Source organism: Papaver somniferum, chromosome 1 (genome assembly GCF_003573695.1).
Source record: "Papaver somniferum cultivar HN1 chromosome 1, ASM357369v1, whole genome shotgun sequence".
Lineage (NCBI taxonomy): Eukaryota > Viridiplantae > Streptophyta > Magnoliopsida > Ranunculales > Papaveraceae > Papaver > Papaver somniferum.
The window spans coordinates 28,665,255-28,737,343 of record NC_039358.1 but is presented as its reverse complement, the minus strand read 5'-3'; the positions used below and the strand labels follow the sequence as shown (position 1 = coordinate 28,737,343).

At 38.5% G+C, this 72,089-nt stretch overlaps 2 protein-coding genes, 2 long non-coding RNA genes and 1 pseudogene across 7 annotated transcripts in view; 1 reads left to right on the top strand and 4 right to left on the bottom strand.

The window, feature by feature from the left end:
• Positions 1-28,901: 28,901 nt before the first annotated feature.
• On the bottom strand, positions 28,902-29,683 carry LOC113326795. The gene is made up of 2 exons (XR_003348547.1): positions 29,399-29,683; positions 28,902-29,184 (listed from the first exon to the last, which is right to left on the bottom strand). It is a non-coding gene; the product is annotated as an uncharacterized LOC113326795 (long non-coding RNA).
• Positions 29,684-30,962: 1,279 nt separating this feature from the next.
• LOC113326793 lies at positions 30,963-31,639 on the bottom strand. The gene is made up of 3 exons (XR_003348533.1): positions 31,571-31,639; positions 31,346-31,409; positions 30,963-31,263 (listed from the first exon to the last, which is right to left on the bottom strand). It is a non-coding gene; the product is annotated as an uncharacterized LOC113326793 (long non-coding RNA).
• Positions 31,640-60,353: 28,714 nt separating this feature from the next.
• Positions 60,354-62,048, bottom strand: LOC113281986 (NAC domain-containing protein 72-like). Its single transcript, XM_026530903.1, has 3 exons — positions 61,728-62,048; positions 61,365-61,633; positions 60,354-61,264 (listed from the first exon to the last, which is right to left on the bottom strand). The coding sequence occupies exons 1-3, from the start codon at positions 61,912-61,914 to the stop codon at positions 60,650-60,652; spliced, it is 1,071 nt and encodes a 356-aa protein (XP_026386688.1). The 5' UTR covers positions 61,915-62,048; the 3' UTR covers positions 60,354-60,649.
• A 2,505-nt stretch (positions 62,049-64,553) lies between these two features.
• Positions 64,554-68,112, bottom strand: LOC113281978 (annotated as a pseudogene).
• A 2,888-nt stretch (positions 68,113-71,000) lies between these two features.
• Positions 71,001-72,089, top strand: part of LOC113326770 — a 4,355-nt gene continuing 3,266 nt past the window's right edge. For 2 of the 4 annotated variants that reach the window (XM_026574426.1, XM_026574444.1), the window contains exons 1-2: positions 71,001-71,199; positions 71,972-72,022. The gene's annotated coding sequence lies outside the window, so the exon portion shown is untranslated. Of the gene's footprint in view, positions 71,200-71,774; positions 72,023-72,089 lie in introns of those variants that run through there. The other 2 variants (XM_026574437.1, XM_026574430.1) reach the window with 2 other exon arrangements.

Below are 72,089 nucleotides of genomic sequence, written 5' to 3'. Positions count from 1 at the left end.
AATCCCATTGGTTGTACTCTCTAACTCTGAGAAGTTTTCCGATGTTCTTGATGAGTTGAAGAGAGTAAGAAAGGAGATTCGTGAAATAAAGGATTTTGTGTCAAAGTCCTTAGAAATTCAGAGAGCCTTGGTACGACATAATCAGCCAAGACAGTTCGTTGATATAAACTCCTATCTTCGTGAACCTTATGTTCCAATGGCTGTTGACAACAAGGAGTTTGGGAATGATGCTGAATTTCTCAAAGGAATTGCCTCCTAGGATGTCTTCTTTTTGGATTAGTTGGAAGAATAATTAGTGCTTTGAATAGCGATGATTGTGACTACACAGCTATTTTTGTTTTCATTTTCTTGTGTTATTTTTTTTTGGTTTATTGGTATTAAATTATAAAAATATTTGGAGGATGATGTTTATTGCAGTATTTTAATGGTTTGTGATATTGCAATATTTTTATGGAATATGTATTGTTTACGTCCATGAACTTGAAGGTCCCATATTGCAGTCAAAAGTAAAGTCGTTCATAAATCGGTATTCGTATTGATGAAAGGACGAATGGACTTTTGACATATACAAAGTTAAGCATATGTAATCATTAATTTGATGGAAAATAGGATAAAATATTTTGTTCAACAAGGATAAAGTCTATTATGCATTTATGATGGAAAATAGAATAGATCCTTGTATGTTATCCATGGTATTGATCTTCATTGATCCATTTTATTATGTTTTACCGTGAAGGCCCCATTGTGTGTCTTATGTTGAGCACCTTACAACTAAGTCGATTTACCTTGGCTTTGTTGGTTTTTCCATAAGATGCTATATGTCGAGCATTAAGAACTAAATTAATCAACTAGTTTGGTTATTTAGTTAGTACTCCATAATTTTTCTTTCTTATGTTGAGTACGTGTACGTTTAAGGTTGTCATATTCTATGATGAACTTAGTCGGGGTTCCATAAGTTCTTTTATGTTGAGCCCAAAATAATTAAATTGATTAGTTTGGTTATTTGTATTCTAATTAGATTAATTATAGGTTCTCTTGTAATAAATCTAGTTGAGTTTTCATATATTCCACAAGTTCTTGTGTTGAGTATATGAAAGGCTACACTATCATGTTCTTTGGTTAATGTAGTCATATATTCCATAAGGTTTTCCTTATGTTGAGTATTTGAACGGTTAAGTTAGTCATCTTCGTGTGATTGACTTAGTCGTAGCTCTGTGAGTTTACTTATGTTGAGAACTTTCAATTAAATTGATCACTTTTGTGGTTCGATTTAGTTGCGTATTCCAATTGAATTAATCATGGGTTTACTTGTGGTTAATTTGGTTGAGCTTTGGATATAGAAAATCATTCTTATGGTTTTTGGTGTCCAATATAAAATCCTTCCTTTCTTTCGAAATTAAGGTCGCTCTTGTTGTTCTCTCGGGAATGACATCAAATGGGGGAGAGTTCTTTTGAACTTGTGCTTAATGGTAATTTCTTGCGGGGAGTGCGGCTGTGGAATTTTATAGGGGTTATCTTGTATCTTAAAATTCCTTGATGAATGTTGTTAGCTTCGGCTATTAGATTGCATCTAAATTAAGTCGGTATGTTGTTTTTTTTTTTTGTCATGAAATGTCTCTTGTGGAAATTTCATTATGATCCCATTCTTGTACCTTTGCCAATTTTATTGACAAAAAGGGGGAGAAATATTGTAGGTCACACTACAAATACATATGGTTTTCGGATCATTGTGTAAGGGGGAGTGGTTTCCATGATCGAGATAGAGTATTGATTAAGGGGGAGTGATACATATCACCATAGTATTATTGTTAAAGTCGTGATACAACTGGACTTTGATGTTATGTAATAATACTATGACACTGTATAATAATGATCGAGAATCTCGATTTCTCTCATTGTTATAGCTACGGATCTTCAACAACGTTGGTGCTAAACTTACAACCTTTGGGATCATTAGAGTACTTGGAAGGACGAAGATTTCATGGAACGTTGAAGATTAGACTATGGAATAGGAGCCACTAAAGTTTATCTTTTTTGTATTCCATATGTATTAATAGTTTTGTCACTAAAATTGACAAAGGGAGAGATTGTTAGAGTATAGCTCGGTCAACCTCGCATGTGTTACTATCTCAAGCATGTTTGTCAATGTTAGTGATCAAAACTATAAGTCTTGATTTCTAGCCTACATAGCTAAGTCTCGGACTAGGATAGAAAAGTGTAGTTGAGCTCAAGGACTTCATGGCGATTCATCATACAACGACGAAGATCTATACAAGGAACCGTGGAACTTCATCAACAAAAGGGTATGTGGAGACTTGAACTTATCTATCACTCAAAAGTCCATCTCTTCTATCTCCTACTTCTTATGCTACAAAAGTCGTATGCTATATAGACTAGATCATACACATTTGACATTTCGAGCTGAGATTCATTGCTTATCTTTTATCTCGAAATCGTGTGTTGGTAAAGCGTTTCGCTTTGATCAAGTTTATCTTCACCTAGTGACGAAAGTCATGAAAAGTTTCAATCACTTTGAGAATTGATCTGACGTGAATCGGTCTGTGAATAACGGCTACATAGCGTCCTCTGAGAATGTCTCAATGATTGAAATGAGAGTTTAGATTATATAACCATGTATTCCTTGAACCGAAGTTTTCGAACTTTGTTGATCAAGATAAATCGGGAGGATTGTGGAATTGGCTTGCCAAGTCCGCGAACTGTCGGAAGTTCTCGACCGAGAATTTCTGCTGGGATTTTCCAAAACTCGTTTGTGTGCTAAGTCCGCGAACTCAGTCCGCCAAATGGAGAAAGTTCTCTTTCTGAGAATTTCTGCTGAGTTTGGAAAACTCAACCGATTAACTTAAGTCCGCGAACTTGTTTGTGAACTTAAGAGACTATGATCTAAATATGTGCTCTGAACATGAAACATTAAATTACTAAGGAATGCTTTATGCAAACCGTGGCTATAATGTTCATGAGCCGATTCAATCGAATCGAATCATCTTTGTTTCAATTGTGTCTTGTGTAGTTACATAAGATCTCATAGCAATTGAACAACTCTTTACTAGTTCATTTGAGTTAATTGAACTAGTTATGGTGAAGAAGAACAAGGTTAATATGAAATGCTCATATGGTTAACCTTTTTGGGTTACTATGTTGAACCAACATACACGTACACGTTTGGGCATGGTTTTCACGAACCCAGTAAACGTCTACCAAAATGTGTGTGACAAGCTAGGTTTTTCGATCTAACGGTTGAGAAATATTATCTTGAATCTAAATCAGGTTTTCATCTAACGGTGAATATGGATTTCTTTGTAACTAAGGCAAAACCCTGATTTGAAGGCTTTATACATGAGACATCTAGCATTGTGTGATCTGATCTTGCATCTTCTATCGTACGAGTACAATCGATTGATTGACTTGAGATCGTGAGAGTTCTCCGATAGGCAAGATAAATAAGTCACAAACATCTTCGTCTTACTGTTTGTGATTCCTCGACAATCCGCTTGTGTTGTCAGGAAGGATTGTAGAGAGGTGATTGATTAATCTAGGTTGTTCTTCGGGAATATAAGACCGGATTAAATTGGTTCCTGTTACCTTGATATCTAAAGACGGAACAAAACCTAGGGTTTATCTGTGGGAGACAGATTTATCCTCTTATAGACTTTTATGTGTGAGACAGATCTGTTTATTATCAAGTCTGTGATTTTGGGTTACAACAACTCTTGGTTGTGAGTGAGATCAGCTAAGGGAATCAAGTGTGCAGTATCCTGCTGGGATCAAAGGCGTAGGAGTATAACTGTACCTTGGATCGGTGGGAGACTGATTGGGGTTCAACTATAGTCCAGTCCGAAGTTAGTTTGCAGTAGGCTAGTTGATAGACGCATTTTTGTGTCTAATTTTGTCCTCAATGTCCATATTGTTGGAACTCTATTTTTGTATAAATATTGTGTTTTTATGTATTTTTAGGAAATAAACATTTTTGGAAAATTCGGCTCGAAAAGTTGATTTTGGCACCCGGAGGACAAGTGTTATTCGGACTCTCACTTTTGGATAAGGGGTAACCTAATTACTAAGGGGCACCCCCAGGTCACCCCCAAGGCAGCTGCTATTCGCACCCCTACTCTGGATAGGGGGCTACCAGTTTCTTCCCCATTTGAAACGATTTTGGCGGGAAATTTCTAAACAGTTCTGGCAGAATTTCGATCGTCAAAATGAAGGGGTTATGGGTCGATTCAATGGCTGAAATTTGGTATAGAGATGTGATATAGGTTAAGGAACATAGTATGGGTGACATGATTGATCAAATTTGGCTGGAATTTTCGGTATGATTCACACACCCAAAACAGAGCACGTGTACTGTAACACGAGCAAAACTGAAGTTCTTGTGTGCATGGGGTAGTTCTGCTGGCGTTGGAAGAGTGTTGAGGCGTGAATAAGACATTTGGGAGCGTGCAGGATCAAAGTTAACGCGTGCATGGGATTAAAAATGGAAATTTTCGTTATTATTGGCAGCCGAGAATATTTGTATTAAATGGAGAATATATGCAATCAATGGTCGGATTTTTGGCTCCAATTCACTATAAATACAAGCCAAAACAGTTTGGGAAAGGTTAGCAAGTTTGGAGAGTCTTTGGGATAGATTAGGAGTCGAGAAGAATCAATACAAGAGTACACAGCGAAAAGCTTCCTGCTGGTGCAAGGAAGAACACGAAGAACATTAGACAGTAAGAGAAAGTCGTTGAAAAGTGTCGCTTAAGTGCGACAATTTCCAATTCCTTTCTTGCGACTTAGGAACAACAGCACTCCTGTTGTATCGTTCTTTTTGAACGCTTTATATGCGTCGCAAACACTGCTGTAAACCGTTTTTCTCCATTTTCTCTTGATTGTAAACAACTTTTGAGTATCAATGAATCAATTTGAGAGGTTTTTCATCATGAGTAGCTAAACCCAATCCCAGGGGTGACGGAGGAAGCCTTTCTCGCAATATTTATGTGGTAATTTTTATTTGATTAATTTTTGCAATATTTATATATGATTAATTGCATTGAAAATAAATGATTTAAATGATTTTTATTAATCAAATATATTTTCTCTTGATAATACATGCTTAGTTTTATACTCTTGATGTATTATGCTTGCGATTAATCTTTGATATTTTGAGAATCTGCTTTTGGCAACAGTTAGAATCAAAACAATTATTAAATTTGCATAATAAAAAATAAATAAAACTACATAAATATTGTTGAATGGTGGAATCATCACCCCTATTTTCTCCATAAAATTTATATCACTTGTTAATTGAATTTTCTACATTTCTAAAATATTTAAATCTAAAAAAAATTATTCCCTTCACAAGTTCGAAAAGAACCCCTTTTACCACTATCTACAACAACATTTGAAAATACATCAAATTTTTGGCGCCGCCGACGCGGACCTGTGCTTAGGTAGAATTTTTTTTTTTAGGTTTATTATTTTTTTTAGAATTGTTTGTTCCTTTTTACGTTTCTTTTTGTCTTTATTTTGCAGGTTCAAAGTGAAAACTAAGGACTTGGAGAGGAAAAAGTTTAAAGCGAAAAGAAAAGAAAAGAGGACAATTTTAGGATTTAATTTTTAATTCTTTTTGAGTGTGTGAGGAAAACTGTAATTTTATTATTTATTTATTTTTTCTTTTTGAACTTTAAATTGTACTGGACATTTGGACTTTAATTTTTAAACCCTACGGAAGGGTACCCTTAAATGCAAACTGTGTGCAGGGAAGGACGGTGATTACAATATCACCTCGGCCCCTCGGGTTCGCACACGGCATAGGAGTCGTGGCCCGAGTCGACGACAACGGTTCATCCCCCGTCTGGTTCGGGAGGTAAGTCCAATCGAAACACTCGCGAATCCCCTGCAAGCGAGTTAATGTACTCCTTAAGGTGCTAATTGTTTGAGGACGAACCAGACTGTCTTTATTTTCCTAGTAAAGGGCAAGGCCTGTCCTAAACAAGATAAGGGTTCGGATTTCATCACCGCTCCCTTCTTGCCCGCTTTAGGAGAACAAAACCTAACGCGGACCCAAGCTTTAAAATCTGATTAGAAAGAGACTTATAGGGTATCGAGCTTGTTAGGAAAAAATTTCGAAGGATATTGGTTATTGTTTTACCATACTTCGAAGTTCATGACGGTTTCTGTGAGTTGAATGCGTGACTGCGCCGCCTTGTACTGCGGTGAGGCCTTGGGTATCAAAGCTCCACTAAGCTTCCCTCGCCTCGATTCAACTTACTTTGACTCGGATTGATTCCAGAGGGGTTTTCTTAAATTGTAACGAATTCCCTTTCGAGATATAGAAGCTAGTCTAGAAACAATCTAAGTGAGCCATCATGCTTGTTGTTTGCTAGAAATCTCTAGGTTTGCTGTGGTAAAGTCGAGTCAGCCTGCTGTGTGATTGCTAGAACCTTCCTGTTAGGATTTTTATTTCTTTTTGATATTTTTTAGTGTATGCCCGATTTTGTTAATAGGGCTTGGAAAAGAGATGCTCTAGGTCGATTGATTAGCGAAAAACCTAGTAGTTCTTCTGATTTAAGCAGGGAGCTCGAAGATTGTTCTTTTGAGAGCCCTATTTTTGGAAACTTCAGTTTTAAGAATCTGTCTCTTCGTGAGGAAAGTACCCCTAGTTCTTCTGTTGTGCCAGTGATGGCAACTTTGAAAGATTACATGTTCCCTACTAGGTCCAACCGAGCTTCGTGCATTAAATTGCCAGCCACTACGGCTAATTTCGAGATAAAACCTAGTATTCTTCAGATGATCCCTATATTCTTAGGAAAAGATGATGAGAACCCTTATTTCCATATTAGGGACTTTGAGGAAATTTGTGGGACAATTAGAATAAAAGACCTTACTGATGAAGTCTTGAAACTTAAGATGTTTCCCTTTTCCTTGAGAGATAAAGCCAAGACCTGGCTGAACAACCTACCATGTGAATCCATAGAAACATGGCAGGAACTTATCGCTGCCTTCTATATGAAGTTCTTCCCTAAGCATAAAACTGCAACTGTTAGGCAGAAAATTAGTGCTAGTGTGCAATAAGAGGGAGAGTCTCTTTATAGATTTTTAGAGAGATTCAATGATCTCCTATCTCAGTGTCCTCATCATGGATTTGATAAGATGAAACTAGTAAAAATTGTTTATGATGGTTTAGACTATTCTACCAAAGCCATGGTTGAGCCTATGTGCGCTGGTGAGTTCACTAGTAAAAATGATGATGATGTTTTTACCTTCTTAGAAGTTATCGCTGAAAAATCCCAACAGTGGGAATCTTGTGTTGAACCCCCTAAAAGACTCTTGGTCAATAAAAGTAGCACCAATATGGTAGATACGAGTTTTGCATCTGATGCTAAGTTTGCTGCTTTGTCTAGAAGGTTAGAGGCTTTGGAAATGGGTCAGTCTAAAAATAGGTCCCTTGTTGAACCTAATAGAGCCTCTCAAGTCTCTAGTTATGAAATAGAGCCCGATAATTCATTTTGGGAAGGTCAGGTTAGTGAAGAGCAAGCTCATGCTGTCTATAACAATGCTAGGTTTGAGAACCGTCAGAAGATTGACCCATACTCAGAGACCTACAATCCTGGTTGGAGAAACCATCCTAATTTTTCTTGGTCTAAGGGTCAGAATCAAGGACAGTCTAGTAATTCTCAGCCTCCCCCAGGATTTGGTTTTAAGAACTTTTCGGGTCAAACTCAGTTTCAGAACACTTCCGAGAAAAAGATCTCTGCCTTAGAGGAAAATCTCATAATGTTATCAAAGAACCACATGAGCTTTCAACAAGAAACTAGGCAAGAATTGAAGGATAATTCTCAAAGTCTTGCCGAATTAAAACTTCAAGTAGGACAAATAGCTAAGTTTATAAGTGAGAGAGAAGATGGAAAGTTCCCTAGTCATACTGATCCTAACCCTAGAGGAGAGAAATCGTACAGTCATGTTAACTCTGTTACAACCCTTAGGAGTGGAAAGAAAGCAAACAACAAGGTTGCCATGCCTGATAGTGAACATGATGTAGTTCACCCGTCTAAACCAGAGAATGAAGAGACTGATAGAGTCTCTAAAGAGACTAATGAGGGTCATGTTGAGTCTGATTTTGTTCTCAGAGCCCCATTCCCACAACTGCTAGTTCCGACTAAGAGGGAGTCCAACTTTAATGATATATTGGAAGTTTTTAAGCAGGTTAATATCAACCTTCTATTATTAGATGCAATTAGGCAGATTCCCTCTTATGCCAAGTTCCTTAAGGACTTGTGTACGCGAAAGCGTAAGCTCAGTGTCCAGAAGAAAGCCTTCATAGCTAGTCACGTGAGTTCTATTATTCAGAATACCACTACTCCTAAGTATAAAGACCCAGGGTCCCCTACCATTGCTTGTACAATAGGTAAGTACCGTGTTGAGAAAGCGTTGCTTGACTTAGGAGCCAGTGTGAACTTACTGCCATACCATGTGTACCTTAAGCTAGGACTTGGTGAGATGAAACCTACACAGATGACACTTCAGTTAGCTGATAGGTCCGTTAAAATTCCTCGTGGTGTGATCGAGGATGTTCTCATAGAGGTCGACAAGTTTATATATTCGGTGGATTTTGTTATCCTAGATACCCAACCTATCCCTGACCCAGAGAACCAAATACCAGTGATTTTAGGTCGCCCGTTTTTAGCTACATCCAATGCGATCATTAACTGTCGAAATGGTATTATGAATTTGTCTTTTGGTAATATGACTATTGAGATGAAATTTTTTAATATTAGTAAGCTACCCTCTGATCTAGATGACACGTGCATTGAAGAGGTCAACATGATAGGAACCTTAGTTCCGAAGTCTGTACCAAACACCGAATCGGAAGATCCATTAGAGAGTTGTCTAGCCCGTTTTAGCATGGATTTCGACGATGATAGCAACATTGAACAAGTAAATGCTTTGTTGGATTCTATTCCTATGTTAGATACCGATAGATGGAAATCTAGGTTTGAACCATTACTATCTACCGAATCTACATTGAGCCCTTATTTCGAAGAGCCTAAAGATCCTCCTAAGTTGGACCCCAATTATGCATTTGTAGGCCCATCTGAGATTTTTCCTATAACTTCCGATTTGGATAGTGATTATGAGATTAGGCCAGTAACTGTGCTTCAACACAATAAGGAAACTCTAGGGATGACCATAGAGGATATGAAACATATAAGTCCTATAGCTAGTATACCTCAAAAGAATTTAGAGGATGAACCACCTGATTATAACTCAGAGAAAGCAATTGACCTTTTTCAGGAACCGGATGGTCTAGAAATTAGGAATATTGTGACTAGTTTATCTAGGGACACCCAAAACCCTAAGTTTGGGGGTAGTGAACTAGAAGAAGCTCTAGAGTATTTTAAATACTCTCCGGATCCGGAAATTCAAGCCATAGTTAAAGGTCTTACGGAGAAGATTACCCTAAATTTGGGGGTAGAGATTGTCAATTATCCCCAGTAGAAGTCCATAACTTGGGACTCAAGCCTAGTGCATCTGAGGTATCGCTTGAGTCTATTCAGACTCCACAACCTGATCCTCCTGATACTGTTCAGGAGGAAATCCATATATTAGAAACCTGTTTTTCGGATGAATCAATTTTTCAAGACACTCTTATGAAGCCCAACTGGAGGCTCTGGATAGATCCGGTTGTCTTGCAAGAAACCTTAGATGAGGATGTGCTCCTTCTGTTCATTTTTCTGAGCCAGTGCAGTTGTCTCATATTGGTGTTAGCTCTATTTGGTATTATGGACCCACAACTTTTTCGGCTATTGGTATATGACTTTGGAAGGTGAAGATCCTTTTTGAGGTATTTGATGTCTGGCTGAAGACTTTAAACTTAGCACTTCTTGGGAGGTAACCTAATCTCACGCAATACGGTAATATCTTTCCTCAACCCTTTTTGCTTCAAGTGGTAACAATTTCTCCTCGTTCATGCTGTTAATTTTATCATTGAAAACATTGAGGACAATGTTAGATTTAAGTTTGGGGGTATGGGAAAATCTTTTAGTTGCAATAAATAAACTCCAGAGCCTAGAAATTTATGCGTATTCAGGATGACACTAACTAATCTAAGTGGATGGAAACATCTTGGTTGTAGGAGTTGAGGAACCAATCTGATTAGATGGAAACATCTATAGAGTCTATTCATAAAAGCACAGAGCTCAGGTGTTAGAAATAACATGATAGTTGCACCATATCTCGTTGAGTCCTTTTCACTTCTATTTTTATTTTGTTTTTAAACTATGTTTCTCTAAGTGATAGGTGGGGCCCACGATTCAAGTTGTTACCAATGCTAGGGTGAATTAGAGTGATTGAGATACTATGAAAAAAAAAATATTGAGACCAGACCATTTGACCAAAAGGAATAAATTCAATAAAGTCGACCACTGGTACCCTTGTATATGCCAGTGTGTTGATATTAGTTAGACTAGTATCTCAATCCATAGGATAGGTTCATTTTGGCGGAGGCCTTCAGACAGATATGGGAAACGCTGTTCACTTAGTAAACATCAAAACCATCTATGTTTTTCTATATCCATCTCTTAATCTTTCCATGTGATTAGTTTGACTCCGAATATGATATCCATAGTGCAACTATCTGAGTAGAGCTCTGTCACTTATATATGAATTTTAGTATGCTTGAGTGCAAACTCGTGTACATCAATTGGAATTTCGCATCAGGGTACTTCCTCTTGTAGTCAATAAGTATGCCAACCAAGGAGATTCTTTAGTGCCTTCCAAGGTTCGTTGTAGAAAGCTAGGGTCAGGAGTATAAAGGTTTTGTGTGTACACCTCTGGTAAACCCTCCGGAGACAACACTCCGCCACTAGGGCCACCTAGTGGTTTAACGGCTTGCTGCACGTGCTAAGTGTAGTCATTTTACTTTCTAGATTAGATTTGCTCGAGGACTAGCAAATAATAAGTTTGGGGGTATTTGATAGACGCATTTTTGTGTCTAATTTGTCCTCAATGTCCGTATTGTTGGAACTCTATTTTTGTACTAATATTGTGTTTTTATGTATTTTTTGGAAAATTCGGCTCGAAAAGTTGATTTTGGCACCCGGAGGACAAGTGTTATTCGGACTCTCACTTTTGGATAAGGGGTAACCTAATTACTAAGGGGCACCCCCAGGTCACCCCCAAGGCAGCTGCTATTCGCACCCCTACTCTGGATAGGGGGCTGCCAGTTTCTTCCCCATTTGAAACGATTTTGGCGGGAAATTTCTAAACAGTTCTGGCAGAATTTCGATCGTCAAAATGAAGGGGTTATGGGTCGATTCAATGGCTGAAATTTGGTATAGAGATGTGATATAGGTTAAGGAACATAGTATTGGTGACATGATCGATCAAATTTGGCTGGAATTTTCAGTATGATTCACACACCCAAAACAGAGCACGTGTACTGTAACACGAGCAAAATTGAAGTTCTTGTGTGCATGGGGGAGTTCTGCTGGCGTTGGAAGAGTGTTGAGGCGTGAATAAGACATTTGGGAGCGTGCAGGATCAAAGTTAACGCGTGCATGGGATTAAAAATGGAAATTTTCGTTGTTATTGGCAGCCGAGAATATTTGGATTAAATGGAGAATATATGCAATCAATGGTCGGATTTTTGGCTCCAATTCACTATAAATACAAGCCAAAACAGTTTGGGAAAGGTTAGCAAGTTTGGAGAGTATTTGGGATAGATTAGGAGTCGAGAAGAATCAATACAAGAGTACACAGCGAAAAGCTTCCTGCTGGTGCAAGGAAGAACACGAAGAACATTAGACAGTAAGAGAAAGTCGTTGAAAAGTGTCGCTTAAGTGCGACAGTTTCCAATTCCTTTCTCGCGACTTAGGAACAACAGCACTCCTGTTGTATCGTTCTTTTTGAACGCTTTATATGCGTCGTAAACACTGCTGTAAACCGTTTTTCTCCATTTTCTCTTGATTGTAAACAACTTTTGAGTATCAATGAATCAATTTGAGAGGTTTTTCATCATGAGTAGCTAAACCCAATCCCAGGGGCGACGGAGGAAGCCTTTCTCGCAATATTTATGTGGTAATTTTTATTTGATTAATTTTTGCAATATTTATATATATGATTAATTGCATTGAGAATAAACGATTTAATTGATTTTTATTAATCAAATATATTTTCTCTTGATAATACATGCTTAGTTTTATACTCTTGATTATTATGCTTGCGATTAATCTTTGATATTTTGAGAATCTTCTTTTGGCAATAGTTAGAATCAAAACAATTATTAAATTTGCATAATAAAAAATAAATAAAACTACATAAATATTGTTCAATGGTGGAATCATCACCCCTATTTTCTCCATAAAATTTATATCACTTGTTAATTGAATTTTCTACATTTCTAAATTATTTAAATCTAAAAAAAATTATTCCCTTCACAAGTTCGAAAAGAACCTCTTTTACCACTATCTACAACAACTTTTGAAAAAAAACATCAAATTTTTGATTAATGATTTTTTTGTGGGTTGTTGTAGTAATGAGGTTCAAACTCTCGGACTTGTGAAGATTAAATTTAAAGATTTGATAAAATTATATACAAAAATATTAACAAAGTGGGCGAGAGGTAACCAAGACACTAGATTCCACTATTATGCAAAATTGAATGATAAATATTTCAAAACTCTATTCAATTCTTAAGTCCTCTTTTATCTTTAATTCACTATCAATCATACAGATTCTCAAACATTATTTATAAACCTTAAGCATAGATTATCAAGAGATTAAACCAAGCATAACCTATCAAACTGAATAACAAATAATAAGACAATCATTCAAATAATTTAAAACTCTGCAAAAGCAGCGATTAAGTGAATTATATAATTAAATGAAATAGTTGCCCATTTATGTTGCGTGAATAGATTCCTCCATTGCCTTGGTTACGAGGGATTTAGCTCATCATAGTAAAAATGCTCTCAAAATAATTTATTATGGCTCAAAAATGGTTTACAAATGATGAGAATATGAGAAATACAATAAAACCAGAGACCTGCGACCCTCAGTGACAAAATAAGACTGCGGCGGCTGTGTCGCAAACGCTGTGAAAAATAAGACTGCCTGATGTACGACCCACATGTGTGAGTCGTTATAACTGTAGAAGAACGTTTGTTGTTGCAGGTCCGTTCTTCGTGTTCTTCATGTTCATCAGCAGCAGCAGCAGCAGAAACCGAGTTTGGGAAAACTCGAATTTATTCTTCTCTGGCTCTCCTCAGCCCCCAGACTCTCGACACCCTCTCTAGTAGACCCAAAGAGCCTATTTATACCCAACAACAGCTCCAAATCTCGCCAATAACGCCAATATAATTCTTCATTATGCGGGCAGTGAATAACAATATTTTCCGAATATTTTCTTACCAAACTTGGAATTTCTTGCGTAAACTTCCTCCCTCCACGCTCCAAATCGGTTCTTCACGACCCAAAGTGATGCTCGAGCCATTCCACATCATCAGAATACGTCCATAACTCTCCATGACGCGTGATCATCTCCAGTGCATGCTTGCCCTGTTTTGAACTCGAGAATCAAAACACGTATTCCAGCAAAATTTGATCGAAACCACCACCCAAACTTTGTTCCTTATGCCAAATCACATCTTTCTGCCAATTTTCAGCGATTGAATCGCACTCTAACCCATTCATTTTGACAATCAAAATTCTGCCAGTTGAAAACTTCATTTCCCGCCAAAAACACAAATTCAAATTGTTGAAGAAGGTGCCCCTTATCCAGAGTGTTGGGGTGCGAATATCAATTGGGGTGGAAATAGTAATTTTTCTGGGTTCCTCCGGGACATTTCTGGGACGCTTCCGGTGCATTTTTGGGGTGCCTACGGTACATTTCTCTGGGGTGTAAAACACTGCTTTTTGAGCCCATTTCGCCACAAGGTCTTATTTCTCTAAAATTTCCTACAAGAACGCAAAATAACACAATAAGTACTTAATCGAGTCTAACAATACATAAAATTGATAACAAAATAGACACATAAATGCGTCTATCAAATACCCCCAAACTTATTATTTGCTAGTCCTCGAGCAAATTTATTCTAGAAAGGAAAATCATTTGAACCCCTAGGTGGCCCTAGTGGCGGAGTGTTGTCTCCGGAGGGTTTACCAGAGGTGTACCCACAAAACCTTTACTCCAGACCCTAGCTATCTACGCAGAACCTTGGAAGGCACTAAAGAATCTCCTTGGTTGGCTTACAATCACTGACTACAGGAGGAAGTACCCTGATGCGAAATTCCAATTGTTGTACACGAGTTTACACTCAAGCATACTAAAATTCATATAAAGTGACAGAGCTCTACTCAGATAGTTGCACTATGGACATCATATTCAGAGTCAAACTAATCATATGGATAGAAAAAGGAGATGGAAATAGAAAAATGTAGATGGTTTTGATGTTAACCAAATGATCGATGTTTCACATATCTGTCTGAAGGCCACTGCCAAAATGAACCTATCCTAATGGACTGAGATACCGGTCTGACTAATATCAACATAACTGGCATATACAAGGGAACCAGTGGTCAATAACTTAAATCTAGATCAACAAACTGGCAAATACAAGGGAACCAGCAGTTGACTACACAGAACAATAACCATTTTTTTTTAACTTAACGGCATGAATAGATCTTTTTGATCCAAGCACATGCTTCTTGTCAGCAGATTACACGATAGTTCCCACGGGTCCTGCATTCCACGCTTGCTTAGGCGACGGAAACAGGGAGAACACACGCATATTGCTATCCAAGTGTTAATACTTATTCCGATTGGTCTAACTGGTCCGGTCTTTTTTTTTTTGGGTAACTCAGTCACTCTAATTCACCCTAGCAGTGGTAACAACTTGAATCGTGTGCCCCACCTAATCACTTAGAGAAACATAGTTTAAAATGAAAAAATAAAACAAAAATGAAAAGGACTCAACTAGATATGGTGCAACTATCATGTTATTTCTAACACCTGAGCTCTGTGCTTTTATGAATAGACTCTTTCGATGTTTCCATCTAATCAGATTGGTTCCTCAACTCCTATAACCAAGATGTTCCCATCCACTTAGATTGGTTAGTGCAAACCTTAATAGGCATAAATTTCTAGGCTCTGGAGTTTAATAATTGCAACTAAAAAGTTTCTCCCATACCCCCAAACTTAAATCTAACATTGTCCTCAATGTTCTAAAGATGAAACTAAAAGCATGAACAAGGAGAAACTGTTACCATTTGAAGCGAAAGAGTTAAGGAAAGATATTACCGTGTTGCATGAGCATGGGATACCTCCCAAGAAGTTCTAAGTTTAAAGTCTTCAGCCAGACTTAGGAAAGGATTAGTCAACTCGAACCATAAAGTAACAGTCGAAATAACTGTGGGTCTTCAAAACTAAATAGAGCTGACCAAAGGAAACTGCAATGAACCAAGAAAGTGGACAAGAATAGCATGCCCTTACCTAGTTTCCTGAAAACTATCGCTAATTGCGGTTCAAGTTCAGGTTCTATGAAAGGGTCTGAATAGAATATTTTCATTGGTTGCGTTTCTTCATAGACGGGATCCGAATCACTAGGTCTTAGAGTCTGTAAAAACTCAAATACGAACTTAGAATCACGAAGTAATAACCTAAATAATTTCGGATCCTCTAAGTCAATCAGATATGACTTACATAGTTGACCACAGTGAGAGTAGTGGTCATTCTTAGGAAAATGTGTCGATTCTATTAACCTAAAGTACTTAGGCTTAGTCTCAGAACTTAATATTCGACTTATTTGAAACGTTCCCACAGTTGGAAGAAAACTATTTGGTGGGAAAACAAAGTCAATCTGGGTATCATAGCCTGGGCAAACCACATCAACCAGAGGATGGGTTTCTAATAACTGAACTCCTTCATGGACATCATTAGGCTCGGGAAAACGAGTATGAAGGTAATCTTGTAAAATGGTCGAGGCACAGAAATCAAGTCCTAAGTGTGGGGACTTTCTGAGAGTTAAAGGTAAGGCACTAGGGAAGTGATAATCACCCCCAAACTTAGAGTTTTCAGTGTCTCTAGATAGACCTCTAATTATTTCTTGAATTTCCGTATCTTCAGAGTCCTTAAAATATTCAAGAGATTCTTCTAAGTTATTATCAGGTAGTGCATCTTTACTCATCTCTACGGGTCTATCTTCTTCTTCCAAGACTATTGTTTCTAAGTCGCTAGACTCTAAAACAGTATTTTCGAAATGAACCCGTTCCTCTAAACCACTATCGGCTTCGTAATCAAAAGGAATATCTACATCGTCTAAAACAGTGGTATCCCTAATCAAATCCTCGTCCTTTTGAATAGGTGAATAATCATAAATAATTATTTGGATTTGAATTAGAAATAATATAATCACTATACAACTCAATTGGATTACTAGACTCCTGATCACTATGCCTACATATTTCAGATTCTTCATCAATACTATCCTCATCACAGTCCTCATTATAATAACATGAAAAAGGTCGAACCTCATCAAAACAAGTAGTGTTACCAATTCTAACCTCGTCATCTTGATTATTTGAATAACTATCTTCATTCTCAAGGGTATTATTGGATACACTATATTGGAAATTCAAGTAATTTCGAGCAATTCTTTCATTCGTCTCAGCTATCCGCTTGAGGTGGTCTTCTAAAGAAGGTTCATTCATTATTGTAGTTCTTTCGTCTATAATTATACTATTCACCTCAGCTAACTTACGCGTCGACTCAGCTAACTTCCTGAGGGACTCTTCTAAAGGAGGAATAGGAACATAGGGATCATAAAAAAGACTACTTTTCAATAGTTTGATTGTATCCTCTAGAGACTAAAAACTCGTACTATAATCTTCTTGCTCGTAAGACTGACGCATGTGTGGATAGTAATTGGGCTCACCATGGTATGACCCATATCCTTCCAAAGGATGGCGTTCCCAACCACTATTCCCGACATGGTCATAAAAAGGATGATGTCCATATTCAAATTCAGGTCGATACTCATTGTATTGGCTTCTATCATACCAGTTCGACATTCTTAATTGCAAGGGAATTCTACACAATCACAAACAAGGCTGACTCGACCAAATCAAACTGGTAGCTCAAGGAATAAGTCCTAAAACTATGTTTTAACCTAAACCTTCAAGTATACAGGATCTAAAGTAGTGAGTGAGCAAATAAGGGGAAGTCCACAGGGACAAGGAGGGAGCTGGTGTTGTTTTCTAACTATTTCTAGTGACAGTGACTAAAAGCACTAGGGCATTTGAATCCACCTAATAATCCTAAGCTAAGGCAATACCTATTCAACTTATGTTCTTGTTCCTTTCCAGGGAAGGATAAAATGGATAATATGCCAACCATTCTCACTAACTCACCCCTAGCATAAACTGTCTTCTTACAGTACAGCCTATCACAGGTTCATTTGATCAATTTAGATAACTATCATCCCTAACAGGATAAAATGGATAATAATTCTAGCTATGCTATCTAATTCACTCCTAGCATGAACTGTCTTCTCACAGTACAACTCATCACAAGTGCATTTGAATGCTTTAGCTAGTAATCATCCTACAACAGTGAACATCATAAGAACATTAAATTGAATAGAAATTTTCTCAACATATGACTAAGGGTTTCATCTACACCCTAGCAAGAGTAATTAGAACATACTAGACATGGTGAACAAATACAATTGAAATTACTGAACTTGAAATTAAACAAGAAGTAACAGTAGAGAGCACTGGCTAGTCCAGGCCTCTAAGGTGGTGCTCTGGCTAATCCAGGCATCCCTCTACAACAACACCCACAAGTCCTATTTATAGTTACAAGATTCAATTAGGTTTCTACACAAGTTTTCCCTAAATCCCCAAAAACAGTAAATTAGGGTTTGTTGAATCTTACCCATACTTCTCTGATTTGCTTCATAGCCTTCGACCCATTCTTCTTATGACTCTCCTGCTCCTCTCCATGCCTTCCAATTTCTTTTCTAACTCGACCTATTCTATTGATTTCTTACCTAGGGTTTCAGAGAGAAATCAGGGAAGAAATCGAGAGCATAGATGGCTAGAAGTTTAGGGGAATGATGGGTTTCGGTGAGGGATAGCCATGATGGCTTTTGGTGGTTGATTGTGGTGGTTGAGGCAGTGGAGTTGGCGGAGTTGGTGGTGAAGGTGAGGCTGTTGCAGACGGAGGTGAGGGAGGTGAAGTCGATGGAGAAGAAGGAGGGGAGTGTTTGGTTGATGGGTATAGGTATTAGGTGCTTGGGTGTTGAGAGGTTGCATCAAGTCTCGATGATTCGCGAAGATGAGCCGTGGGATGCGGAAATGATAGATTGATCTAACGGCGAGATAGAAGGGAGCTTGTAGCGACCGTTGGATGTATAATACATCAAAATGAACGGCGGAGATTGGAGTTAGGTGCTGTAGTGTGAAGCAGGAGCTTCAGACTTTGATGTACTGGCGATGTTGCGACCATTGGATTCAGATGTGTCCAATCTGACGGCTAGAAAGGGAAACGGGTATGGATATAGGAAATGGATCTGGGTGAGGGTTTTGGGCCTTGGATATGCCAAGCCCATATCTTCTTTAAGAACAATTCTTCCTCTTCAAGCCCAGTTCTAACCTTTTGGTCTTGTGCACAACATTCTTCGCGGCTTCCTTGCGTAATTCCTCCCGGCTTTTCACTACTTTTCTGCTCTTTTCCGCACCCCAATTCATCTAACTTTATTTATTACCTAAAAATGCAAAATTAATTAATAAAAATATTTATTCTTGAAAACAAAGAAAATACAGAATATGGGATAAAATGTAGAATTAATGCACAAAAGATGAGTTAAATGCCAAGAAAAATATATATAAATATGCACTTTTAGGACTCATCAAATACCCCCAAACCTGAATTTTACTTGTCCTCAAGTAAAACAAAACTAAGGAAATCCTACCTACACCACTGTCGCTAGTCTCTCGAATGCATTTAGCGTATGCACTAAGCCTTTTAAACCACTAAGTGTCCCTAGTGGACGAGTGAAGTCTCGTGAAGGTTTGCTTAGAACGTACCTACAAAGTTCTAGGTCAAAATATAAGCTCAGATTCCATCAAATGTGACATGTGCAAGACAGTTTAAGCTCACAGCAAAATGGAGATGTCAATCTAGCTATCTAAGGCACAATCCTAGCACTGATAACAAAAAAAGACATGTGATAAGAGTGTAAAGTGTATCTACACATGTGTCTAGAATGACCTGAAGTTATGACTACTAATCACCAAGAGATAGTTTTTAGGCTAAGAACCGAATTCTAAGCCAAGCTAGTTGTCCGGCTTTACGAGAATTGTGAATGTTCACCCAATGAGTTGGTGATATTTCAGTTTACCCGCGTTATACATCGATGGCTGCACCCTCCTTTCTTATTACAAGACTATTTACAACAAAAAGATGACTCTGTACATGACTCTTATTTACATTGATTACTCTCTTTTATTTTTGGAACAAGAGAGAACTATTGTCTTTAACATGACAAAACATGGAATAAATAAATACTTGATTGATTTGATTTTTTTTTTTTTTTTGAAGAAATAACTTTGATCTTTACAACATAGTGACACTTTTGATACATGAGCAAAAATAAAAACATAATTACATGACTCTTAGCAAGAGGTGGCCCTTATCGAATGCATCCGGTCAAATTCTATGGTTGCTTTTCTTAACGTATCCTCCAACTTCTATCCCAGCCAACCAAAGAACAAGCTAGTCAAGTCTCATTCAGTATTCTAAAGTGATTGGCAATCTAACTTCCTATCAAACACCTTGAAGATCGAGGCTATACATGTATTGGTAGATCGTGCGCGAGCAAGTTTCTTATCACTATGTGAATTGTGCTAGAATCAGGGTGCCTAAATATCTAGACTAAGACTCTTAATAATTACATATTTGCACAAGAGTCAACATTTCAAGGTAAATGAGCTCCATTTTTATGATTTTTTAATTTTTAATATTTTTTTTTTTGGAATTTTTAAATTTTTTCAAAAAGAAGGAGTTCTGTTTTTTTTTTTTTTTTCAATTATGGCATATTATCAAAGTATCTACTTTTCACCCCCAAACCTAAACTAAACATTGTCCTCAATGTTTCAAAATATGAACAAAATTATAATACAACATATGAAGAGGATCATGTTGAGTAGAGAAAAAGGAAAGAGAATACCCGATTTGACGGCGAAGGCAAAATTAGAACTCCGTTATTCAAGGCAAAAATCCAACATATGTCAGCCGAGATCATATTGGATTAGCAAAATATATACACAAGGAACAAAAGGGTTTTAAGAAATTTTATCTACTGGATTATATACAAAAAATTCACCATACACTAACAATCTAAAGAGTTGAGGATCAACCCAAAAGAAAAAGTGTTGAAACATAGACAGTTTCAAAACACTAAAATTGGACTGAAATGAGAGCGAGAGTGAAAAACCGGATGAATCACCCCTAAACCTAAATTTTTCAACAGGTTTACTTTTAAGCACAAAATCTAACAATTTTAGGGGTGCAGGATTCACAAGGTCTAACTGAAAATGGACTTTGTTTGGGATGGACAAACATGCATATTCCAACTGTGGCTCCTTAAAAGTAATTTAGATGCAAAATAGTCCAAGAGGACTTGAGAGGCACACAGTTCCAATCCTAGGTTGGGAATCTTCAGAAAAGTTGGTTTAAAATTTTTGTTACAAACCAAATCTAGGTTGGGTGGAATAATCTCAATCTGTGACTTAGGCAAGAAGGTGACATCTAAGTTTCTCACATGCATGAGATCAAAAGTACCAATATTATCAGTCACATCAGCATTTTCTAAATCATAATCAAGTTGTGTAGCATGCTCATCATCACAACACAATTTCACAAGTCCAAATTCAGAATCATGGTTATCCGAAATATCCAAATTAACATCAAAAGAAGCAATATATTGTGGCTTAAGTATGGAATCAGACACATCAACTATATTTTCATGCATAGGATCATTAGTGTCAACAGAAGATTCAACATTACCTAAGTCATGCTCTTCACAGGATAACTGCACAATATCTAAATCAGTAGCCTCATCACATGTATATGGAATACTAGAAGAAACATCATTCATGAAGGTCGGGGCAGAAAAGCCTAATGTATTTGAACCCAAAGGTTCCATAACATTTTCAGCATAGACATGTTCTTCTAATATAACATCATCATAATCACCATCATCATCACAAATACATGAAAATCCTACTTTGTCAAAACCATTAGTGTTTTTCGTCCATACATCTGCCTCTAAAATAGGTGAATATGGATTGACATTTTCAGCAATAGGGTATGAAACACTATATCCAGAATTAAGCTCATTGGGAAAATCAACATCTGACTCATGGTGATTACCCATATCATGTGGCATGGTCCTAGTTTCCCTATAGGTTTCCCACTGATGGGTTTTCTCTGCAACTTCAGCTAGAAATAACCATGCATCGTCCACAGTTTTATCAATGAATTCACCATTACACATAGATTCAACCAAGGCTCGAGACTTAAAGTCTAGTCCCTCATAAAGAATGGCGACCAGTCTCCACTTCTCGAGGCCATGATGAGGACACTCAAACAACAAATCATTAAATCGTTCAAAATAATGAAAAAGTGTTTCTCCATCTAACTGGACAAAAAAATTAATACTTCGACGAATAGAGATGGTCCTATGATGTGGAAAGAACTTTCCGACAAATTGATTTGTGAGTTGGTCCCAAGTGGTGATTGACTGCGGTCTCAGATTGTAAAACCATGTTTTAGCCCTTTCCTTTAAAGAAAATGTAAACAAGCGCAATTTCAAAGAGTCTTCGGATATATGGTCAGGTTGTAATGCCCGGACAATTTGTTCAAACTCTCTTACATGGTTATAGGGATTCTCATAATCGAACCCTCGAAATATAGGAAGTATTTGTATCATGCTTGCGTTTAGTTCAAATGGGCCATCAGTCTGGGGTAAGACGATACATGATAACTGACTTATTATGTTAGGGTACATGTATTCATGGAGACTACGGAGTTTATTCACACACTCGCCCATTTTTTCAAAAAAATTGGTTTTAATGGGTTTTGAAAATTTGGTTTGAAAGGGTTTTGAAAAGAAAATTTGGTTTTGCTTGGGATAAAATTTTGGTTTTTAAAGAGGGAGAAAAATTTTGGTTTTTGAAATAAGGAGCAATTTTTTTTATTTTTTTATTTTTTTTTTAGCCCAAAATTTAGTTAAGTTTGGTTCACAAAAGAGGCAAGCCCAAAATCAAAAAGTTAAGTTTAGAGCAAGCCCACTATTAAGAAACTACAAGCCTAACAAACAACTAAATTACAAGCCCAAATAAAGAAAGAAATAAAAATAAAACTAATTATTACAAACCCACAAAAAAAAAAAAAACTAAAATTATTACAATCCCAAATAAAGAAAGAAATAAAATTAAAATTAAAATAATTATTACATGCCCAAAAAGATAATTAAAATTACAAGCCCAAAAGAGAATAACAATACAAACCCACAAAAAATTACAAGCCCAAAAAATTTGGGTTTGGGTTTAGGCTTACCATTTTGGAGGGAAGCCCAGTTAGGCTTTGGTCCCTATTTATTTTTTGTTGCAAAAGCCCAGTTGGGCTTGGATCTTCCTAACCTTTGTTTGTTTGAGGCCCAGTTGGGCTTTTGTTTCTTTATTGCACAACCCAGCAACAGAAGTTTGGCAGCAGGATCACTACTGCAGTTCAAACAGCAAGCCCAGCAGAATTGTTCAACAGCAAGTGGGCTTGTTCAATTGCAGCAGCTTTTGTTCTGAACCCAACAACAAGGCAAAAGCAAGAGCAATAACAAGAGCAAGAGAAAGAAGCAAGACAATGCACTAAAGAGGTAAGACAATGCCTAACAGGAAGTGCAAGAACAGGGACTATGCTTACACTAAGCTAAGCTAAAAGATGCAACTAAGTAAGCAAGAACAGCAAAGATGCTTGGTAATGCAAAACAGTATGCAAGAACAGTTAAATGCTTACACTAAATGCACAGAAGCAAGTGAGACTAAGATGCAGTTACACAGTGATGCTTATGCAAATGGATGCAGTGCAAGAAGATATGCAAGAATATAAGATGACAAGTATGCCAAGATGATGTAAGATGCAATGCAGATGGTACAAGCTTCAGATGACAAATAAGAAAGTTACAAGACAGAATCAATGAGCTGCAAGATGAGTTGATAACTGAATATGCAGGACAAAACTAGATGCAAGCTAAAGCTAATGATGCATCCATAAAGGCTAGATGGTGCAAGTTAAGAATTCTGTGAGGCTAGATGACAGTAAATGAAAGAATGCAAGAATGCAGTTGTAATGAAACAGTAAATGCAGTGAAGATGCAACAGGATGTACTAAGGATGCAAAGATGGAACCAAAAAAAAAAAAAAATTAAGATGCTACTAAGTTACAAAATAGTAAACAAGTTAAGATTTCTAAACTGAAACACAAGTTCTAAACAGTAAACAAGCTACAGAATCTAACAGTAAACAAAATTCAAGTGAAAATACACAAGACTAAGATAAAAATCAGAAAAGTAATGAAAACAACAATGGCACCGCTACCGAGTCCCCGGCAGCGGCGCCAAAAACTTGGTAGCTCAAGGAATAAGTCCTAAAACTATGTTTTAACCTAAACCTGCAAGTATACAGGATCTAAAGTAGTGAGTGAGAAAATAAGGGGAAGTCCACAGGGACAAGGAGGGAGCTGGTGTTGTTTTCTAACTATTTCTAGTGACAGTGACTAAAAGCACTAGGGCATTTGAATCCACCTAATAATCCTAAGCTAAGGCAATACCTATTCAACTTATGTTCTTGTTCCTTTCCAGGGAAGGATAAAATGGATAATATGCCAACCATTCTCACTAACTCACCCCTAGCATAAACTGTCTTCTTACAGTACAGCCTATCACAGGTTCATTTGATCAATTTAGCTAACTATCATCCCTAACAGGATAAAATGGATAATAATTCTAGCTATGTTATCTAATTCACTCCTAGCATGAACTGTCTTCTCACAGTACAACTCATCACAAGTGCATTTGAATGCTTTAGCTAGTAATCATCCTACAACAGTGAACATCATAAGAACATTAAATTGAACAGAAATTTTCTCAACATATGACTAAGGGTTTCATCTACACCCTAGCAAGAGTAATTAGAACATACTAGACATGGTGAACAAATACAATTGAAATTACTGAACTTGAAATTAAACAAGAAGCAACAGTAGAGAGCACTGGCTAGTCCAGGCCTCTAAGGTGGTGCTCTGGCTAATCCAGGCATCCCTCTACAACAACACCCACAAGTCCTATTTATAGTTACAAGCTTCAATTAGGTTTCTACACAAGTTTTCCCCAAATCCCCAAAAACAGTAAATTAGGGTTTGTTGAATCTTACCCATACTTCTTTGATTTGCTTCATAGCCTTCGACCCATTCTTCTTCTGACTCTCCTGCTCCTCTCCATGCCTTCCAATTGCTTTTCTAACTCGACCAATTCTATTGATTTCTTACCTAGGGTTTCAGAGAGAAATCAGGGAAGAAATCGAGAGAATAGATGGCTAGAAGTTTAGGGGAATGATGGGTTTTGGTGAGGGATAGCCATGATGGCTTTTGGTGGTTGATTGTGGTGGTTGAGGCAGTGGAGTTGGCGGAGTTGGTGGTGAAGGTGAGGCTGTTGCATACGGAGGTGAGGGAGGTGAAGTCGATGGAGAATAAGGAGGGGAGTGTTTGGTTGATGGGTATAGGTATTAGGTGCTTGGGTGTTGAGAGGTTGCATCAAGTCTCGATGGTTCGCGAAGATGAGCCGTGGGATGCGGAAATGATAGATTGATCTAACGGCGAGATAGAAGGGAGCTTGTAGCGACCGTTGGATGTATAATACATCAAAATGAACGGCGGAGATTGGAGTTAGGTGCTGTAGTGTGAAGCAGGAACTTCAGACTTTGATGTACTGGCGATGTTGCGACCATTGGATTCAGATGTGTCCAATCTGACGGCTAGAAAGGGAAACGGGTATGGATATAGGAAATGGATCTGGGTGAGGGTTTTGGGCCTTGGATATGCCAAGCCCATATCTTCTTTAAGAACAATTCTTCCTCTTCAAGCCCAGTTCTAACCTTTTGGTCTTGTGCACAACATTCTTCGCGGCTTCCTTGCGTAATTCCTCCCGGCTTTTCACTACTTTTCTGCTCTTTTCCGCTCCGCAATTCATCTAACTTTATTTATTACCTAAAAATGCAAAATTAATTAATAAAAATATTTATTCTTGAAAACAAAGAAAATACAGAATATGGGATAAAATGTAGAATTAATGCACAAAAGATGAGTTAAATGCCAAGAAAAATATATAGAAATATGCACTTTTAGGACTCATCACAAACCTATAAAATCTAGCAAACAAAAAGCATGATGGCTCCGCTTAGATTGTTTCTAGACCAGCTTCTATCTTTCAAAAGGGAATTCGTTGCAATTTGAGCAAACCCCTCTGGAATCAATCCGAGCTAATGTAAGTTGAATCGAGGCGAGGGAAGCTTAGTAGAGCTTTGATACCCAAGGCCTCACCGCATTAGAAGGCGGCGCAGTCACGCATTCAACTCACAGAAACCATCATGAACTTTGAAGTGTGCTTAAAGAGCAACCAATATTTTTCGAACGAGTTTTCTATTAAGCTCGTTACCCTATCGGTCTCGTTCTATTCCAAATTTTAAAGCTTGGGTTCGCGTTAGGTTTCGTTCTCCTAAGGCGGGCAAAAAGGGAGCGGTGATGAAATCCGAACCCTTATCTTGTATTGGCCAGGCCTTGCCCTTTACTAGGAATTTAAAAACAGTCCAAATTCGTCCTCAATCAATGAATCACCTTAAGGAATACAGTAAAACCGCTGACAGGAGATTCGCGAGTGTTTCGATGGACTTACCTCCCGTACCAGACGGGGGATGAACCGTTGAAGTCGACTCGGGCCACAACTCCTATGTCATGTACGAACCCGAGGGGCCGAGACGATATAGTAATCGTCGTCCTTCCCTGCACACAGTTTATATAAAATTTTTTTTTAATAATAATACCCTTCCGTAGGGTTAAAAAAAAAGAATAAATTCCAATTGTCCAGAATAAAGTCCAAATAAAAAGTCCAAAAATTACAAAAATTATGAAAAATAAAGCCTATTTACAAATCCTAAAAAAAAATATATGTCTTTTTTTTCTTCTCTTTTAGCTTTTAGCTTTAAGCTTTTTGTTCCCAAGTCCTTAGTATTCCACTTCGAACCTGTAAATCAAAGACACAAAAAGAAACGTAAAAAGGAACAAATAATAGTAAAAGAAAATAATAAAAACCTAAAAATTCTACCTAAGCACAAATCCGCGTCGGCGGCGCCAAAATGATTAATGATTTTTTTGAGGGTTGTTGTAGTAATGAGGTTCAAACTCTCAGACTTGTGAAGATTAAATTTAAATATTTGATAAAATTATATACAAAAATATTAACAAAGTGGGCGAGAGGTAACCAAGACACTAGATTCCACTATTATGCAAAATTGAATGATAAATATTTCAAAACTCTATTCAATTCTTAAGTCCTCTTTTATCTTTAATTCACTATCAATCATACAGATTCTCAAGCATTATTTGTAAACCTTAAGAATAGATTATCAAGAGATTAAACCAAGCATAACCTATCAAACTGAATAACAAATAATTAAGACAATCATTCAAATAATTTAAAACTCTGCAAAAGCAGCGATTAGGTGAATTATATAATTAAATGAAATAGTTACCCATTTATGTTGCGTGAATAGCTTCCTCCATTGCCTTGGTTACGAGGGATTTAGCTCATCATAGTAAAAATGCTCTCAAAATAATTTATTATGGCTCAAAAATGGTTTGCAAATGATGAGAATATGAGAAATACAATAAAACCAGAGACCTACGACCCTCAGTGACAAAATAAGACTGCTATGGCTATGTCGCAAACGCTGTGGAAAATAAGACTGCCTGATGTACGACCCACATGTGTGAGTCGTTAGCACTGTAGAAAAACGACTGCGGTTGCAGGTCCGTTCTTCGTGTTCTTCATGTTCATCAGCAGCAGCAGCAGCAAAAACCGAGTTTGGGAAAACTCGAATTTCTTCTTCTCTGGCTCTCCTCGGCCCCCCAGACTCTCGACACCCTCTCTAGTAGACCCAAAGAGCCTATTTATACCCAACAACATCTCCAAATCTCGCCAATAACTCCAATATAATTCTTCATTATGCGGGCAGTGAATAACAATATTTTCTGAATATTTTCTTACCAAACTTGGAATTTCTTGCGTAAACTTCCTCCCTCCACGCTCCAAATCGATTCTTCACGACCCAAAGTGATGCTCGAGCCAATCCACATCATCAGAATACGTCCATAACTCTCCATGACGCGTGATCATCCTCCAGTGCATTCTTGCCCTGTTTTGAACTCGAGAATCAAAACACGTATTCCAGCAAAATTTGATCGAAACCACCACCCAAACTTTGTTCCTTATGCCAAATCACATCTTTCTGCCAATTTTCAGCGATTGAATCGCACTCTAACCCATTCATTTTGACAATCAAAATTCTGCCAGTTGAAAACTTCATTTCCCGCCAAAAACACAAATTCAAATTGTTGAAGAAGGTGCCCCTTATCCAGAGTGCCGGGGTGCGAATATCAATTGGGGTGGAAATAATAATTTTTCTGGGTTCCTCCGGGACATTTCTGGGACGCTTCTGGTGCATTTTTAGGGTGCCTACGGTACATTTCTCCGGGGTGTAAAACACTTCTTTTTGATCCCATTTCGTCGCAAGGGCTTATTTCTCTAAAATTTCCTACAAGAACACAAAATAACACAATAAGTACTTAATCGAGTCTAACAATACAGAAAATTGAGAACAAAATAGACACATAAATACGTCTATCACTAGTGTCTGTAGCGGCTTAATACAGTGTGTATTCAATCTGGACTAGGTCCCGGGGTTTTTCTGCATTTGCGTTTTCCTCGTTAACAAATTTTCTGGTATCTGTGTTATTTCTTTTCCGCATTATATTTTATATAATTGAAATAATACAGGTTATGCGTTCATGATCATCAATTGGAAATCCAACCTTTGGTTGTTGATTGATATTGATTGATCCTGGACATTGGTCTTTGGTACCGTCCAAGTATTCCTTGTATTTGATAAAGACTCGCTATTGTTTTTAGCTTGAGTAAAATCAAATCAAGAGAGAGATATTAACTCCTTGAGATACTTTTATCTAGATTGAGTCTGACTGTCTAGTTGATTCTCTAGCAAAGTATTTCGGAGTTAGTCCATACAGATTGCTAATCGAAATATTGGGTGGTGTTGTTAGACCCCCGCTTTTTCATACATATGCAGGCAGATCTCTGGAATGTTAACGTTGGTGTACGTATTCTTTTATCAATTTATGATAGGGAAACCCCTTTTACCGGAAATAACCACTAGTACAAAAAGGGCTTTTAGTCATGGTATTTAACCCTGTCCAAATATCTATGGTCATGGTAATCCATTTTTGAAAACCGTGACTAAAGACTGCGAGGCCAAAAGTCCGCCATATTTTGTCACGGCCATTTCCGTGGCTACTTCATCAAACCCACCATGACCACAACTTTAACAGTCACGGTCTTTTTTTGTACACCGTGACAAGCTCACTCTTTAGTCACTGGATGCTGAAATACACCGTGACCAAAGTTGATCAGTGGACAGGAATTCTTTAATAGACCGTGACCAATTGGTAATATGCCCAAATTATCTAGGATTCTTGGATGGCTTGCAAAAAAAGAAAATGGCAGACCACTGAAATAATCTTTAAATTAAAATTCTTAAAATTGCATAGAATTTGATAATATTTTACATTTAGCAAGAGTTGATATCAAGGACATATCAATAAATCAGCAAGTATCAAAACTATAAGCATTCGCATTGAAGAGTACGAAGCCTCCAACAAAGTTTTGGAAGAACAACTGCACTTCCTTTGCATGCCTAATCCAGGTCTTGTGTACTGAAGATACCTGTGAACGCTCACACTGCAAAAGCTCCTCCAAACTCTGCCGCTAGTATGTGGCTTGGCTGCATAAGATAAAAGCAAAACAAAGTATAGTTGTCAAAGTTAAACATAAACCAGTGACACCGTAAACCAAAAACATAAAACAGGCAAGGAACTAAGAGAAAAATTTCCTGAATTTATATTGCAAATCAAACAATTTATACAGAATATGCAAGTTTTTGCTCCTTATGGGGAAGGGCCCAATAAGGACAGCACACCCCCCATATTCGAGCGCACCTCTGTATCGACTGAGAATATGTTCTAGTCGGTGGAACCGGTGAACCATGCGAGCTGGTTAGATGCGTGGGGAAAAGAGCTCGTAGTACCCCCTTTGATCCAGCCTCGGAATCACCTACTCAAGGGACAGGCCTGACGGCAGGCGGTGGACTCTTGCCTAAGAACGGCAGATGCCGTACACTTGAGTGACAAAGGAAAGAGCGAGACCTCACAAGATTCTGAAGCTTTATGTTCCTCCATTTTTTCAAGTGTCATGACTTCCCGTTTATAAAATGAAGTCAGGTGATTAACCCTGTGAGATGGCGGAAAGACATTTGAAGATCAATATTGTAGAAAAAGAAATATCTTGCAAGAAAATAGAGACCAGATTTCCTGTCAACTATCAAGTGTAAAGGTCTATAATACAACAAAAAATAAAACAAAACTATGGAGAAGAATCTCTTCTTATTGACGAAAACAAGAAGAAAACTCTTCATTTTTCATTTTTCTCATGTTTCTCGTTATTTGGCAGTGGAAAAAACCAAAATCAGTTTTGTGGTTCTGGTTCCCTGTAACTTCCAAGGTTCTAGTAAGGCTTTACCTAGTTCATGCTCCACTTCCAATTCGCCAGTTACAAGCGCTTGCTACATCTTTGTTTACAAGATTATTGTCAATTAGGAGCTTGACCATTTCCTGAAGGCTGAAACTCCTGAAATCCAAAATGAAGTAATAAAGGATGAGATAGAGACAGACATACAAAAGGTACCCTGAGAGAGAGAGAGAGAAAGAGTATAGTTTGTTTTGACTGAAGATGATAGAAGCAGGGCATGAAGATATAATGTTACCGGGCAACTGCTTTATCAGTTTAAAAAGCAGGCTAATATCTTCCTTTCTAGCAGGGTAACAACTCATTCATTTGGCTCGAAGTGAGAATCTGTCAAGTGATATACTGCGTCGCATAATACTAGTTTAACATCAGCAAGGCTCAACAATATAATACTAGTTTAACATCAGAAAACTCGACAGACTTATATTACCAAGGCTTCATGTTAGCTTGACATAGTGAGATAACCAGCTAGTCGAGCTGTAAAAAAATAAGTTTAATGCATAACCATTTACATGCCAAAGAAACAGAAAAGGGTAATGATTAAATCCCACATTAGGAAGACTAAATGGAGAAAAAAATAAGCCTACAAATAAACCTGTCAGAATGAACTCAGTTTTAAAGTTATCTTCATCGACAAATCCATAGTTCACTAAAATCCTTACATTTGATTGTGGCCCGCATCCACAGAATTAAAAAACCAACTTCACATATCAGATATAACACCGTAGAATAATCACTTAAAGCAAAATTGTTTCCTAAAAGGCAGAACTGAGTGATCTTGTGAAAAGAGAAACGTTCAGTTTCACTAAAAAGTTACAAAATTGTTTCCTAAAAGCAAACTCAACATGTAGGAAAGGGATCAGTCTATAAAACTTGCATCAATTGCAATTGATTTCCTAAAAGCAAACAAATTGTTGTATGATAAGTGGATGAAAGACATGCAGAAGAAAGGTAATCACACCACTTAAAAATCGGATATTGAATACCTCATCTGAAGAGACAAAAGGTTACCTGCAATTGAACCACATACAACTGAACAATAACAAAGCCAGAGCTCTAAAATTTCATACGGAAAGGCCTTTGGTAGGTTTATATATAATATAAAGGTTCTGCTGGAAAATCAAATCAAAGTCACATTAGGTTAAGGATATGAGTACATTGAATCAAGCACCAAAGAAGGAGAATAATCTCAAGGAGGGGAGTTCGATTTTTTATACAGCCTTATAAGTGCAAGAATCTAATGTCAACTGGATTGTTGACGTCACGATCTTTGGGTTCACTGTCAAAGCAACATAGAAAACCAATCCATCTTTAAAATAGGTTTGAACACAAAATAAGATGCTGAGGAAGAAACTAATTACCTTTCAAATAAATAGAGAAGGCATGGATCATCTGTACACACTAGCAATGCTTATCTTAGGGTACCTAATTTCAAATTCGAACATAATCAAAATTGGAAAAGTTAATGTGCCAATATTTCAAATAAGAAAACCCTAAAATACAAAGAATTCCCTCTTCAACACGAGAAAATAATTACATCTATTAACCAAAAGTGAGTCAAAGAATTAACGACTTTAGACTCTTACCGGAAAAAACTCAAGCCACTTAAACTTGATTGCCATCAGTTTCACCATCATATAGCGAAACGTCGTTGTTTACTGCATACTCTTCTAATTTCAGCCATAAAATTTTCTGAACTATGCAATAGAGATCCAGAGAGAGAAAAAAAAACCATTGATTGATTGAAACTTCCGATTCAAACTCCATAGGAAAATGAAATTAAATCGAAAAGGGAAAATAGATCAAATGGGGGTTGATATTTGAGATTGATAGACAGAAAGATGAGTAGAGAGGATTGAGAGGAATGATTTCCCTAAAACGTAAGAATGTGGGCGGAGTGTAGATCGTGGTGGAGTGTAGAAGGTGGGTTAATAAACCAAGGCGGTTCTAAGTTCTAACTTCTATCTTTTCCTCGAGAAACTGGGTCTTCATTAAATTAGACACGCGTCAGACACGCCCGTATCCAAAGAGATATATGTCATGGTTACGGAAACGTATTCGACCGGGACAAACAAAACTTCAGTCACGTTTATGGGTAGAACCGTGACAAGGTCAGCCGTGACCAAAGGCCATAACCGAATCCAAGTTTGAGAATTGTCTCGCTACTTGTGTCTTAATTTAATTTCCATTATGTTGTGTGTTTTTTCTAACTCGTGATAGATCCTTTTTCTCGTTTTCTGTGTTACATGGTTGCTGCAAAAATCATGAGATCAAAAGAATCGCATTTCCCTTCTGATATTAAGGAATTAAGCTCTGACTGCACAAATTTGCGTCCAAATTTATTACGTCATCATCCAAGTGGTTCTGATAAATGCATAATTCATATGATTTTAGTGTCCATTCCATCCTTGTTTAAGCTATTATTCTTGCACGTATTCGTATTATTACTATTGTTTTCTCTTATTTGCCTCTAATAGGTGAATCATCCAAAAAGGAGCTATAAAGTGCTGAAAAGAGATAAGAAGAGAAGTATTCCAAGTATCCAAGTGCCCAAGTCCAAGAGAAGTGGAAGAAGTGCGAAGAAAAGGAGCAAAACACTCACAATCAAGAGAAGGGCCAAAGACCGATCTTAACTCATTAAAATTAATGATTTCTCATCATCATCTTGAAGAGAATTGAAAGATAAAAAGAATTCAAAAAGAATGAGGTCATACCGGGTACGCATACTTAATTCCGAAAATTTCTGCTGGAATTTGAAGTACGCATACCAGGTACGCATACTTATCAAGTAGGAAAACATGTATTCATACCTTGGAAGGCCTAAGGTCACGTTTGGGGTCGTTATTTCATATTTTCGGGTTGGGTTCTTGAACCGAACTAAATACTTGATGGCCAAGCAATGTAAACCTATAAAAAGGTATTTGGTCATGTAAAATCGAATATCATCTCATATCACAAGTTCTACATCAAAAACCTAGGGTTTACCCCTTTAGGAGGAAACCACCATTATTCATCTTCTTTGTAATATGAGTAGCTAAATCCTTTGTTGATTAAGGATGAATTCAATATTCTAAGCGTGAAGCTTTATTAATAATATAAGTCTATTTGAGGTTTTAATCATCATCATTTTTTTCATTATATCTACGATTTATGATTGATTCTTAGATTGATTTGGATGCGCAACCAGATTAGTCTATTTATCATTCTATTGCTAGTAGTGAGTTGAGCGATCCGTAATTGTCGTGCATCTCCTACACAAGTAGAAAACATGAGACCTTGCAGAGGGATTCTGTAAACAAATCGTGTGTGGAAACAACATCAGTAAGTGAACCGAGCGTACTGAGTTTAACTGCTGGAATCAAACCTAAATTCACAAACCCTAAAGCGTTCGATTGAGTTACACCTTGTAAGCGTACCACAAGGCGGCTCAGTTGAATAGAATCCGGTGACTAAGCGTACCTGTTATCCGGTGATACAAGAAGTTTTGGGGATAGCTAAGCGTAGCTGCTATTCTACGATTGGTGATGAATGGTTCTTACGAACAATAGATAAGTATTCTAATCCTGTTAAAGCTTGGTAACGGCGAAGAATTCCTTAATCATTTCTTTTCTTTATTATTGTCTCTTTATTTATCTCACAACCGAAATCCCCTTTGCTATTTACTTTATTTTGCTATTTCAAATAACCTATCAATTACACAGCTCTCTGTGGGAACAATCTCAAACACCGCTATATTACCAGTTAATTAGTGGGAAATATCTTTATTAATTTGTTGAGCCTACGAAAGCCCATACAAATTTTGGCGCCGCTGCCGGGGAGCAGTTTCTAATTGATTTATTTTTTTTTTTTAGATTTTTATTTCTATTTTACTCTTGCGAGTCGTCATGTTTCCTTACGGAAATAACATGTACGGAGCACAAGATTACGAATACAACAGTGGTAATCAATATGGTTTTCAATCTCATCATATGACAACTACCAACCATCCTATGGGTATAATTAAAACCAATCTTTTGGCTATGATCAATAACCCACGGAACCCTATGGATATTCTCATACATGTCATCAACTTTATGATGGGCATGTAAGTGAACAATCACAAGGATGGGAGGACAGTTTGCTACTAATCCGATTTCTTCGAGTGTTGCAGAACGAATGTGTACCATGATGGAGGAGTTGCAAGGACAAATAGTTCAGTATTACTTACCATAATCAAGATGAGAAGCTGCAAGAAATTCAAAGGAATGTGGACAACTTAAAAATACGAATTGCTCACCTCAGTGAGACAAGGAATGAAGAAGAAGTTTGGCCTCAAAACCAAAATAATTCTGAAGTTCCTATGGAAGTCAACGAATATTTTGAGAATGACCAACCTTTGGAAAGTCCATGTAACAGTGATGAAGTTATTCCAACTCCAGATCGTAATAATGATCATTTGCCTATTCAAAAGGAGGAGCCTTAGTATGACCGAACCATTGTTATGAACGGTGTGACATACTCAAATGCATATCAACGTTATAATGAACATCCATATTACAATGTTTTTAGGCCGGTTGATTTTCAAGAAGTAGACCTGATTATTCCCTCAACGGATACTCATACAGAATACCCCAAAATTTATACCGAAGAAGAGTTCTTGAGAGCGGAATTTGATTCAGACGACGAGAGTGTTGAAGAGATGGAGATTGAGCATGAAACCAAATTGATTGATTTCGTGAAAGACCCAATTGAGCTAGATAATAATAGTTCGATAGAGGACCACGATATACTTGAGGTAAATAATTCATCATTGTTAATTAAGAAATATGAGGACCATGTACAAGGTTTGTCTAATCCTTTGCATAATTTGACTCAGAAGAAAAATAAGTTGCAGCTATATTGAGATCAGGACTTGGGGGCAAGGCCCTATTTAAGGAGGGTGGAATGATAAGACCGGAGCCTATTTGTGCATATAAGGAGGACTTTGAGGGAAAAGTCTCATTTAAGGAGGGTGGAATGATAAGACCACGTCTTATCGGCTATGTCGACGATGATGACCCGATACGTCAGTTAAGCATATTTGTTCTTCTTGGTCCACTGTACGGGCCAAGTCTAGCAAAATTATGGAGGCCGCCTTGGCTAGTGACCGCGGAACGCGAGAATATGAATTTTATGGAGAATTATTAGTTTTATTAGGAGTTTATTATTAATTAAAATAAGTATTTTATTATTATTATGATTTCTCATAGGATTTGTTTTAGGGTTTGTTTTCTTATTTTACAAGTATTGTAGCCTATAAATAGGCCTTTTTTCCATTCTATAATGATAACAGGAAAAATATTAAGCAAATTGCTACCCTTAGGTTTATTGATTTCTTTGAATCATGACCTTTTGATCTTGAGTTGTTGGCCGTTGAATAAGAAACAAATTGTTTCTTATCAATTGGTATCAGAGCAAGTTCGCCCCTATCCCAACTTCCGCGACATCCTCATCATCATCAACCATCGTAGCTTCATTCATCCGTCTACCATTCACACACCCGCGACCACTACCACCCTTTTCAACGTATTCATCAAAAAAAAGAAAAAAAAAAGATTCGTGAGATTTTTGAAGTATCGAATTCGTCGGTAATACTACGTAGCAATACATGTTCAAGACGATATCGTGGACAACAACACTGAAGCTTTGTCAGTAATTATGACTGATGAGGTTAGTTTAATTAATAAGCATTAAGGGTTTTGTCACCATTCACATGTATGCGCTAGTGGTATTTATATAATCACTTCATCCATCAATACTATGCAATATTATTGTCAAGTGCTTAATTGTCTACATCCACTAATTCGAGTCCTTTCATCTTCGTACTGTTTGTTACCTAAACCTAGAAACAGATACTTTAAAGCTCTTGCTCGTTAATTATTCTGTTTGTCCAATTTTTTTCTTTTCTAAACACTTGCTCAGCCCATTATCCATAAAACCCATCTTTAGCCCATTACATTAAAAGCCCAACTTTCAAGCAAACAGAAAAAGCTAATATCTGTCGGTATGGCTTGGAACAGTAAATACCGAAATAAAAATCCATCTCCCGTTCTTCCAATTTTTGGTGGCACTAATCCAATTGAATGGTTATTTGAATTTAAATCATATTTTGAGTCTAACAGTATTGCACCACATGGGAAAACGGCAATAGCCGTTGCACATCTCGAAGGAAATGCACTAAGATGGTACAAATGGGAAACTCTTTATATGAGATCTTGGTACAATTTTTTGTGTGAGATACTATCTAAATTTGGAGAGATGACTTACGAGGAATATCAAGCGACTAAAGTAGCTAAATATGAGCAAAATGAAGCAGTTCATGATTGCAACTCTATGTCATCACACATGTTTGTCGAGGTTATTGAAGATGTTTGTTCCACTGATATTACCGAAGTAACATGTGTCGAGTAAAAGAAAGAAGAAAAACAAGTTGCAGCTATATTGAGATCGGGCGTTGGGGCAAGGCCCTATTTAAGGAGGGTGGAATGATAAGACCATCTGCAGAGCCTATTTGTGCATATAAGGTGGACTTTGAGGGCAAAGTCCCATTTAAGGAGGGTGGAATGATAAGACCACGTCTTATCGGCTATGTCGACGATGATGACCCGATACGTCGGTTAAGCATATTTGTTCTTCTTGGTACATTACACGGGTCAAGTCTAGCAAAATTATGGAAGCATCCTTGGCTAGAGACCGCGGAACGCGAGAATATGAATTTTTATGGAGAATTATTAGTTTTATTAGGAATTTATTATTAATTAAAATAAGTATTTTATTATTATTAAGATTTCTCATAAGATTTGTTTTAGGGATTGTTTTCGTATTTTACAAGTATTGTAGCCTATAAATAGGTCTTTTTTCATTCTATAATGATAACAAGAAAAATATTAAGCAAATTGATACCCTACGGTTTATTGATTTCTTTGAATCATGACTTTTTGAGCTTGAGATGCTGGTCGTTGAATAAGAAACAAATCATTTCTTATCAATTGGTATCAGAGCAAGTTCGCTCCTATCCCAACTTCCGCGACATCCTCATCACATCAACCATCGTGGCTTCATTCATCCGTCTACCATTATCATACACCCGCGACCACTACCACCCTTTTCACCGTATTCATCAAAAAAAAAAGAAAAAAAAAAGATTCGTGAGATTTTGAAGTATCAAATTCGGTGGTAATACTACGTAGCAACACCTGTTCAAGACGATATTGTGGACAACAACACTGAAGCTTTGTCAGTAATTATGATTGATGAGGTTAGTTTAATTGGTAAGCATTAAGGGTTTTGTCACCATTCACATGCATGCGCTAGTGGTATTTGTCTAATCACTTCATCCATCAATAATGTGCAATATTATTGTCAAGTGCTTAATTGTCTACATCCACTAATTCGAGTCCTTTCATCTTCGTATTTTTTGTTACCCAAACCCTAGAAACAGATACTTTAAATCTCTTGCTCGTTAATTATCCTATTTGTCCAATTTTTTCTTTTCTAAACACTTTCTTAGCCCATTATCCATAAAACCCATCTTTATCCCATTACCTCAAAAGCCCAACTTTCAAGCAAACAGAAAAAGCTAATATCTGTCGGTATGGCTTGGAATAGTAAATACCGAAATAAAAAATCCATCTCCCGTTCTTCCAATTTTTGGTGGAACTAATCCAATTGAATGGTTATTTGAAGTTAAATCATATTTTGAGTCTAACAGTATTGTACCACATGGGAAAATGGCAATAGCCGTTGCACATCTCGAAGAAAATGCGCTAAGATGGTACAAATGGGAAACTCTTTGTATGGGATCTTGGTACAATTTTTTGTGTGGGATACTGTCTAAATTTGGAGATATGACTTACGAGGGATATCAAGCGACTAAAGTAGCTAAATATGAGCAAAATGAAGCAGTTCATGATTGCAACTCTATGTCATCACACATGTTTGTCGAGGTTATTGAAGATGTTTGTTCCACTGATATTACCGAAGTAACATGTGCCGAGTCAAAGAAAGAAGAAAAACAGGTTGCAGCTATATTGAGATCGGGCCTTGGGGGCAAGGCCCTATTTAAGGAGGGTGGAATGATAAGACCATCTGCGGTGCCTATTTGTGCATATAAGGTGGACTTTGAGGGCAAAGTCCTATTTAAGGAGGGTAGAATGATAAGACCGCGTCTTATCGGCTATGTCGACGATGATGACCCGATACGTCGGTTAAGCATATTTGTTCTTCTTGGTCCATTATACGGGTTAAGTCTAGCAAAATTATGGAAGCCGCCTTGGCTAGTTACCGCGGAACGCGAGAATATAAATTTTAAGGAGAATTATTAGTTTTATTAGGAGTTTATTATTAATTAAAATAAGTATTTTATTATTATTAGGATTTCTCATAGGTTTTTTTTCTTATTTTACAAGTATTGTAGCCTATAAATAGGCCTTTTTCCATTCTATAATGATAACAATAAAAATATTAAGCAAATTGCTACCCTTCGGTTTATTGATTTCTTTGAATCATGACCTTTTGAGTTTGATCTGCTGGCCGTTGAATAAGAAACAAATCGTTTCTTATCAGTATACCTCTTGTAAACCCTCACGAGACTATAACTCGTCCACTAGGGATACCTAGGGGTTTAAAGGCTTGTTATACATGCTAAATGTAACTGTTTTCTCAACGAGATGGAGTCGTTGTATTTAGGATTAGTTTTATTTAGTTTGCTCGAGGACTAGCAAAATCTAAGTGTGGGGTAATTTCATAAGTGCATAATTCATATGATTTTAGTGTCCATTCCATAATTGTTTAAGCTATTATTCTTGCATGTATTCGTATTATTACTATTGTTTTCTCTTATTTGCCTCTAATAGGTGAATCATCCAAAATGGAGCTAAAAAGTGATGAAAAGAGATAAGAAGATAAGTATTCCCAGTATCCAAGTGCCTAAGTCCAAGAGAAGTGGAAGAAGTGCGACGAAAATGAGCAAAACACTCAAAATCAAGAGAAGGGCCAAAGACCGATCTTAACTCATTAAAATTAAAGTTTTCTCATCATCATCTTGAAGATAATTGAAAGATACAAAGAATGAAAAAAGAATGAGGTCATTCCGAGTTCAGATGGAGAAGTTGTGGCCAAAACGAGTTCTTATTGAATACCGAAAACAGTAAAGTACGAATACCGGGTATGCATACTTAATTCCGAAAATTTCTGTTGGAATTTGAGGTACGCATACCAGGTACGCATACTTAGCAAGTAGGAAAACTTGTATTCATACCTTGGAAGGCCTAAGGTCACCTTCGGGGTCGTTATTTCATATTTTCGGGTCGGGTTCTTGAACCGAAGTAAATACTTGATGGCCAAGCAATGTAAACCTATAAAAAGGTATTAGGTCATGTAAAATCGAATATCATCTCATATCACAAGTTTTACATCAAAAACCAAGGGTTTACCCCTTTAGGGGGAAACCACCATTATTCATTTTCTTTGTAATATGAGTAGCTAAATCCTTTGTTGATTAAGGATGAATTCAATGTTCTAAGCGTGAAGCTTTATTAATAATATAAGTCTATTTGAGGTTTTAATCATCATCGTTTGTTTTCATTATATCTAGGGTTTATGATTGATTCTTAGATTGATTCGGGTGTTTAACCAGATTAGTTTATTTATCATTCTATTGCTAGTAGTGAGTTGAGCAATCCGTAATTGTCGTGCATCTCCAACACAAGTAGAAAACATGAGACCTTGTAGAGGGATTCTGTAAATCAATCGTGTGTGGAAACAACACCAGTAAATGAACCGAGCGTACTGAGTTTAACTGCTGGAATCAAACCTAAATTCACAAACCCTAAAACGCGTTCGATTGAGTTACACCTTGTAAGCGTACCTCAAGGAGGCTCAGTTGAATAGAATTCGGTGACTAAGCGTACTTGTTATCTGGTGATACAAGGATTTTTGGGGATAACTAAGCGTACCTGTTATTCTACGGTTGGTGATGAATGGTTCTTACGAACAATAGATAAGTATTCTAATCCTGTTAAAGCTTGGTAACGGCGAAGAATTCCTTAATCATTTCTTTTCTTTATTATTGTCTCTTTATATATCTCACAACCAAAACCCCCTTTGCTATTTACTTTATTTTGCTATTTAAAATAACCTATCAATTACACAGCTCTTTGTGGGAACGATCTCAAACTATCGCTATATTACCAGCTAATTAGTGGGAAATATCTTTATTAATTTGTTGAGCCTACGACAGCCCATACAGGTTCTTGTTGTCATATCTATACTTTCCATGTTTGCTCGTTATCCGTATCTACTCCTTGATTTTTTTCATTTACATGCATCCAGTGGAATGACTAACATTCAAAGAGTTCTTTGGCCACCTACGTTTTGTCAACCAGATTCCACTTCTCCATGTTTCTCTGCTTACCTTACAACTTTTATATTTAGAATAAATTTTCATGGACTGCTTTCTTTTACTCTCATTTTCTGCTTTTTTGATACTACAACACATTGTTGAATATGTTTTCTATTGTAGGGATTACGACTTTTAGCATGAAATATGGTCACTGGTTGAAGAACAAAACAAAAAAATACGTGAACTAAGATCTGCACAAAATAGATTCTACCTAGGTATTGTGTTCTAAAAAAAGTATAGTCTTCTAGATTTCTTCTAGTACATGCATGTACAATCCAGATGCATTATTTATTTCATTTCTCAATTTTTGCGTTTGCCATATTTGATAATTATGGTTTTGTTTATGGGTGAAAATCGTTTCTGCCGATTTTGGTAATTCCGGTAGGTGAGGGAGAAACATATCTAAACCCTAAACAAATGTATTGCACGGGAGTACTTTAGATTCGAGAGATAAATCTGTACAACTCCGGCCTAAACCAAGAAATGGCAGTTCCGGATTTGCTTCGGTCACAAAGAGAAGGAGAAGGGCTGGTTTAGGGAGGGAAGCGAAGAGAGTGTTGAGACCAGAACAGTTCTGGAAGAGTATTACTTGACTTGTATCATAAGGTGAAAGCTTTTGGGGAAGCTAGCAAAGTTGCCTTTCTGAGTATTGTATTTCTCCTGACCAAAAACTTGTTGTCTTGGTGGAAATAGGTAAGACCTATTTATACAAGTCTAAGTGAAACGTACTCTGGCCTCCTAAAAAAGGAAACAGATGAGTTAAATGGGAAGAGGTGGTAACGCCCGGTATTGATGGAATTTGATGGAATTGATGTTCCATAATGAAAGAGCGTTTCACCATTACTTCCTGCATTTACTAACCGTTTTATTCTTAATACACTGTCTTGAAACGGGCATTTGTGTATGCCGCAAGCTGTAAACCTCCAAACCAAAACCCTAAAGAGCATCCCCAGTTTGTGACATATATTGATGTCTCGAGTGTTTTCTTGGAAAATGTGTAGCATGTCGCTGGTGTTTGATAAGTTGATCTTAAGAGATGCGCCGGCTCAGTGGCGACCTTGGACGGTCGAGATTTTGCATCTTGAGAGGAATCGTGGCCTTTGATGTAGGCGCGGCATGCCAAAGTGCAAGGGGTCGCATGGCATGTGCCAATGGCTTGTGTTAAATTCCTTGGCTGTAGGTTGCACATCAGGTGCAGGTGGCAATGCCAAAATGCAAGTGTTGCATGGCATGTGCCAATGGCGCGAGTAGCGGCTTTGGCCCTAGGTTTGCACGTCTTGGCATGCTAGGTTGCAAGGGTCGGTTGGCATGTGCCAATGGCGCGTGTGGCGGCTTGGCATGCTAGGTTGCAAGCGTCGCTCGGCATGTGCCAATGGCGCGTGTGGCGGCTTGGCCCTAGGTTTGCACGGCTAGGCATGCTAGGTCGCAAGCGTCGCTTGACATGTGCCAATGGCGCGTGTGGCGGCTTGACCCTAGGCTTGCACGTCTTGGCATGCTAGGTCGCAAGCGTCTCTTGGCATGTGTCAATGGCGCGTGTGGCAGCTTGGCCCTAGGTTTGCACAGCTTGGCATGCTAGATCGCAAGGGTCGCTTGGCATGTGCCAATGGCGGGTGTGGCGGCTTGGCACTAGGTTTGCACGGCTTGGCATGCTAGGTTGCAAGCGTCACTCGTCATGCGCCAATGGCGCGTGTGGCGGCTTGGCCCTAGGTTTGCACGTCTGGGAATGCTAGGTAGCAAGCGTCTCTTGGCATGTGCCAATGGCGCGTGTGGTGTCTTGGCCCAAGGTTTGCACGGCTTGGCATGCTAGGTCGCAAGCGTCGCTTGGCATGTGCCAATGGCGCGTGTGGCGGCTTGGCCCTAGGTTTGCACGGCTTGGCATGCTAGGTCGCAAGCGTCGCTTGGCATGTGCCAATGGCGCGTGTGGCGGCTTGGCCATAGGTTTGCACGGCTTGGCATGCTAGGTCGCAAGCGTCGCTTGGAATGTGCCAATGGCGCGTGTGGCGCAATGATTGTGCAGCTTGAATTTGGCACGGTTGCCGTGAAGCGCAATGATTGTGCGGCTTGGTTTTGGCATGGTTGACATGATGCGCAACGATTGTGCGGCTTTGGTTTTGGCATAGTTGCCATGATGCGCAGCGATTGTGCGGCTTTGGTTTTGGCATAGCTGCCATGATACGCAACGATTGTGCGACTTTGGTTTTGGCATAGTTGCCATGATGCACAACGATTATGCGGCTTTGGTTTTGGCATTGTTTCCATGATGCGCAGCGATTGTGCGGCTTTGGTTTTGGTATAGTTTCCATGATGCGCAACGATTGTGCGGCTTAGGGTTTTATGTGTCGAAACCCTAGTTTAGCATTTGAAAAAAGATACCCTAGTAATTTTTTACATAGGTGCATTAAATGTTCTAATAAATGTGTTTAGCGTCACCGGTGACGTCATACTATGCGTAAGGTTTTACGATTTTACCCCTTGTCTAAAAAATACCATCAACAGGTTTGTATTTTTGTTGCAGGGTTGTCCCATAACGCAGAGGAGTTGAACTATATCGGATATTAACTTACAAGTAGAAGTTTCTTGTATTATGTCTTCTCTTACTTCTGAAACTAAACCAAGTTAGAATTTTGATTTAAATCTAGAGTAAATGTCGTCTGAAATGATAAACATAGTTGTTTCCTTCTAAAGAGTTTCTTTTGTAAAATGTCTTAGACGTTGTTCTCATGTATCATTGAACATCCAATATCAATATAAGTGGTGAAATATATGATTGATTGATTGAATCACATGGTTACGGGGTAATTGCAAGATAATATAGAATATGGGGAATTTTTTGACCATGGCAATAAAGAGTGACCTTCTTCTTTTTTTGTTGCAAAAGTTTAGCAACAGGTAACTTCTATTGCTGAATTTGTACCAGAAAATGGAAGTCAGTCATCTTTGACTTAGTCTAGAATTTTAGCAACAATAGTTAAAAATTCACAACAACAATTCTGTTGCTAAACTTTACCGCAAAATTTTGTGTCTGTATTTGTTGACTTAGTCAAGATTTTGCGACAAATAGTACAAATTTCGCGACTATTACTCAGCCGTTACTAATGTTTTGTGCCGAAAAGGTATAAGTTGTTGTGAAAACTGTTACGACTCAAAATTCGAAACAACAATCTCTCTGTTGCGAAAGTTTGTTATACAACACGTTTCGCAACAGCTGAGTGCAGTTGCGACCCCGATTTTCAATATCGGGAGTCAGCTGCAAATATATGTGTTAGTTGTGACATAACATTTATATACTTAACACTCAATTGTATTGTTAGTAGATATATCTGGTAATACCCATATATTAAAGTTAGTCATCCTACTACTAATAAACACACACTACTAGCCGTAGTACTAATTAGATTATAAGGAAAGGTTTGGTTATGAACTTGTTTATGGGTGAAAACTATTTCTTCCGGTTTTGGTAATTTGGGATATGTGGATGAGAAATGAATCTAAACCCTAAACAAATGCATTGCACTGGAGTGCTTGTGATTCGAAAAATCAATATGTACAACTCTGGCCTAAACCAAGAAATGGTCGTTCCAGACTTGCTTCGGTCACAAAGTGAAGGAGATGGGGTTGATCTTAGGGAGGGAAGCGAAGAAAGTGTTGAGATTGTGAAGGTGTTGGCTGTGTATGACTTGTATCAGAAAGCTGAACTGGCTTACATAATGTAATCTATCAGTTCTGGTGTTTGAATACGATTGTATCAACACTTGGTTTCTGTTGTCTTGTTCTGGAAATAGGAAGGAGAACCTATTTGTACAAGTCTTTAAGCCTAACCCACGTTTCTCATAGGAAGTGGAGGAAGTGGAGTGATGGAGTAGTGGAGTTGTGTGTTAGTGTCACACGATCAGTCTTGCCCACTTCTCCCATCATCACTAACCATCCATGTCTTCCTGACACGTTCTTGTGATGGCGCGTTCCACGCTGCACGCTGTAAACCTCCAGACCAATACCCCAGTATGTATCCCCCAGTTTGTGACATGATTAATGTCTCGAGTGTATGGATCCTGGGACCCACAGAAAGTAGCACGTGATGCTAGATTAAATAACTAAGTTATTTAAGAAGTCGATATTTATGAAATATTGTGTGCATTCTATGCATGTAATGCATCGAATATATTCAGCGTGCATGAAGCATCGCTGTTTTAATGCTTAACGGATTAAATCGCGGATTAAGAATAGCTTCACGTCAAACCATCTTCGAGTGATCGTTTGGAGGCTGTATAGGTAAGCCCTGACTTGGCCGATCACTTTGTGTGGAAGAGTGGTGGACGGTGATCGTGGTGATACCTCACTGGTCGCCTAACTCCTTTCTTAGGTTGTCCGTCCAGGCTGGTGAAGTTGGACGGACGAGATGGCTTGAGACCCACATCTGCGACCGTCGGATCATGGTTTAGGAGGTGCTCGAACACCAACCTTTAGCTTGGTTGAATTCAAGCAAGGGACACATTTTTGGCAGAGCCGGTTGGGCATGCGTGTAGACGGCATGCTGGTGTAGCTGTATGTACCTCACTGTCCCATGGAGATGCGATCTAAGCCACTCAATTTGTCTGGCAAAGAGGAGCGGCTGAGATTGATTTGCGACAGAAGTTCCATGCCGCAAAGGAATTGAAGACCGCACGTCGTGCCTACTTCGGACGCGCGTTTCGAGACGACCTACCATGATCGGTCTTGGCCGTTCAGTCAGGCGTGCAGTTGGCAGGCCAGTGTGCACGTCCGTACCTTACTGTCCCGTGAAGATGTGATCTAAGCCACTCAATTTTTCCGGCAAAGTTGAGTGGTCGAGATCGATTTGTAGTTGAAAACTCGTGGCCATGCTTAGTTTGGGCGCACGAATCGAAACGACCAACCATAGTTGGTCTTGACCGATTAGTCATATATGTAGGCGGGCCCACGGTGATTGTGTTGACATGCTCTGGGCCCTTTGAATCTACATCTACACCCTCCATTTATGCCAGCGAAGATGGATGGTTGAGACTGATTTGCGACACATGTGATGTGTCGCAAATCCTAATTAGGGTTTCACGTCCACGCTGCTTTGGCAGGACGAAATGGCAAGCCACGCTTCTCTTTCGGGGAGGCCGACCATGTGGGCCCACGTTAGGCCGAAGGTGAACGCGCCAATACCTGCCTGGTGGCTATGGGTCCGATCTAAGCCTTCCACTCATGCCAGTGAATTGGATGGTCGTGATCAATTTGGGACCTTTAGTGGAATTTCCTGTGACCCTCAATTCTTCACGCTGACACAACTTCGGACAAACGTATATTGCAATCTGGTTAGGTTAAGGAAGAGTCGGTCATGCATGTAGGAAAAAGGTCCACCGGTGTACACCACAGTGCTTGTTCGACCGGCTTTGGGCTGATCCATGCCGTCCAACCACGCCGGTGAAGTTGGACAGAATGATGAACTTGAGACTTCCATAGGCGACCTTTGTTTGTACGATTCCTCCAAGCTGCTCCATACCAGTCTGGACATCCAACTTCAGGCTGGTGTTCGGTGGTAGTTTGGGAGGCATGGTAGGTATTCAACCGACCATGGCATAAGTGGGCCTGCTAGTGGTCATTAATGTAGTAGCCTTCTCCTGCTGAGGATCGTGTGGGCTGGTTAAATCGTGCGGCCGTGATTGTTTCTGAGACTGATATGGACAGTCCAGATTCAAATATGTATAATCGGGCTAGTATAACACACCGAGAGATGTAGCATGTACGAGTATTTCGTGCATACCTCATTATCAACGTTTGGAGACTCATGTTACTCTGCTGAGAGCAACACTCAGTCGTCATGCCGCACTAATAATGAGAGTTCAGCGGAACAGGAAATACAAGGCTAGTCATGTATTAATTGATAACGCTATAAATTCACAGGGTATAAGAGATTGTTGCTACATGCTCCAACCTGGATGAATTAGCGAAGTGAAGAAGTATTCATCATTTTATTAGTGGCTTTATCCTTTGCAGGATGTCAGCGCGTAATTTTGGCTTTTACAATTTTAGCCTCAAATGAAAATCCACCATCAACATTAAGTCCCCTGCCTAGCATATAATGGTTACATTATTGTGGGGTAGGCATGAGATGGTGACATACCTATGTGAGAAAGACAAGATAAAGGAAGCTTACCCGGAAGGACTTTGACCGACCGCTAGCAATTGTCCATGTGATCGTACCGTGCATGTATGGAATTTTTGGGTGGGACCGGTTTCCTTCCTTGTGCGTCTAAATCAAAAGAGGAATCCAATCACAAGAGGAATCCAATCAAAAGAGGAATCCTTGTTCTATTGGGATTCTTCCAATTGTTTGCATATAAAAGGGACCGACCCCTTTTTCTTTTCTCACGCATTTTTTTTGTTTGGCATCTCCCGTCCGTGACTCCTACCACAGCTCCCACTGACGCTGCCGTCGGAGTTGGTGTTGTCGTCAGACTTTGCCGCTGCCACTGCACACTACAAGGTAGGTACTTCTTTTGTTCTCCCTTGTTCTCACGTTTTTTTTTTTTTTTTTTTTTGCAAACCCTAATTTATTAGGTAAACTCTTTTTGCAAGATATATCATGATCAATTAGCAAAACCGTCCATATTACCAGGATTGCTTAGTAAAACAAGTCGTGAATCCATGAACATGTTGTTTTTGCTTCCTTTTCATTTATGCATGCAAAACCTAGCTTTTAGGTTATAGATTGAAAAACCCTTGGCTTGAATTTCGTAGACACGACTCCCATGAATAAAGAAAACAGTGTTATAATACGTGCGAATGAATGCGGGCCTCACCATATATGCTCGGTTGAATGTGAGTCTCACTATGTACGCCTGATTGAACATCGACCCTATACTAGTTTCGTGAACTCGACCGGTCTTGCTTGCTGACGTGGCCCAATACCAGACTTGTGACCTTTATCGGTCCTGTACCGGCTTGACGTGACCCAACACCATACTTGTGACTTTGATGACCAATACCGGCTTGGCGTGACCCAAAACCAGCCTATTGTCATGATATCAGTCTTTCTTGCGTGGCCCAATACCTGTTTGACTAACGTGATATCAGTCTTGCTTGGGGATATTAGCCCTGTAATCTCGACCGGCTTCGTGGACTTACCAACACCGTCCTCGTTTGCTGACGTGGCTCAATACCATCCTTGTTTGGACCCAATACCATCCTTGCTTGTATGATTGTCCCATCCTTGTGTACTCCAACGTGAATGTGTGTTCTGTCATGTGTGAGTACACATCCCATGCGTTTTCATGCAAGTACTGACTCCCCAGCCTTTTATTGTAGAATGAACAAAAGGGCTCCTGTTAAGATGTCTTCTGGGGATAATGCTGATGCCAAGTCAGGGAGTGTTGACAGCTTCAAAGATATGCCAAACATAGATGATGAGTTTTTCACCGTGTCTTTTCCGAACATTAGAAAGCATTCTTCTCACAAGATAGTCATGCTCTCTGGTTCAGAAAATATGGAAGCTGATCCATCCTCTTCTTCAGAACTTGTGATGAGATTCTGTCTTCGGAGAAATGAGTATCCACCTTCACCTATTCACTTCAAGATTTGTCATACCCCGCTGGGTCTTTATGAAGGATGGATGAGACGCATGATGAATAATAAGAGTATTAAGGCTAATTTGATCAAAGCGCAAATCCTTGATGCGGTCATGGCATCCGCCACTCTTCAAGTTAAGAAAGATGTTGCAGGCTTGATCACTTTCATTTCTCGGTGGCGTCCCTCTACTCATACAGCCATATGTAGATGGGGAAAGATGACCATTACTCTGGAAAGCGTAGCTGCATTGATGAACCTGCATGTCGCTGGAAGCTTCTTCTATAAACTTTTTGATGCAGAACGTCGTGATTAAAATGCTATACTTCGAAAGGCGGGAGAATTCGATGATCTGGAGAAGGAGAAGAAAGACACGAAATGCTTTTACACTTGGTGGGTGTCGGAGTGGTCTCCTGCAGACCCGAAACCCGGTCAAGAGTTGGAAGACGAGCTCAGCGTGATTGCATTCCTGTCTTTGTGGTTATACAGAGACATATTCGACGACGGTTCTGGAAGAAAGGCCATAAGAGGCGACCTTGTTATGTTTGCTATAAGGATGGCAAAAGGTGAGGTCCTTCCCCTAGGTGCCTTGTTTCTTGGATCATTGTATTCTCATATGGATTCCTTAGCGACGGACATGCGTGCTTCCAATGGGTATAGAAGATGGAGTCGCATATCCACATTGCTTTTCTTCAGGCGTTTTTATGGGAACATTTCAAAAGTTGTGCTCCTGTGCCCGCAACTTCACTCAGCAGTTTGTATGGTGGTTCGAGAATACTCCGTTGGCAGAAGAGACGTCCTAAAACCGGTGTGAAGCTCGTGGATGTCTTCGACAATGTGTCCTCCATAGATTTTCGTCCATGGGGGCCGATCCACCCTTCCATTGTTCAGACAAAAACTTTTGCTACTGTTCCCGATGTCGTGTTGCGTACTAATGCTGAAACCGCAAGTCTAGGAGAACTCATTTACTTGCGAAGCTGCACTCCGGGATATGTCCCATCTTTATTTGACGAAGAATTTACTGTGACTCCGTATAATATTGACAGGGCTTCTCGTCAAATGGGATTTGACCAGGGTGTTCCATTTCTTCGTCCGTTGAAGGCTCCAAAAGAAATTTTCCCGGACATTCTTAATGCTGAAACATTTTCGTCAGTGCAGAGTCTTCCTTTCTGGCCTATCGGAAGAAAACCAGCGGTAACCTACAGGTATAAGGAATTTTGGAGGGAGCAATTGTTAACCTTTCAGAAATTCTCGGAGGAGGTTGTGACAGATTCCCGCGGAGAACCATCTTCTGGCGTTTTGAAGGAGCATTTTAGGTTGAAACCACTCCCAGGTAAACGAACCAGAGATGACGACTGCAGTCCCCAAACAGGAGTGAGGTCTAAGAAGCAGGCATGTGGCTCGGTGATCCTCAATTCCTCCAATATGCAGGTATTTTAAATTTCTTTCTGGTTGATCCCTTGGTTTCGTTCTTCTTGAGCAACTTTCACTAAAGGTAATCCTTTGTTGGCGATCAGGGAATCTCGAAAGAAAATGCTTTCGCAAGACTGGTCGTAGTCATAACGAGAGGTCTGGTGATACTGGTCTTCATGAGAAGTCAGGCGATGCTGGTCTTCATGAGAAGTCTGGCGATGCTTTTAAGGAGAGGTCTGGTGATACTGATCCTCTTCAAGATAATGACAAAGATGGTGCAAGCTCGACTGAACGGAATGCCTCCCCAAGTAGTAACCTTAGTGAGCTTTTAGATGAGGTCGTGACGGAAATCAGCATTCAGATTGAAGTGGACATCCGGAGGAATGCAGGAGAGGAAACATCTGCTAATGCTGAGGCGGCTCCCCTGAAAGATTTTCCTGAGAAGGTTCCCATTGATAAGGCAGTCATGGTGACTTCTTCTGAAAGGCCTTTTGTAGCTGACAAGGTTCCAGATGAAGTATTGGCAAGAAAACCTGTTGTTCTTGGGGCTATCTTCGATCTCCCTTTGATACCCCTCATGCAGGTCATGTGTTGGTTGGGGGATTCAGTGTGCCGGCTCAGTTCGAGAAGCTCAAAAGTCGCCTTGCATTGGTCAATCGCGTCCAAGAAGTTTTATTCTCCATTCACGAGATGAGCGTCATGACCGGTCGCAGTGTTTCTGAGGAGGTGATTGAAGATTGGAAGTGCCATCGGGACGTGTTTGTGCAGTACTACTTCAACGCTCCTTGGTTCTTCAAAGGGTTCTCTGAAATCCAGGAGCTTCAGAAATTGCAAGACGAAGCTCCTTCTGCAGACTGTATTGCTCGCCAGGAAGAAGAGGTTAAAAAGTTGTCTAAGGAGTTAAAGCTGAAACATGCCGCACTCCAAAGGATGAAAGCTGCTCTTGATCAGAAGGATGAGTTGCTGCTGAAGGATTCGTGTCGCCTACTTGTGTTCTTTCTTTAGATGCTTTTGAATGATTGTGAGGATTTCCTTTCACAATTTGATTTCAGGTTTTGAACTAATAGGTGGTTGAATGTTGAATTGGTTTTTGAGATAGTTTTGTGAATAATTGATTTTCTGAAAGAGATTATTCTAAATAGAATTTTCATCTTGGTTACGAATGATTATACATGTCACATGAAATTGTAAACATCGCGTGAAAAGGAAACAAACATGATGTTTGATCATCGAATCTCTTTTTCTGTGTGTGGGATGTCAAGTCCACAGTAAATTCTAAAACTATATTTGCCGTAAAATTGTTTGATAGAACTTACTTGCTCTTTGGAGCCTCATTTGCACGAAACTGAATCTTCCCGAGCAACCTCTCCAAGGAAATCGTCCGCACTAATTTTCAGAGAGGGAAAGTTACTCTCCTGAATTAAGCTTCTTCTGAACAATGCGTTTCAAGGCGTTGCATTCACTGGTAGTGTGGTGAAGGAACCGGTGATAATGACAATATCTCGGATCCATTATTTCTTGATCGGTCGGTGGACGCCATACAGGAGGCAGCTCCACCTATCCGTTTCGTACCCACGCCTCCAACATCTCCAAAATCTTTTTCATTGGGAACGGGAAATGCAGGTACCTTGAGTCTAGATGTTCTTGCGCTAGTGTACGTCGTGACATCTCTATGTGGCTTTGATGTGAAGCACGCTTCGGAGACGGAGTTGGAAGACCAGTGTGTGTCATCATATCCGCGGATCGCTTGACCGGGTGATGGAATGCGGAAGGCATCGTAATATCACTGCTCAGTGAATGAATTAAATGCTCCCATCCTCTGTACTCACGTGTTCCTTGATTGATATCTCCTTCCTCGAGCATTTCTTCACTTGGTTGAAAGGTCGTTGTGGATTGGGCAGTCTTCTGAGCTTCGGCAAGAGTCTTGAGATACAAATCTTCCAGCAAGGCTCCGTAAGCTACATGTTCCTTTTCTTTATCCGGCAGACGTTGTGGCATCTCGGACAAGTCTTTTATTCTATGAAGTTGTCTCGAGTCTCTGTCGTCAGCTGGACCATGTTGTTCGTCTTTCTTGAGTTCCCTGTGGCTGCACGCTCTCTCTGTATCTCCACTGGTAAAGGCATGACTTTTAGATAAGGATTCAGCATTTCTAGCATTGTCTGGGTAAATGCTTCCCAATCTTTCTTGTAATTGAGATGTTATATCATTCAAAAGGCGGAAGGTTTCGCTCTGCCTTCTAGCGATACCAGATTTATTTGCCAGGACATCCTCCAGCATCCTAGCCACACTTCCCATGATATCTGAATCATTTATTGTTTCCGAAGAATCTAGCGGGTGAAGATACATCGTGATATGAAAGCCGAGATGAAAACCGAAGATGAATAGGTTAATGATTGAATCGAAACCAAGATCTATCCCCAAAATTGAGAAGGTTGGAATGAATATTGAGAATTCAATTTTGCAACCGAGAGATTAATCTCCCACTGTGGTCGCCAATTCTTTATGGGTGAAAACTATTTCTGCCGGTTTTGGAAATTTGGGATGTGTGGGTGAGAAATGAATCTAAACCCTAAAAAAATGCACTGCACGGGAGTGCTTGTGATTCGAGAAATCAATATGTACAACTCTGGCCTAAACCAAGAAATGGTCGTTCCAGACTTGCTTCGGTCACAAAGTGAAGGAGATGGGGTTGATCTTAGGGAGGGAAGTGAAGAAAGTGTTGAGACTGTGAAGGTGTTGGCTGTGTATGACTTGTATCAGAAAGCTGAATTGGCTTACAGAATGTAAGCTATCAGTTCTGGTTTTTGAATACGATTATATCAACACTTGGTTTCTGTTGTCTTGTTATGGAAATAGGAAGGAGAACCTATTTATACAAGTCTTTAAGTCTAACCCATGTTTCTCATGGGAAGTGGAGGAAGTGGAGTGATGGAGTGGTGGAGTTGTGTGTTAGTGTCACACGATCAGTCTTTCCCACTTCTCCCATCATCACTAACCGTCCATGTCTTCCTGACACGTTCTTGTGATGGCGCGTTGCACGCTGCACACTATAAACCGCCAGACCAATACCCCAGTATGTATCCCCCAGTTTGTGACATGATTAATGTCTCGAGTGTGTGGATCGTGGGACCCACAGAAAGTAGCACGTGATGCTAGATTAAATAACTAAGTTATTTAGGAAGTCGATATTTGTGAAATATTGTGTGCATTATATGCATGTAATGCATCGAATATATCAAGGCTTAACGGAGTAAGTCGCGGAATAAGCATACGTGTAGACGGCATGCTGGTGTAGCTGTATGTACCTCACTGTCCCATGGAGATGCGATCTAAGCCACTCAATTTGTCTGGCAAAGAGGAGCGGCTGAGATTGATTTGCGACAGAAGTTCCATGCCGCAAAGGAATTGAAGACCGCACGTCGTGCCTACTTCGGACGCGCGTTTCGAGACGACCTACCATGATCGGTCTTGGCCGTTCAGTCAGGCGTGCAGTTGGCAGGCCAGTGTGCACGTCCGTACCTTACTGTCCCGTGAAGATGTGATCTAAGCCACTCAATTTTTCCGGCAAAGTTGAGTGGTCGAGATCGATTTGTAGTTGAAAACTCGTGGCCATGCTTAGTTTGGGCGCACGAATCGAAACGACCAACCATAGTTGGTCTTGACCGATTAGTCATATATGTAGGCGGGCCCACGGTGATTGTGTTGACATGCTCTGGGCCCTTTGAATCTACATCTACACCCTCCATCTATGCCAGCGAAGATGGATGGTTGAGACTGATTTGCCACACATGTGATGTGCCGCAAATCTTAATTAGGGTTTCACGTCCACGCTGCTTTGGCTGGACGAATTGGCAAGCCACACTTCTATTTTGGGGAGGCCGACCATGTGGGGCCCACGTTGGGACGGTGGTGAACGCGCCAATACCTGCCTGGTGGCTATGGATCCGATTTAAGCCATCCAATCATGCCGGTGAAATTGGATGGTCGTGATCAATTTGGGACCTTTAGTGGAATTTCCTGCGACTCTCAATTCTTCACGCTGACACAACTTCGGACAAACGTATATTGCAATCTGGTTAGGTTAAGGAAGAGTCGGTCATGCATGTAGGAAGAAGGTCCGCCGGTGTACACCACGATGCTTGTTCGACCGGCTTTGGGCTGATCCACACCGTCCAACCACGCCGGTGAAGTTGGACGGACGTGATGAACTTGAGACTACCATAGGCGGCCTTTGTTTGTACGATTCCTCCAAGCAGCTCCATACCAGTCTGGACATCCAACTTCAGGCTGGTGTTCGGTGGTAGTTTGGGAGGCATGGTAGGTATTCGACCGACCAGGGCATAAGTGGGCCTGTTGGTGGTCATGAATGTAGTAGCCTGCTCCTTCTGAGGATCGTCTAGGCTGGTTAAATCGTGCGGTCAAATTGTGTGGACGTGATTGTTTCTGAGACTGATATGGACAGTCCATATTCAAATATGTTTAATCGGTCTAGTATAACACACCGAGAGATGTAGCTTGTACGAGTATTTCGTGCATACCTCATTATCAACGTTTGGAGATTCATGTTACTCTGCTTAGAGCAACACTCAGTCGTCATGCCGCACTAATAATGAGAGTTCAACGGAACATGAAATACAAGTCTAGTCATGTATTAATTGATAACGCTATAAATTCACAGGGTATAAGAGATTGTTGCTACATGCTCCAATCTGGATGAATTAGCGAAGTGAAGAAGTATTCATCATTTTATTAGTGGCTTTGTCCTTTGCAGGATGTCAGCGCGTAATTTTGGCTTTTACAATTTTAGCCTCAAATGAAAATCCACCATCAACATTAAGTCCCGTGCCTAGCATATAATGGTTACACTATTGTGGGGTAGGCATGAGATGGTGACATACCTATGTGAGAAAGACAAGATAAAGGAAGCTTACCCGGAAGGACTTTGACCGACCGCTAGCAATTGTCCATGTGATTGTGACGTGAAAGTATGGAATTTTTGGGTGGGACCGGTTTCCTTCCTTGTGCGACTGAATCAAAAGAGGAATCCAATCAAAAGAGGAATCCTTGTTCTATTGGGATTCTTCCAATTGTTTGCTTATAAAACGGACCGACCCCTTTTTCTTTTCTCACGCATTTTTTTTGTTTGGCAGCTCCTGTCCGTGACTCCTACCTCCGCTCCCGCTGACGCTGCCGCCGTCGCCGGACTTTGTTGTTGCCACAGCACACGTACAAGGTATGTACTTCGTCCGTTCTCCCTTGTTCTCACTATTTTTTTTTTTTGCAAACCCTAATTTCTTAAGTAAATTCTTTTTGCAAGTTATATCATGATTAGTTAGCAAAACCGACGATATTGCCAGGGTTGCTTAGTAAAACAAGTCTTGAATCCATGAACATGTTGTTTTTTGAAGCATGAATTTTATTAAAATAATTAAAGAGATACGTAAGGGTATATGATACCCAAAGATTCGTCAGTTACAATTGGAATGACATACAATGAATCTAAAATAACAAAACAGGGGAGCAGGGCGTGAGTAGCGGTCTTCTGATCAGAGTTTCATCGAGGGGAGATGTTGTAGTCGAAGGTCAAAAGGTTTCAATTATTTCCACAAAAAAACGGTACTTTTGATGGACACGACACACTATAAGAACTTATGGTATATTTTGTGGGTAGTTGATAAAAAGAAAATGAAAGAAAATTAAATATGGACAAAACTTGTGGTATTGTTTTGTTGGTCTTCAATGAACATTTATTTCCTCTAAATTTACCTTAAGTTTTAGATGAGAATTATTTGTTAATTGGTTTTTAGTTTGTTAAGAGTTTTGTTATCTTGTGCATATAAAAGCCAATTATTAATTTTGGGAATGATAAAAAACAATAAAAAATACGAGAGATAGTGTATTTTGCATTGAAAAAGGTAATGTTTGCACTTGCATAGAAAAACCCATGAGCATTTACCTTCTCCGATACAAAATACACTATCTCATATTTTTTTATTGTTTTTCCCGATACCAATGATTGGTTCTTATCTTGTGCACGGATGTACAAAATAACCAAACCCGTTTGTTAATTGCTTCTTAATAATCGCTATATCTTGGACACACGAATGGAATGTCCCCAGAAGTTGAGCAAAATTGAAATTCCATCACAAAATATTTTAAAAATTAGAATACATCATTATGCATCTGCATCCTAATGTAAACAAATGATTTTATATTTCATTATGTTAATTGCTTCTTAATAACTGCTTAGCATATCTTGGACAGAGGAATGGAGTGTCCCCAGAAGTTGAGCAAAGCTGAAATTCCACCCTAAAATATTTTAAAAATTAGAATACATCATTATGCATCTGCATCCTAATGTAAACAAATGATTTTATATTTTATGTCTTACTTCCAAACTTATATAACTAATATAAAGAAAGATTTGTGAATACATTTTCGCAGTGAAACCCAGACTGACGCAGTGTCTAGTTTGACTAACATTTTTTTTATGCTAGGCATAGGCCCGTCCTGCCCCTGACGGCGTAGCCATCGGTTTACTCCCCACTGAGCAAACTCGGCCCTTTTGAAACAATATTAAAGTTAGTATAATTTACACTTGAGTAGAGACTCGAATCGATGACCTCCTACTTGAGAGTCAGGCTCCTAGTTTGACTAACATAAAATTTTTTTTTAATACGACACGGCTAGGCTCACCCCATGAGCAGACCTAACAAGTGGGACTAGGCCCCCCGTTAATCCAGCCACCACCCCAACAATAAAATCCGATCTCATCTCTTTCCATACAAGAAATTGGTGAAAATGGGGATCCAAACTTCCCTGGTGAGAATTGATCCTCTATCTGTAGCCCGCACTATGGACGAGAGGGTCGGGGTGCCTTAACCATTGTACTAGACAGTTGTTGGCAAACATAATTAGTTTCCTTCCTTTATGACATTTATCAAAATTTCTCTCTCTTCTCTAGCTCCTTATGAAAACCTAAAAATTCTTTACCACCATAAAAACTTGCTGCTCAAATCAGTCCATTTTAGGCTAGATTTGAGCAGGTTTCTTTCGTTTTTCTTGTTTTCTTAGATAGCTAGTAGTTTAGATTAAGTTTATTTAAGTTTTTATTTCAATCTCCATTGTTTTAGGAGATTTTTATAGTGTTTTTGTGGGTGTTTTGCCCTTTTTGTGTATGTCTTCTCATTTATGGAGATTCTCTACGCGCTCTCATGGAGTTTCTTTGTGGTTTCAATGGAGATTTTGGTTGGAAATTCAAGGCTGACGATCAAGATTCAAGACTTTGGGCATATTACTCTCATATTGTTATGAGAAGATTTCTTTTTCAAGAAGAAAAACTCTATCAAAATGGTTTGATTATATTACCAAAACCATTCGTTCAATCTTCGAATTGCTTGGTACTCTTGTTGGTAGTTCCTTACTTATCTTCATGAATTACTCTTTGTTAGTACCTTTTAATTGTATTTTGATCTTTAGTGCTGATGTTCTTGAAGCCCATGCAATCACTGTTTTTTATCATGAACGAAATTTTATGAGATTTAAAAAAAAAAAAGAATCCACTGAATACGGACGTAAGAGTTGAGATGCAATTATTCAGTGACTTGCCAACATCCGGAAAAAAAAAACTAACATTAAACTTACAGCGGCTAATCACCAATTAGTGTGAGTTAGTCGATGCTCAACAACCAAGCTTTTCTTCCCAAGTCATTCCCAACCAATTGCTTTTCTACGGCAGCTTGGGAAGAGCCTAGGCGCAATCCCCAATTACAATCGTAGACGGGCAACAGTTAGTCGTTTTTGTGGGGAAAAACAATGATTATCTCTTTTCTACTTTATAGCCCAATTTATCCAATTTTTAATTCAAAATGGAATAATGGATAACGATTATCCTTTATTCTAAAACGGCTAACCATTGCCTTTCTTTTACTTTTTCAAAACGGATGGTATCCGTTTGAAGAATCTTTTATCAAAACTAATGTGGATGCCGCTTTTATTCCTAACAATGGCGCAGCTGGTGCAGTGGCTCGCAACTCAAATGGAAGGTTCGTAGGATGTGCTTCTATCACGTACATGGCAACTTCTCCACTCCTGGCAGAATCGGTGGCATGCAGACTGGGAGTGGAGTTAGGAAAAGACCTAAACTATGACAGAGTGATCATAGAAGGTGATGCGTTGAATGTTACAACTGCAGTAAATGGAGATGTTTGAGAGATTCCTTGGAGTATTCGATCTGAAATATTTAAGATTAAGGATTTAGCTTATTTTTTTACTGTTGTAAATTTCCAGCATGTTAGAAAAATGCAAACTCTATGACTCATGATCTTTGCCAATTTGCTTTTCATAATAATGTAAATAGGAGGTGGAATGCAGATTCTTTGTATTTCCTCAAACCTCAACTATTGAGGTAGTTTCAATAATTAAAGTTGGTCTCTTTAGAGGCCTTATTCCTTCAAAATAAAATAAAATAATAATAATAATAATAATAATAAAAGCCAACACCTTCCATGGGTGTTGGTTCTCAGCTTGTAGGTAGGTTACCAACACCTTCCATGTAATATTACTATTTTTCCTATTTTCAATAAAAGCCCTCGAAGGCACGTTTCATAATAATAATAATAATAGAGAACGTGAGTTGGAATAGAGGTTTTAGGCTATGGTTTTCACCGCTCGGAAGAGGATGGAACCTCCAAAAGACCCGGTACAATAACATGGAGTGTGAGAGCGTATGATTTGTACGTACACGTGTGAGAGTGAGAGAGTTGAACTAGTCGTGTTCTGTCAAATGAGAGTACATATACTCTCAGTATATCTCAATCGTCCTCACTCAATTCTCTGAATGTTAGCAAAGATAAACGTCCAAAAAATAAAACCAAGATAACTATACAAGTCAGCGTACTCCAAAAAGTTAGGCAACTCCAATTAGCACATGCACGTATATAATAGGTCCACAAAAGAAGTGGCCTAGTATTATTGTGATGCCTTTATCCAGAACTGAAGGTTCACACTCAAGGTAACAGACAACAACTACTGAGTTAACATATCGAACTCAGTGAGTTACATTATCGCAGAAAAAGGTTGAGCTTTGGATTGTCTTTGATGGAGAAGTTCACCAACCAAAACACAGAGAACCAATGTGAGATTCGTACTTGTAGTGACACGTATACATCAATCCCAAAGTAGAAAATCAAAATCCTAAAAAGAATTTGTCGTCACACAAAAAGACAATATATTTCTGCCAGCTCACATATAGTATGGCGTCATTTCTTACGCATCTGCTTACGCCGATCGCCTGCGCCGTAATGGGTTTTTGAGGTGCCACGATATACTGGAGTTTAAAGCGGTCAAATAGTCAAAGGTTGAATACCTCGATCGCTGGAGTCAATGCTGATCAAGAAACAACCATTGTAAATTTGTAATGGAAAAGTTGGTAGAAAAAGACCGAAAAAGATGGAATATTTAGAATGAGAATCGGATGAAGATGATGTAAAACTTTAAGTGGTTTTAGAAACAAGATAAAGATTCTGATTGGAAATGAGTTTCTGTACTTATCCCTAGTAAAGAATGGGTCACGGGTGGGTCTTTTTCGTATTTAATTAGGTTTTTCATGAAGATATTGAGTTTGACACCAGAAAAAGGCTTCTAATTTAATCCGCATCTTATCGGTAAATAAATTAATCATATTTAAATTTTGTTTACCTTGGAGATTAGGTAATATAATGAAGCTTACGTCAAGGCTTTTGTTTTGGACGTCCCTTTGGTTGCTAAGCTAATTATCTTCTTTTATCTTAATCTGTAGCTAATCATATTCTTCTAATACAAATCATGCTTGTGTGGTTTGTAGTCACTGTGGTGTGTAAACCATAAATGCTACGCAGCCTCCAAAGTAAAGCAGTTTCGGATTTCAGCATGTGTACCACGTCTAGTCTAGGGAAATTAAAAGAAGCATATTCGTTGGCATTTATGTGAGGCCTGCCGCCTGCGTACCTGTAATTTGACGTGGGCTGTTCGCTGGACAATCACAAGATTCACAACTGCCATCATACCAATGGTCTCGATGGCCTCGTCCCTATCCTTCCGAATATTGCTAATGGGAGGGGTACTAAATAAAGTGGAGGTGTACCAAAATTATAATAAGACAAAACGGATTTTCATATAGGATAAAACAGTTTTTGTCTTCGTTTAGTACATCCCACTAGACCTGGCATCCCATTAGCAATCTTGCAAAAATGGCTCATTGGATCAATTCCCACATTGTACCGAGATAAATAAAAGATAAAACGCCACATGACCATATTCAGTGTAAGTGCAAGCCCTGCTATAGTGGTTTCTTTATAACTTGGTCATTCGGAGGCTTGACTTTAAAGGTGAAGAAGGTAACTTTAGAGGATTTTTTTTTAATTGATTCGGGGTCTGGATCTGATTCGGTCTCTGACTTGGTCTGAGTCAGATGACAGACCATTTATTTTATTTGTTGAGTCAAATTTAACTCGCGAACAGACCATTTATTTTTTATTTTGAGTCAAATTTGACTGGCGACCTGAATCAGACTTAACCACTGACAGATCGTTTTAGTCAGGTAATAAAATATCCTTGACTCATGATAACACCTTACTGATTCATATTTTGAAATCAAATCTAACTCAAAGAACAAACATATTGAGTCAGATCCAAATAAATCAGATGATTTATTGAGTTTACCAAATAAATCAGATGATTTCGGTTAGATAGAATCAGGTGAGTGACTCAAGAGAAATAAAAATATGCCCAAATATTGGGAGTAAGATGTTAAGCAATTTGGGATGTTTTAAAATGGAAAAGGAAAACCTTCTGAGCTCCTAAGCTACCTGTCAAATGTTTGTGAACCTCAAGTCAACAAAAGTGAACCTAGGTGTTTGATTAGTTTTGACCTTTATTATTTGATTAGCTTTGACATTTATTAAGCTAGCGTCAACTGCACACAGGCATAATTTGGAACAAGCACAAATATTATACTTTAAAGATTGATTTCCTATTTACATTCCGCAGTAAACTGAATAATCATCACAAAATTATACATTTGAATCCTTTTTACATCTAAGCTACAAATCCCTGCCTAATTCTTCTTCTTCATTGTCGCCGTCTTTTTCCTTCCTAATTCATTTACTTCCTCTGACCAAAATAAAAACACGAAAACTTATCCAAAGAATTGCAGATATTTACAACAATACCACAATCCAATACATTCCGATAAATTTTCCTAATAACTATAGCAGCACTTCATTTAGACTTTATACCCGAAACTTCCACCTGACACTGGATGTTGTGTCAGATACCTATGCCCAAACGAGTCGAACGACTCACTGTTATAATTCTGCAAGAAATCGTTCGAGTTTTGTTGAAAATAGTTTCCCGAATTAACCCGCTGTTGTTGTTGCGACCCGTTTCGACTTTCTACTTCCTCCTCAATTGACGATCTTTGTTGAAGATGATAATTCGTTGAATCTGGGTATGCTTGATTGTTTGTTGTAGACCTTCCGATTGTCGGATTACTGTTGTTGTTGTTGAGTTCTGGCAAAGATGCCATGGCAGCTAAACTGCTCCAATCAAATTTCGAAGTATCCAAATTTTGAAAATTCATCATCATCAGTTTGTTGTTGTTCTCCTGGTCTTGGAAATTCTTGAGTGAATTCATTCTAGGAAGTGAAAAGAATTGATCATTGATCTCCGGTAATGAATCAAGAACATCATCAAATTGTGAAGAAGATGAAGAAGATGATGTTCCGTTACTACTCTGTTCTTTAGATGATGTTATAGAATTAACTTCACTTGATGATGATACAGCTTTTTGAGCACTTGAATTCTTCTTGTAAATTCTACATAATACCCAGTCATCTAACTGCATGAATCAGTAAAAGAAAGAAATATTGGTATATGAATAAAAATTTCATGATAAAAATACAAAAGAGTATAGAAATGATTAGATTATGAGTACTTACACGAGAGCTGCCATGTTTCTTAGAATTCTCTAAGAGGCGATATTCGTGCATAATCCAATTGGTTTTAGTTCCTTTAGGAGCTTTACCAATGTAAAAAACTAAAGCTTTCTTAATTCCGACTTTCCGACCTTCAGTTGTTATAATCTTATCAGTTCCGGTTGCTTTCCAGTACCCAGAACCTGCAACTCTGTTTGGTCTTGATCCGTTTGGATATTTCCGATCTCTTGGACTAAAGAAATACCATTCCTTTTCGCCAAAAATTGCTTTACCTATTATGACATCAAAAATTCAATTAGTTTCTTTCCACAGGTAAGATCTAAAAACAAAAGAAGAAAACCCAAGTCAAAATTGAAAAAAACTTACTCGGTAGAACCCAAGGATCAAATTTGTAGAGATCAATTTCACCAATGATATTCAACTTGAAATTATATCCGGCCACTTTTCTACACAGATATTGAACTAACAATTCTTCATCGGTCGGATAAAATCTAAACCCAGGCGGCAATGATAATTGGGAGACTGGGTTTAAATTATCTGAAATTGCCATCATTCCCAAAATTTATTCCCAACTATCGACTCTTGCGTTTTCTTTGTAATTTCAGGGTTCAGAATTGAATGTTTTGATGATTGAAAGAATTTTTCTATCTTTCTTTTTTTTCTTTCCTTTGAAGTTCACGCTCGTGAAGGTTTTATATAGGGGAGGGAAAACACGTAAACATATAAGTGAGAATTATAGTGATGACGTAAGTGGACTCGTACAGGTCGTAATGGAAACGACACGTAGTGATATTATGGTGTTAACGCCGACCTTATCCGGAACAAACGGGAGTACTGAGTTTTCTCGGCTCATGAACCCGATAACAAAGGAGGTGCTGATTCAGCAATTATGATAGACACGTAGAAGTTAATACAAAAAGCGGTTATTCTAGAAAGGTAAGCACAAAGACAAAACTTGCGTGTGTATAAGATTTTTTTAAACACGTGGTTGTAGTAAGTCGACCTATTATTTTTGGACGTCAACAAGAATGCGAACACGTGTATTTGTAAAGTATATCAGTTGAAATTTAAAAAAAGTCGGCAGGCCGAACTAAGGGGTTGAATAGGATGTTGTGTTACTAAGACTTTTCGACACATAATCACATTTTCTTTTGTGTTGGTAGGGGTGATTTTCAGAGTTAACTTTTCTACTACTTAACAGGTTTAAGCCTCACATAGCATTCAGGTGTCCTTTATGCGGTTTGGTAGGTGTCCTTTCTGCAACATTTTTCTTTTACTGTGATTTCTCCAAAAGACTGTAAGAAGAATTAATTCAGTTTATACAGACTTGATCAATGCGATGACTAGAACCGCTTTTACGCAGGAAGTATCCAACCAATTACGAATACTTGGACTGCTTCTAATGCCCCCTTCCTTGAACTAAACTATGATGCCTCATTTATTAAAGAAACTGCTCATGTAGGTCTGGGACTAATGCTGCCCAGATAAAGCAACGGATGCAGAGCAGGCAGAAGCGAATAGTACATTTATAGGAAACAATGTGGTGCATCTGGTAGCAAAAAAAAAACTTTTCTATGTCAAAAGGCATTATCAAAGTTTAAGCCTCACACATCAACACAATCAAGAGCATCACGCTTTACTAGCAAAATCACATTATCTTTTGCCCCATCAGAGTAACTATGACAAAAGAGCCTCACTTGGATATCAAACCCATCGCTTTTAGCAAGTATTCATCACAAGGGCATAATTGAAGTGCTTGATAAATGACAAACTCTATCACAAGGTATCAAAGAGCTCATGCTTAAACATATTTTTTAGGTGTTAGTGACCTAATATAAAAATATTCCATTGCTTACAGGAACAAGTTACATTTGCAAACAAGCAGTGATAAGCAATTATTGTTGAAAAAATTCATTTGAACTTATAAAATTGGGAACTTCTTCATTAATAAAATGGATGATGTCAAGAAAAACCACTTAGCATGCAAAACAAACACATCTCCAACTAGAACAAATTAAGCATATGCTTACCAATATAAGATTGTGAGATTTCCACCGATCCGCCTTTTGAACAGGACTTGCACTTGAAAGTTGAAAATCTTTTCAGAAACAACATCATTCTCATTTCTTCTACTGCAAAGTCAAAGAAATACACCAAACAAGTAGAAGCTAATGCAGGATGTCATTGCTGGGAATAATCAAGCTTTTTCTACCTACAAAACAAATTCCCTTCATTAGGTTAAAAATCAAGTTCCTTCAAATCTCAGTTTTAAAGTTTAAACATCATAGATATCACCAACAATACAAAACCAAATTGAAGCCCGGATATTGTGATTAAAGTGGCTTTTAAACTACTAAGATGATTTCTAATGTCCTACATGGTATCATTCAATTTTATTTTTTTAAAGTGGTGAAAGGAATTAGTTTAAGAATCAATAAAGATAGATAGCAGCACATACATGTTTAGAATTAACAGAGGGACTTTTCTACTTCAACAGGCATTTATCAAGGAATAAGCCTTGCACATCAACACAATGAAGCGTGTCACTTAGTTTAAGAATCAATAAGCTGATGAAGATAGATAACACCACAGACATGTTTAGAAGAAACAGAGGGAAAATTTCTATGTCAACAGGCATTTATCAAGGTTCAACAGGCATTTATCAAGGTTTAAGCCTTACATGTCAACAACACTCTTCACTTTCAAGATACATTATCAGGCATTGTGAAGGGTAGTTAATCAATCAAGTTAAGTTAATAGTAACATTAAAACTAGACCCATCTATGACAAAAGAACCTCATTTGGATGTCAAACCCATAGCTTGTGATAAGTATGGGCATCACAAGGGCATCATTAAGAAAGAAAGTCCACCAATATAGTGGCAGAACGTGAATAATCCCAATATGATTTCAAGAATAAATTGGAACAAATGATACTTTTCCAAGTTGAAAGGTATTATCAAGGTGTAAGTCTCACACACATCAACACAATGAAGTGTGTCACTCTTCCTAACAAAAACACATTATAAACTAACTTGCCCCATCAGAGTAACTATGACAAAAAAGCCTCACTTGGATGTCAAACCCATAGCTTTTAATTCAGTATTCATCACAAGGGCATAAGAAAGATAGTGAATAAACTACAAACTATAATGTGAAGCATACAGGAGCGTATGTATGAACATCAACAAAGTGATAGGAAGAAACTATATTTGTAAACAATCAGACTAATGGCAACTATCTTTAATAAAATTACATGAACTTATAATACCTCATCAGTGTAGAGACCAACTACATATAAATCTGAGTTCACCTTAACATCCATTGGTTTAAAAACTAGATTCTCGCACAAAGACAAATTAAACAAGTTGAAATCAGATACAATAAACAAGAAATTCAAAAACTAGGGTAAAATCTGGAACAAATTCTATGTCAGGTAAACAAAATAGACCATATCATCAGAAATGCAGTGAGTTTATACCTCAACCAATTTGCAATGATGGTGAGGCTCACTGGTTCAGAGAAGTAAGAAACTCCAAAATTCCCATTCTCTAAATCCCAAACTGAACCTGCAAAACCATTTGATCTTACTCAGCTCCTCGTTGACCTCTTCTGCATATCTGCATCATAATGAGTAAATGAAGCGTCCAGAGCCTGCACCATTGGTCGAACTAGGAGAGAAACTTGATGCCTAAAATCTGATTGTGCAGATTCCTTAATTTTCTGCAGCTTGGGATAGATATCCGCCATGGCATCCTTCGGTCTGCTTACCTTGGTATTAAGGTATGTTGTTGTAATAGGATACGATGACCAGAAATGCTTCAATAATTCTTGAATGGATACCCATTAATTTCCTTCGGAAGCATATCCAGAATACTCTCCTGTGCATTATTCGCAAGATAATATTTGGTACTCGATAGCTGCTGAGACAATCCAATACGAACCGTACTAGCAACTTCTGGCTCAATTACAGGATCACATAATCCTGTTACTTTCATCTCAGAGATTGACTTTCTCAAAAACCCATATGCTTGCGCCATGTTCACATTACAATGCATTGTTTTTGTTCCAACTGCCATATCTCCTAGGGCTTTGAGTGCATCAGCTTGTTGAGAATCGAAGTACTCCCATGGATCCTTAATAAGAAGAGGTGCAAATGGAAGGTTGTGTGGTGTTTGAAGAACTTCAATCACAGCCATTTGAGAAGCCCTTTCCAAACGATTGTGATTTGCCTTCTCATCAGATATTTGGCAGCGAAGTCAACCTTTCTGGACTTGGCAAGTGCTTCTGCTACAGTTCTTGTGTCCCTTAGACCCATATCCAAAGTCTGTCCTTCCAAAACAACTGCTGCATGTCGGTTAAGATCTTGTGCCAGAGTCCTCTTATACTGTTCATATTCGGAATCAGTAAACTCCTTGGATCCATCAGGAAAAATCCCATGATCCAGAAGATGTATGTAATCATCCCCTTCATCAGCTTCATCAACACACCTGATCTTCTAGCGAGCTTCAGTCCAATATGCTTCAAGAAGACAGCCAGCTCCTCATCTTCAGCAGCTTCAGCTGCAGCGGCAACAGCATTTTTTGTTCTATGGAGAAACTTTGCTCTAAATAATTTGTCCAAAAATCCTTTTCAGTCGACTTGCTTGGGATAAATTTCATAAATGCCTGGTGAACAGCTGGTTTTTCAGTGAAAATCTGCCGAATGATCTTTGGAGTCAGGCTGAAAGTGACTTGTTTGCCCGGCCATCTGTCAGTGGCCTGACATTAGCAAGCATCGCACTCTTGAACCCCTATCGCTGTTTAGACATCTTGCTGACATCAACAGTAAGCGATTTCTTTCTTACAGCCCAGAATTCAGATTCAGCCAAAACACCACCAATAATTGCTTCTGCAACTCACTATTCTCAGCAAGCAGTTTCATCCGAAGCTCCATTTCTTCTAGTCGGAGCTGTTCATCATGCAGAGTAGTTGCAGACTTCTCCGAATCCACTTTGGCATCCGGTGCAGATGATTGCGTAGTAGCTTGTATCTTTCCAACGACCTTTTTAACAAATTCTAGGCATATATCACGTTGCGCAAATTTATCGAACTCAAATGTCTAAAACTTTTATCACTCCCAGATGTAGGTTCTGTATCAGTATAACAGTAGCGCTTGTTTTTGGCTAATTCTCTGACCTTCAATGGATCTAAACTCAACATTGAGTCTTGAAGATGGCTTAAGATCATCAGGTGAGAAATCAAGTTTGTCCTCTGTCATGATTGGAACTCCTTGAACACCAGGATCCTTGACACCATTGTTCTTATACCTAGCACGCATAACTATCAGACTGCACGCCATAGTTTTTGCACCAATTTAACAATGTTGACTTCAAGATTCTGATCAAGAGAATGAATTCAAAATTAGAATTATGAATTAAAAGCTTATTTCAACAGGGTTCCTTCAAGCTCAATATATAAATAAAAATCAGAGTGGTTATGCCAATTTTCAATCTCTCCTAATCTATAACACTGAAAGACAAGTGATACAAGTGGGTTTTGAAGCAAGAAATGAAAGAAACAAAACACCGGACAAACTGCAAAACAATAGGCAGAGTTCAACTCTCTCCTGATGTTAATATTGAGATCTATTTGAAGTATACATCAACGGTAAAAATTACCTTCTCCCGTTCTGACAACAGTATTACATAGACTTCATCCTCCTCAGCTGCTGTATCATCGACCCTGGTATCAGGACTTGGTACAGTAAGTACAGCCTTGTTTCGATCTCACAAGCCTGCTTGAACTGATGGCTGACTATGAGCCTCGAACAATTTTGCAGTCGTGCAACAACCTTCAGAATAGCTTATGTTGCTTCTTTATTCTGCCACAACACAAAAACAAAAGTACATCACTAAGCAAATTAACATGACGGCACAAAGTGAACAATCACAATATGATTTCGAGAATAAATTGCAACAAAGTGAAACTTTTCCATGTCAAAAGGCATTATCAAGGTTTGAGCCTCACAATCACAACAAATCAACACGATACTGGCAAAAACACATCCAATTACTAACTTGCCGCCCCATCAGAGTAACTATGACAAAAGAGCCTCACTTGGATGTCAAACCCATAGCTTTTGATAAGTATTCATCACATGGGGCATAATTAAGAAAGAAAGTACACCAATATAATGGCAGAACCTGAGTGAATAATCACAATATTATTTCAAGAATAAATTGCAACAGAGCTACACTTTTCTATGTCAAAAGGCATAACAACACAATGAAGATCATCACTGTTCACTAACAAAAGCACATTAAAAACCGACTTGCCCCATCCTAGGCCTTTAGGCACTTGGATGTCAAACCCATAGCTCTTGATTAAGTATTCATCACAAGTGAATAACTATGAAAAATACTAGAAGTCTAACCAAACAGAAAAAAAGATACATATAATTATAAGAACAAATCAGATTTGCAGACAAGCTGGCCAAAGGCAACTATCTTCGATGAAATGCAGTGTACAGATTAATCAAATTCATCATACACATCAATTGGTTTGAAAACCATAACCATTGAACAAACTAAACAAGTTAGATGATCAGATACCAAAAATCAGAAATTCAAAAACTAGGGTAAAATCTAAAATTACTTAACTTGCGACTGTATTGAGATTAAGAGAAGTAAGAAACTCCATTAAACCCCATTCTCTACTTCTCAAACTAGTAGACGCCGAATTTGAAGCGATAGCGGAGATTCCAAGCTCCCGAAAGGAAAACCCTAGTAATTAGGATCAGTGATTCGTCGTGTTATATAGTTAGACCCACCAATGAGGGCTACAATCCGGCCGCAAGGGTAGTCTTACTTTCCTCGTGACCTAATTTGTGCCTAAAGGCCTAAACTGATCCCAAATGACCCACGTGAACCTGCAATTTTTTAATTGCCTGAAGTTTTTACTTCAGCAGTAAAAAATAAATAAATACTACCTCTGTTTCAGTATAGTAAAACCTTCATGTATCGATACTCTATATATTAATAATCTCTATATATTAATAAAAAGTTATGGTTCCAACTTAGGCCAGTTATAAATAGTAATAATCTCCATATTTTAATATTAATGTTTTTTTTCAGTCCCATCTTAAGGAATTTACCTCTATATATTAATAATCAACACTATAGTGGAGAGTTATAGAGCTCGTTACATTGAAATTTATGATGAAATATAACACTTATCTATAGTTATCTGAGAAAACGAGGTAAGTTTTTGGGTTGTTACCACAAGTTCCTAGATATATATACATGATCTTGTGTATTTTGAACTATAAATATATATGTACATTATCTTACATTGAAGTATAATCTTTTTACATTTTGTAGGTATACTTCCCCATATTAATAACGGGAAATGCTATTCAGAGCACTAAACACAACACTCTACTTACAGCTCAAAGCATCTCAACCATACATCTCTCAAATGAATAACCTTTTTATACAAAGATGTGTCCTGGCTGAATTGTTTTGAACCAGTGTCCTTGTGACACCTATCACTGAGTGGTTAATAGAGCTCAAAGTGGAGTGCTGAATAGCATTTCCGATTAATAACCTCTATATATTAATAAATTTGTGAATCCCCAAATAAATTAATATATGGAGGTTTTACTGTAGTAAAAAAAACACACCTATTTTTTCGAAACAGAAAGAGTACATGGGGTAATAATTCAAAGGAACAAAAGTTAATTTCTCTTATAATTCCTTCCAATATCGTTCTTACGAAGTCTCCGACTTAGAGTTGTCCACTCACCGTTAGGTTTCGAGCTCGGAGTCAGGTTATGTCTCGAAGTTGCCAAAAACGGATATGTTTAAGGTTTCGGGGAATATTCGTATGGCATCTTACCTATGGATCGATAGATTCCTCGTTCTTACAAAGTCTCCGACTTAGACTAGTCCAATCACCGCCAAGTTTCGAGCTCGGAGCCAGGTTATTGCCAAAAGTGGATATGTTTAAGGTTTCGAGGAATATTCCGATGGCATCTTAACTATGGATCGATGGATTCATCGTTTTTACAAAAGTCTCCGACTTAGAGTAGTCCAATCATCACCAAGTTTCGAGCTTAGAGCCAGGTTATGTCTCGAAGTTGCCAAAAACGGATATGTTTAAGGTTTGAGGGAATATTCCGATGGCATCTTACTTATAAATCGATGGATTCATTGTTCTTACAAAGTATTCGACTTAGAGTAGTCCAATCACCTTCAGGTTCCGAGCTTGGAGCCATAGTTATGTCTCGAAATTGCCAAAAACGGATATGTTTAAGGTTTCGGGGAATATTCCGGTGGCATCTTACCTATGGATCGATGGATTCATCGTTCTTACAAAGTCTCCGACTTAGGGTAGTCCAATCATCGCCAGATTTCGAGCTTGGAGCCAGGTTATATCTCGAAGTTGCCAAAAACGGATATGTTTAAGGTTTCGGGGAATATTCCGATGGCATCTTACCTATGGATCGATGGATTCATCGTTCTTACAAAGTCTCCGACTTAGAGTAGTCCAGTCACCGCCAGGTTTCGAGCTCGGAGCCAGGTTATGTCTCGAAGTTTCCAAAAACGGATATGTTTAAAGTTTCGGGGAATATTCTGATGGCATGTTACCTATGGATCGATGGATTCGTCGTTCTTACAAAGTCTCCGACTTAGAGTAGTCCAATCACCGCCAGGTTTCGATCTCGGAGCCATGTTATGTCTCGAAGTTGCCAAAAACGGATATGTTTAAGGTTTGAGTGAATATTCCGATGGCATCTTACCTATGGATCAATGGATTCATCTTTCTTACAAAGTATCCGACTTAGAGTAGTCCACTCCCCGCCAGGTTTTGGGTTCGGAGCCAGGTTATGTCTCGAAGTTGCAAAAAAAGAATATGTTTAAGGTTTGAGGGAATATTCCGATGGCATCTTACGTATATATGAATCGATGAATTCATCGTTCTTACGAAGTCTCCGACTTAGAGTAGTACACTTACCACCAGGTTTTGAGCCCGGAGCCAAATTATGTCTCGAAGTTTCCAAAAACGGATATGTCTATGGTTTGGGGGAATATTCCGATGTCATCTTACTTACGGATCGATGGATTCATCGTTCTTACGAAGTCTTCGACTTAGAGTAGTCCAGTTACCGTCAGATTTAGAGCTCGGAACAAGGTTTTCAAAGTGTTACCACAAATAGGTTTTTTTTGTAATTTTTTCTAATCAAACGTACCAAATTTAGGGGTAGCAATTCATGCGGATCGCAACCAAATCTAACGGTCAGGAAGCTTATTTAGTTTTTCTAAAAGTTGTGTTTTCTTCTCAATCTGTATGCTTTGTATAGACCAGTCAGATTGTCTTGATTCTAATTCAACGGTAGAAGATCATCAGCATGCGGATTGGGTTTTTCCCACCCAAGAGCCCGCCTAAATTTCGTCACAACCTTCAAGAATATTACCACGTGTCAGCCCAGCGAATTTTGTACCAATTATTTTTTGGACCACTCCAACGTGTCATCTCACAATTTTTTCCCACCCCAAATTTTCAGCCAATTTTTCAGAACCCGCCCAAATTTCACCAAACTCTCTTCTCCCTAAAACACATCTCACCTAACTCTCTCACCAAACCATTTTCAAGAACTCTCAAGCTGTGCAACTATCAAATTCTGCAGAAACCCCCAAACCCTAATCTCTCAGTCTCTCAATCTCTCAAACTATGAAATACGCCATCATCAGAAAACCCTAAACTCTCAAACTCATCAGAAAACCCTAAAAAACTATCCATAAAAAGATCAATCTCTCATATCTCACCAGAAATTCACCTCACAGATCTCACCAAGCGGTAAATCTCTCTCATACTCTCATATCTTAAGAGTAAAAATCTTTTTTTGTTCCAGTTTTGTGATTTAGGGATTATATGCAACTTAGGTTTAATTTTTTTTTTTTCATCTCTCAGAAATGTATGGATCTTAACATGCAACTTAGATTTTGTTGTTTTTAAGATGAAAATGAAATTGGGTCCTGTTTAATCTTGGGGATTTTTGATTTTAGGTCTTTGATTTTAGTTCTTTGATTTTATGAAATTGGGTGTTGTTTAATTTTGGGGATTTTTGATTTTAGGTCTTTGATTTTTATGAGGATTTGTTAATTGGATTTCATTGTTAATAGGATTTGATATGCTAGTTTGTCAATATGTTCTGTATAACTGAGATTTTTATGATGATTTTAGGTCTGTGATATGCTAGGTCAATATGTTCTGTATAACTACTTTTTTAGGTCAGTATAGCTTCTTTCCTTGCTAATCAACTCATTTGTTAACATGATTTGGTTGATGATAATCATGTTCTTTCCTTGCTAATGATAATAGTATGCACAAATCAACTCAATTTGATTTCTTTGAGTGGGTCAGTAATGAACACAAGAGTGTGTCAACTCAAATTGTGTGTATGAAATGATGGTCTTTGATTTATTCACATGCTTTGGTTAGTATTTGAAATGATAATAATATGCACAAGAGTTCATGTTCTGGGTATGAAATGATGGTTTTGTGTTAGCATTTGAGCCACATTGATAATTGAATTCTGTTTTTGCAACGCATAACTGCAATAATGAAGACTAGCAAGGAAGCAATAAAGAATAAGCCGGTCAAGCAGTTTGCGATAAAGGTAAAGACTTTTCATCTCAATTTCAGTGTAAACAAATTTCTTTACCTTCTCATTTTAACTAAGCTAT

Excerpts from the sequence above, each read along its gene's own strand:
- LOC113281986 (XM_026530903.1), bottom strand. The coding sequence starts at position 61,914 with ATGATGGCAATTTCAGATAATTTAAACCCAGTCTCCCAATTATCATTG. Across the intron at positions 61,634-61,727 it reads TGATCCTTGGGTTCTACCGA|GTAAAGCAATTTTTGGCGAA; the intron begins GTAAGTTTTTTT and ends ATGTCATAATAG. Across the intron at positions 61,265-61,364 it reads AGAAACATGGCAGCTCTCGT|TTAGATGACTGGGTATTATG; the intron begins GTAAGTACTCAT and ends TGATTCATGCAG.